The sequence below is a fragment of the Pyrus communis genome, chromosome 10, assembly GCF_963583255.1.
Source record: "Pyrus communis chromosome 10, drPyrComm1.1, whole genome shotgun sequence".
NCBI lineage: Eukaryota > Viridiplantae > Streptophyta > Magnoliopsida > Rosales > Rosaceae > Pyrus > Pyrus communis.
This window is the reverse complement of record NC_084812.1, coordinates 20,971,858-21,043,946: the sequence shown is the minus strand read 5'-3', so window position 1 is coordinate 21,043,946 and position 72,089 is coordinate 20,971,858. Positions and strand designations below refer to the sequence as shown.

Here is a 72,089-nt window from a genome sequence, read left to right as displayed (position 1 = left end):
TATCTTAACGGGTCGTGTCGTGTCACACCCGTTATCTTAACGGGTCCTTAACAGGTCGTGTCACTTTACCCAACGGGTAAAGTGACCCGACCCGTTATGACCCGTTAAGAAAAAAATATATTTTTTTACAATTTGCACATACCACACATTGCGACATAAATATTACTTGAAAACATTAAAACATTTCTCGTTCAAGTACTATATCTACACTCGAAAATGAAAGCCTAATAAAAAAAATAATACATACACTACTAATCTATTACAAATATTAAATGTATATAATTATTAATATTATAGTTGATTCATACTTTTATTAAGTATATAAATTCCACTAGTGTAAATATTTTAAATTGAAGATCAAATTCATTCTTTGTATTCATATAGGGTCAAGGAGTGTAGCTGTTAAAATTCATCAAAATCAGAGTTAAAATAACCGTTAAATCTTGATTTTTCGTTTATAACCGTCGAAAAGCTTTGTCCCGTTACTTGATCTCTGAATGTTTTTTTTTTGTGATTTTTTGCTGATGTGATCTCCAAGCATATACAAACAATTTTGACGGTTTGGATCGTTGAAATTAGTTTTGGAGAATTCGTAAAACGATAGATTGACTAACACTTAGAGTTTATTTATACTTTCATTAAGTATAACATAAGATTTTGTGGTATCCACTTGTGTAAATATTTTAAATTGAAGATCGAATTCATTCATTGTATTCATATAGGGTCAAGGAGTGTAGTTATAAAAAATCATCAAAATCGGAGTTAAAATAACCGTTAAATCGTGATTTTTCGTTTATAACCGTTGAAAAGCTTTGTCCCGTTACTTGATCTCTGAATGTTTTTTTTTTTGTGATTTTTTGCTGATGTGATCTCCAAGCATATACAAACAATTTTGACGGTTTGGATCGTTGAAATTAGTTTTGGAGAATTCGTAAAACGATAGATTGACTAACACTTAGAGTTTATTTATACTTTCATTAAGTATAACAAAAGATTTTGTGGTATCCACTTGTGTAAATATTTTAAATTGAAGATCGAATTCATTCATTGTATTCATATAGGGTCAAGGAGTGTAGTTATAAAAAATCATCAAAATCGGAGTTAAAATAACCGTTAAATCGTGATTTTTCGTTTATAACCGTTGAAAAGCTTTGTCCCGTTACTTGATCTCTGAATGTTTTTTTTTGTGATTTTTTGCTGATGTGATCTCCAAGCATATACAAACAATTTTGACGGTTTGGATCGTTGAAATTAGTTTTGGAGAATTCGTAAAACGATAGATTGACTAACACTTAGAGTTTATTTATACTTTCATTAAGTATAACATAAGATTTTGTGGTATCCACTTGTGTAAATATTTTAAATTGAAGATCGAATTCATTCATTGTATTCATATAGGGTCAAGGAATGTAGTTATAAAAAATCATCAAAATCGGAGTTAAAATAACCGTTAAATCGTGATTTTTCGTTTATAACCGTTGAAAAGCTTTGTCCCGTTACTTGATCTCTGAATGTTTTTTTTTTGTGATTTTTTGCTGATGTGATCTCCAAGCATATACAAACAATTTTGACGGTTTGGATCGTTGAAATTAGTTTTGGAGAATTCGTAAAACGATAGATTGACTAACACTTAGAGTTTATTTATACTTTTATTAAGTATAACATAAGATTTTGTGGTATCCACTTGAGTAAATATTTTAAATTGAAGATCGAATTCATTCATGATATTCATATAGGGTCAAGGAGTGTAGTTATAAAAAATCATCAAAATCGGAGTTAAAATAACCGTTAAATCGTGATTTTTCGTTTATAACCGTTGAAAAGCTTTGTCCCGTTACTTGATCTCTGAATGGTTTTTTTTTGTGATTTTTTGCTGATGTGATCTCCAAGCATATACAAACAATTTTGACGGTTTGGATCGTTGAAATTAGTTTTGGAGAATTCGTAAAACGATTGATTGACTAACACTTAGAGTTTATTTATACTTTCATTAAGTATAACAAAAGATTTTGTGGTATCTACTTGTGTAAATATTTTAAATTGAAGATCGAATTCATTCATTGTATTCATATAGGGTCAAGGAGTGTAGTTATAAAAAATCATCAAAATCAGAGTTAAAATAACCGTTAAATCGTGATTTTTCGTTTATAACCGTTGAAAAGCTTTGTCTCGTTACTTGATCTCTGAATGTTTATTTTTTATGATTTTTTGTTGATGTGATCTCAAAGCATATACAAACAAGTTTGACGGTTGGGATCGTTGAAATTAGTTTTGGAGAATTCGTATGCCATCAATCAAGTTCCGTGTGTGTGTGTATATATATATATATTTATTAAGTAGATTTAAATCCATTTATTTTGTACGTATAAATTATAATTGACTGGTACACAGAATAGTACATACATCACGTGTCACGTGTGTCATTATAAAAATAGTGAGATATGTCATGACAGTCATGTGTGTGATAAAAAGTTCATAACTTAAAAAAAAAAAAAATTTCTCACCACTTCTATTAATTTTCATTTTTCCCTCTTTTTTTTGTTTCATTTTCAACTTTTTCTTATCATTTTCACTTTTCCCTCCAACATCTTTTCCTAATTCCCTCACATTTTTGTTTTATTTTCAACTTTTCTTAACATTTTCATTTTCCCTCCATTTTTTTTTTCAAAAAGGGCGGCAAGTTGGCAAATGCATGATCATGATTCATGCATATTAAATTATTAATTAATATGCATTATAGTTTTTATAAAATTTAATATATATATATGTATATAATTAGTATAGATAGACTTAATATTTTGGGGGTATAATTATTATAGTATATATAATAATTATAATTATTATAAATTTTATAGTTAATTTAATATATATTTATATATATATATATTTATTATAATTTTTAGGGGTATAAAATTGTAAAATTAATGTATATAATTATTACAATATTTTTTTAGGGTTATAAAATTATAAAAATAATATTCTGCTTATCGTGTATCGTGTTTACCCACGTGTATACCCGACCCAACCCGTTATCTTAACAGGTGCTTATCGGGTTACCCGATAAGACCCGATTCGTTATTGTGTCGACCCAAACACCTGTTAATTTCGTGTCGTGTCGTGTCGGGTTATCGGGTTGTGTCAGAAATTGCCAGGCCTAGTGGGGGGGTCACACATGGTACTTCCTTAAATTGTAGGTGATTCACTGCTTTTTGATCTTTTTGTCATTTCATGGTGGCGAGGGTGTAATTACTCTTGCCACCTACTCTGCTGATCTTATATGAACCTTCCTAGATGGGATCCATCTTTTTGGAGCCTTCTCTGTGGGCAGTGATGAAGGCTTTTCTTAAGACTAGATCTTTGGGCTGGAATTGCCATATCTTGGCTCTTTTGTTATAGCTGGAGATGAGCTGCTGTTGGTAGGCTGCGATGCGGATGATGGTCTACTTATGCTTCTCCTCTGCCAGATCTTAGCTTCTGGCCATCTCCTTACTGTTCTGCTCAATGCTTGGTAGTAGAGCGATGATACTTGGCTTGGTGACATTGGGATGAATGATTTCTTCTGAGCTAAATGCCAAAGAGAAAACAGTTTCATCGGTTGCTCGTCTTTTAGTGGTGCGATATGCCCATAGACATCTGGGGAGTTTATCTGGCCATTTTCCCTTCTTGTTGGTGAGGGATTTCATGAGGCAGTTAAGGATCATCTTGTTGGATGCTTCGCCCCGCCTATTGCCTTGAGGATATCTCGACGTGGACATGTGCTGCTTGATGTCATACTTTTGGAAGAACTTCGCCACATGTTTGCCCACGAATTGTAGACCGTTGTCAGTGAAAATGGACTGAAGGATGCCAAATCGGCAAATGATGTTCCTCCATAGGAAGCGCTTTATGTCTGTCTGAGTCGTGGTGGTCATAGGCTCTGCTTCTACCCATTTGGTGAAGCGATTGCCACGATCATCATGCATCTGCCCCCAGTAGCAGGCGGCATAGGTCCCAAGATCATCATGCAAATTTCTTCCTCCTTGATGTTGGACAAAATTGCACCTACAAAACAATTAACACCTTTGGTCAAGGCCAAGAACCTCACGCGCCCATGATGAATTTTTTTTAGGGGGGGGGAGGCTTTGGCCAAAGAACCTCCGATGCCAAAGTTAGAATTTAGAGAGAAAGTGTGTTAGAATTTTAGATAATTTTAGCAAGAGAATTGGAAGTGAACTTTGAGGAAAAGAATGGGGTTTAAATAGGAATGGCCGGCCTCCTAGGGTGAGAGAGGACCGGCCACCTAGCTTGTTTGTGGGCTAGGTTCTTGATTTGTGTTAATTTGGAAGTTATGGAATAATTACCTAATCAATTAGCTAATTAATAGAATAATTGCTTAATTGATTAGCTTATCAATATAATAAAAATGGAAGATTTTGAGAGTTACCTTGTGGAGAATATTGGATGAGGATGGATGAAATAGATTTTGAATTGTTACCAATTTTGGGCACTTTTGACTTGGTTGAGGGATGATTGCCCGCTGCTTATGCGTAGGAATCCCGATATACCTCAATGATATTTTTGTCCTCTTATATTTAAAAATTCATGTGCCGTCTTGTGATTATTTTTTGCTCCACAATTATGTTGGAAGATAGTATTGCAGAGGTTTCAGGTTTGCAAAAAGGAAATTATCCTAATTTTTAATTGTCCATGAGATTGACAATATATATCTATGAGATTGGAGCCAGTGATCGGATATTAAAGTATATGCGGAAGCCTACAGATTTGGTTTAACTTGTACTTGAAGCATGTGAGGCATCTTTTTCCTCATTTGGAGTTTTCTTCCCCATGATTTTCTTCAAGAAGATATTTATTTAGGGTCACTTCATTAGTATCCACGTTCAGCATGCTGTCCTTTTTTTTTTTTTTTTTTTTTGAGAGATTTTGTATTTTGGTTAGAATTATTGCTAGTGCGTTTTTCTTGTCTTTTATACTCCATGAAAGTAATCAGCAGAGAATAGTTTTATGTCATCCAATATATTCCTATTAAAAGAAGAAACTAATAAAAAATTAGTAATATTAGATAAATTAAATTTTCAAATCAAATAATGTGCTACTAATAAGAAATAAACAAGTTAATTAATATTTAATTATTATTTTTTTATTTAATTTATAAAATTTAATCTGTAAATTTAGTCTCATTAACGTTACTAATAAAAAAATTATGTAGATGGGTCGGGCCATGCTAGAGTAGGTTATCGTTTAGGAGCAACATTCTTTTTATGTCTTTATTGATTTATTTTGGTGTATATAATATATCAACCTTTTGTTTAATTTATTTGGTAAGTTAGGTCTATCTCCTTATTTGCTCAAGGTGGAAGCATGCATGGGCGTTCACACATTGGAAGGAACGCAGTGTGTCGCCATGCAGAAGCAGATGCACGTGGGTTCCATTGTAACTTTCTTCCTCAACATCTGTACCTACGGAGCAGGTGAAGATAACGACAACAAGGGAATTCTTTTGTAATTTTAATTCTCCACCCCTCTTATTTTGATCAATTAGTTTTTTCTTGAGCAACAAAACAAAGACTGCCAAAATGATCCTTCAAATCTTAAAACGATACATATCTTATTCTAATTTAGGATGCACAATTGTATGAAGGTTACAAATTGAATACAAGTCAAAATTCTGATCATATTTTAGAGGACATAAATTTTTGTGTTCATTTGGAATACTTGTTCCCTGACTTACGATTTTACAAATCTTTATTGTCCGAATATCATAATCAGAATCGTCTTTTTTTCTTGTCATCTAAAGAGCATATCTATAAAAAAAAATCATTCGATTTGGAGATCGTTTAGTCATTTATACGTATTAAACCAATCAATAATTTTGGTAACAAGTAACATCCTCATGATGAATCATCTATTTGTTTTCATATGAACAGCTAAACGCCCTCCAAATTGAATATATATTTTTTCAGATATAATCTTTAGATGAGAATAAAGAGAATAAACAGTTCTAATTATGATAATTATATCTTATTGCTTAGACATACAATTAAACATATAAATACCCATTAAGCATAGAAGAATCATGTCAACCACATAGGATTGGCTTGATATTGGTCATCCTCATTAGTTTATCTACTCATCTTAATCTTAATTCTAATAAATCTAATTGATCTACATGCAAAATTCCTAAGGTGATCGATCATTAGAAATCCAAATCTAGAATAGAATACATGCAAAGATTAACAACATAACATGTAATGTAATCGAATAATGATAAACAAATTAATTAGTTCACAAATATTCATGTCATGGCTTCATATAAACTTTAGAAAATAACTTAGTTACACATACAAATAAAAATAAAAGAAAGAACCTAAGCTTCATGACGAAGCATGTCCCTAAACTCTTCTTCACGAATTGCGGTGTGTGGTAATGGTATAGTATTATGGTGGAAGGGAGAGAGAGCTTAGGAGGCCTTAATGTTGCTATAAAAACCTAAAAGGTCTGGTAGAACTCTCCAAAGCAAAACAAATTTCAAACCAATTAAGGACACAAATTAAGAAAGAATCCTTATTGGCTTGGGGAACACGTAATCCGTTTTTCACACCAATTTTGGTGTTACAAAATATTAGCCACATTTAAACTTGAGACATTTAGAGATCGATCAAAGAAATTGGGAACATAGTGTTTAAAAAAATTATTTCAGATCAAATTAATCTTTTACAATAGAAATATGATCTATGAATGAAGTTAAAAAATAAAAATAAAAAAAATAAAAAAACGTATGTGAGTCATGCGTCCGGTAAGTAGTCCCACGTTTTGTAAAAAAAAATGGCGAGGGAGTAGTAAGCAACCTACATACACAATGGAAACACAAAAGAGGAATTGTTTGGATTATTTTTGTCAATTATTGTACAAAGAAATATGCATTTCCAATAAAAGATTAGACTAGCAAGAACAAGAATTATATATAAGAGCACTTCGGAATGAGCGTTTAAGCTATATTTTGGTAAAGGATTTCCATACCCCACCTTGAGGTTAAGTTATTAAAAAATAGAGAGATCAAACTACGGTTTGGTCAACCGTAATGATAGAATTGTGAGATGCTAAATCGCTTTGAATATTCACACATTTGTCAGCAGCAAGTTCAAACCCTTCAATCAAAGGGTCCACAATAAGATAAATATGTTTCACTTCAATATCATTTAATTATAAGCATGCTAGAGAACTTAAGTACCCTCCAATATTGTTGACCAAAAAAAAAGGCACCCCCCTATATTATCACTATCACCATCAAGATAACCATATAATTAATATAGTTTAGTAATATTATACGAGTAATAGAAATTATATGACATTTTCTCTACTTTCTTGACTTTGAGATAAAGCTAGCTTAGGGAATCTTATTCTCCAATCATAAAAGGAGATAAGATAATATGTTTTATTTAACTTATGTTCGAACCTCGTTTCATGCTACATATATATTAGAAAGAAAAAAAAATACCAGGTGGATCCCTATGCATATAGTTGAAGGAGATTGTAGATATAATTATAGTGAAATTTCTCTCCTCTTTAATTATTTCTTTTGGTAGGAGTGCTAAATCCGCTTAAATCTCGTATTTGAACACCCTTGAATTTTATTTAAAATGTAAAACTACTACAAAGTACGTAAAAGTTTCTTAAAAGAAAAAAAAAGTTTCTTGCAAACCCATATATTGAACACACACTAGGTTTTGAAACAATAGAACGTGAGTTTGCATAAGATATACTTCAAGTAAGTTTTTACATAATCTTCTTCTGTTCGAAGAAATGATTCATCGAAATAATGAGTCACAATTTGTATCGACACATCTGAAATCGTCAAATGTTTAGGTGTTCCTCTATTCAATCGTTTTCCTTCTTCTTGTTGCTGGATATCTCATTCGTACACATTTTCTCTTTGTTTCTCAAGCCTATAGTGAGTTAGACAAAGAGAAAAAGTATAATCCGGAGGAGTTGAGTGATGGGAATAGTCAAAGTTCATTTCAGATACAGTACAAATAGAATATGATCCTCTTTCATTTCTTTCTATATTTATTGACAACCACTATAATCTTGATAACAAACAAGTAAGTCTTATGTGTACTTTTACAGTTTTTATTTGGATTTTATTTTCTGATCGTTGTGTTGCATACGATTGCAGATCATTGTGTTGGCACGTTTCAATTTTTATGTTGAATTTGCTTAGAAGTGACAAGTAGCCTGTAGTTTTTGTCAGTGATTATTCCACTGTTATTAAAACATTTTATTCACTTTTAATATAGTAGCTAGTCAAATATTATTATTGTTATTAGTTGTGAATAACTAAACAATATAAGCGTAAAAGAATGCTAATCACTATAATTCGGGTTTGCTATCTAATTTGTTTTGGTTGTTGAGACTGATCCCAATTAACCTATATGTTCTAAAATGTTCTCAGTCATAGGATTGTATGTTGACTATTCTCAACAACTGGTATTTATCGTGTTTATAATACTCGTTTCATGTCAACAAGAGTTTGATCGCTAAAATAATACAAATTAATCATTATCTTTTGCATATCATTGACTTTGAGATTCTACACCACAGGTTAAAGGTTTGTTCTGTGTATCATCTGGATTTTTATCCTATGTTTTACATAAACTTGAATGGATTCATAATACTAAATTCCTAATGCAAGTTGAACTAAAGCTGAAAATATCATGTACTTAGTAAAATAATTGTGGTTCCACCTTTGGATTTCCTTCCTTACATAGGTTTGATTTGGATATTTGGTGCATACTTCTTTCCTCCAGATAATACACTATATATAGAGAGGCTATGTATGGAGTAGCTATATGTCCTTAAATAATATCACGTTATTATCACGCCTATAGCCGGCTATAGGATGGTGTAAGTGATACCACCCAGCAAGATCTCGGTTTTATAGAACCCCAAATTTTGGTCTAATAGTTCTGTACAAGATGTCAGTTTTTTCTTAAAAAGTATACATACAGTAAGAATCTCTCACATCCTCATTTTCTTCAACTCTAATATTGTGTATTGACATGGTTAATTGTCTTTAGTATAGATCACCATATAGAAATTAGGATTTAGATCTTTAGTAGCATATTAGTGGATCGCTTTGATTTTTCTTTTATGATACCTAAAATCTAAAATCTAAGTTCTAAATTCATTATATACTCTATATTTTGAATAATCCACTTAGTAAGTAGATTTATAGTTGAACAAAAGTAAGCATGTTATGTTATATTTTCTTAATTTTTATTTTCAAAAATATAAAATGGAAAAGAGTTTCAAATCACAATTTTTTTCCCCTTTTGCATTTCTATAACTCTTTGGTTTCTTCTTTTATGAAAGTTTTAGTATATTGTTATCTTCTAGTGTTTTTTTTCTTCGGGTTCGTATGAATTTTCGACGCATATATTGAATATTCTTTAATTTTACTATTAGAACTCCTTTTGCTTTAATTATTGTTTACAATAATTTTCTTCCATGAACTTTATGTAGCCTCTAGAGCTTGGTATTTAACGATGTCTATAGCTAAGACGCCTCACTTTAGTTTTTTATTGAGTGCGAGGCCATAATTTTTTATGCCCATGACATGTGGTACTCACACTCAATGTGATTGGAATAACCATAAAGCCCTCATAGTGTGGTCAGAGCTATATACGTATTTCGGATTGGACTACCACATGTCATGGTAATCCAGCACGACTCCATTAGTTTTAAGCCTATTAAAGCATATTACTTGTTTTCTAAGTAAAGAAAACCTAATTCAAGTCAAGTTAGGATATCTTGGGGATTAGGCAATGTAATCATAATCTTAGGAGGATTAAATACCTTATCCTTGATTCCTTACTAGATAGTCTCCTAATTTAATAGGAATTACTCTCTCAAGATCTCTATAAATACCCTAGTCTAGGTATTTACTGGAGTGCTCTCTTTGACATCTCCAAGGATTCTCTGTGGATATCTCTACGATTCATATCCTATACATTACACATATTCTTTCATGCACGTCATTGTCTATGCGTAGACATAGAGACTCATCTCTGCTACGCGCCTAAGCCAAGGCACCTTCGTCAAGGATGTATTTCGATGTAGCACGTATCATACATACTCCTTTCTTAAAACTACACTCGTGATTTGATTCTCCTTCCCTGGAGATATGTAGGTAGTTCGATCATGGATTCATTCACACCCCAAGCAACCCCATTCTCTCATTGCTAGAGTTCATGAGCAATTCCAACTTAATTACGCCTCTATTTGTGGATGTGTGTGATTTTGGTTCCAACAATTGGTGCTTAGAAAAATCATATTTTTCAGCCAATGACCTTTGTTGGGAGAAATGACGAAAGATCTTGAAGACAAAGCTTTTGATTGATGCTCCAAAAGAACAAATCTCTTGTTGTTCATAATAACCACCAATTTCGGTGACTCACACGAAAAATACTTTCTGAATGAATATTGCTGTTGTCTATGATCAAGGCCTGGGTTTTCCAAGCAAACACAAAAAAAAAAGAATTTCTAATACCTTTACTTATTTTTTTCCAATATCCTATTGCTCTGAAAAGTATTATTCACTTAAGCATGAAACAACTAAGAACACAATTTGACTAGTTGTTGTTGTTTTAGAAGAGGGACATGTGTTGCTCGCACAACCCATTTATTTTGTGTTATTTGGCAGCAAAAACTCAGGCTCCTAAACCAACGGAGCTTCGAGAGGCAATCTGACAGACCAAGGTCCCCATGTCGAGAACTTTTTTGTTAGCCATTCTGCCAGAGCTATTAAATCCAACAACAACAAAGCCTTTTTGACAAGTATAACGAAGTCCCATCATGGGAAGAATTTCACTGGGAGCATGTCACCCCAAAGGAAGGCATAAGTTCAATTCTGCAACTCTGCTTACAACCCAAAACGTCATGCATTGCGGGCACCTCATTTGGAACGCATGACAACTATGCCTAGCAAAGGCTCGGAGCTTGTTCATGCAAAACGATCCTTGAGTTAGATAAAATATAAACAAGGTGCTACTTGACGATACAAACTCTGACTAAATGCTTAGTCTGGAATGACTTGTTGAGCATACAAAGACCTTGTCAGAAGTCTACAATCAAATTTTCATGCGAGTCAATATGAGTTCACACTAAATGGGGGCAATGTTCAAAAGCTCTAGGAGTAATGTAATTGCGTCTTAAACCAATTATGCGCACTTAAATGATTTATATCAGAAAAATGACTTTCCGGATGAATTTCATTACACAGCCAGCTGGGAACAAGAGCAAAGCTTGAAGATTGACGTGTCAAATTAATTTTTGACCTAATCAATCATTCCAAATCTTTAAGCAAAGATAGTCACATATGCATTCTCGTCAAAACTGCACATATGGCAGAATAAATCTTCTTGATTTTTCCATGTGATGTTCTTTATATCCTTGGAAAGATAAGAGACATAACTATAATGTTCCTATTTTACAAAAAAAATTAGAATGAAGAAAAGTCTCAGATCTGGCATCTAACACAGCTAAACAGAAAACCAGCACAACCAGAACATCACAGAAGCACTGTCAAATTAACATATTAAACTGTACTTGCTAAAAAAGAACTAGGCATTACTATATTAATTTGGTATTGAATTTGTTATCTACGAGATTCGAATCTAATACCTTTTACTTACAAATAGAGAAGAATACTACTAGACTATAATACAAATGGCTATACCATATCAACTTAAACTGCACAATATGGATGACTTGGTAAAACATTCACGCTCTCATTTTTTGGATTTATTTCCTTATATAGTTTGGTTTTGGATATTATTCTTCTTTTTCTTAACAGTTCTGGATATTATTTCACCTCTTTAAGGAAAAGTGAGACTCAATTATTAAAAAAAAAGAAAAGAAAAAAAGAAGTTATTTTGTAATTTCTTACATGATGTTGAAAATACCGCTAACCCACTGAAAAAAGAAAATCAGTATTTAAATGAAAAACAAAGAAGTATATGGCATCGCCTAATAGCTCGGCGCTCTTGTCTCTCCTTACCCTTTCGGATGTTCTCTCTCTCTTGTGTCTCCCTGAAATGTTAATATATGAAATTTTGAAATCATTCCCTTCTCTATACTTTCTCTCTCTTCTTTTTATTTTCTCTGCGTCTTCAACAATTCTCTCGTTCACTCACATTTGGCTAAAGCTTAGGGTTTCATTGAAGAAATCCTAAGCTTCCATTCAATTTAGCACGAAACAACTAAGAATACAATCTAACTACTTATTATTAGTTTACAATAGGGGCATGTGTTGATTACACAACCCCTTTATTTTGTATTATTCGGTAGCAAAAACTCAGGCTCCTAAACCGGCGGAGCTCTGAGAGACAATCTAACCAACTGAAGTCCACATATTAAGAACCTTTCTGTCAACCATTCTAGTGAAGGCAGTAACTCCGACAACAACAACGACAATGACAAAGCTATTCCACAAGTATTTAGAAGTGCCATCATGGGAAGAAATTCACTAAGGGCATGTCACCCTAAAAGAAAGCATAAGTTCAACTTCGCAACTCCACCTATAACCAAAACGCAATGCACTGGGGGCATCTCATTCAGAACGCATGACAACTCCACCTAGCAGAGGCTTAGAGTTAATTTGCTCATGCAAAGCGATCTTTGAGTTGGATCAAATATAAACAGGGTGCTATTTCATAACACAAGCTTCAACTAAATGCTTAGTCTGGAACGACTTGCTTAGCACACAAAGTACGAAAAAAGGAACTTGGCTTATTCCAAAAGAAGGTAGCAAAAATGGACTAGCACCTCATAACGAATCCAACTCGTAGACCTCTTGTCTAAAGTCTACAATCAACTTTTCATGCGACTCAATTTGAGTCCATCAACTCTCAAATTAGGGCAAGTGCTCAAAAGCAATGAGGGCCATGTATTCGTGCCTTAAACCCATTCTACACACTTAAATGATTTCTATCAGAAAATTGACTTCTTGAATGCATTTCAACCCACGACCAGCTGGAAACGAGAGCAGAGACTAAAGATTGACGTGTCAAAATTTCACAATTTTTACCCAATCCATCCTTCCAGATCTTCGAGCAAAGAACGTCACATCACATTTTCCATCAAAACTACACTTGGGAGAACGAATATTTCGAAGTCTTTCCGTTTTTTCCATGTGATGTTCCTTATACCTTTAGAAAGATAAGAGACATAACTACAATGTCTCTATGTTTTACCTAAATTTTTTTAGAAGGAAGAAAAGCCTCAAATCTGGCATGTAAAGAGAATAAACTAGCACAACCAGCACATCAAAGCAGCATTGTCAAATTGACAGATTAAACTGGACTTGCTAAAAAAGAAGTGGGGTTTGCTATATTAATTTGATATTGAATTTGTTAAATACGAAGTTTTAACTTAAAATGTTCTACTTACAAATAAAGAAGAATATTACTAAACTATAATATAAGTGGCCATGACATATCAACTTAAACTGCACAAATACGACTTACTTAATAAAATATTTATGCAGTTACAATCATGCTCTCTTTTTTGGATTTATTTTCTTATACAGCTTGGTCTTGGATAGTATCCTTCTTTTTCTTAACAGTTTTGGATATTATTTCACCTGTTTAAGAAAAATTGAGCCTCAATTATTGAAAAAAATAATAATAAGTTATTTTGTAATTTCTGACGTGACGTGGAAAATACTGCTGACCCACAGAAAAAGGAAAATCAGTATTTAAATGAAAAACAAAGAAGTACGTGGCATCACATAATATCTCCTCTCTCTCTCTCTCTCTCTCTCTCTCTCTGTCTCCTGTCTCCTGTCTCCTGAAATGTTAATTTATAAATTCTGAAATCATTCCCTTCTCTGATCTCTTTCTTCTTTTTTGCTCTGCGTCTTCAACGATTCTCTCGTTCACTCACATTTGGCTGAAGCTTAGGGTTTCGTTCCAGACGAAACTCTCTCTTTCTCTCTCCATCTCTCCCTATCTCTCTCTAACATACACCCAGTGAGGTTAGGAAACCAAAAGATTGAAGCTTCAGAGGTACGTCATCTTCTTCTTCGTCGAACCAATCATAATTCCGACATTTCCGCGAATGCTCACAGGCCGATCTATTTTGCCTCCAATTTTCGTGTTTTCATCTTCCTGGAATCATCCAATTCTCAATTGGGTATGTGCAATTTTGTTGTTAGGGGTGTGCGTTTGCGACCTATGAATGGATGAATTTCGATTTTGAATTAGGTTAGTGCTCACTGTTTCTTCGATTGCGTATTTTTTTTTATATTTTTGGAATCAATTTGGGGGATTGATTCTGGATTGCCGTAGATTATGAATGTTGGTTAAGCTGCAACTTTTGTTTTTTGATTAATTTAATATGTTAGTTTTGACTTTTGGGGCTGGAAATGGAGTGTTAATGTTTAGGGGAGTGGCGGGAATTGAACAGAGCGGGTAAAGGTTGGTGCTTGGATGCCCTAGTGTGGGATTTGATAGGTTAGTGATGATGGATTTTGAGCCGTTACAACAGAAACCAGAATCCGCTGATGCCTGTGCCGATTTTGAGCGTGGATTTGAGGAATTCATGCGTGGGCACTTGGATGAATGTATGTCATTTGCATCATGTAGTTCTCCTCGTAATCCTGATGATGAAGATGACGAGGGTGAGCAGCTTGTGCGGAGGAGACGCAGGTTGGATTTGGAGGGTGATGATTTAGCAGAGTCATCTGCTGCGCGGTGCCACCACTCGCGGATTTTGAGCCGTTGGGCTGCGCGGCAGGCGCAGGAGATGATAACAACGATTGAGAGGAGGAATCGTGAATCAGAGTTGATGGCACTTGCAGGGCTGCACACGGTTTCAATGCTTGACTCCTCATTCTTGAGGGAGTCGCAGTCTCCTACCTCAAGGCGGCAGGGGGCTGTGGAGAGGCCAAGCACTCAGGCATCTGCAATATTGCAAATGTGGAGGGAGTTAGAGGATGAGCATGTGTTGGATAGAGCGCGTGAAAGAGTGAGGGAAAGGTTGAGGCATAGGAGGAGTGTTGAGGCTAATACTAATGAGTCAACCACAAATATGTCTGAAAGTCGGGGGACTGAGAATCAGGGTAGTTTGGCGGATGCAAGTGAGAGTGAGAATGAGTTTGGAACTTGGTCACATGATCAAATAGGTTCACAACGTGAACATGGTGCTAACGACGATTCTAGTAGAGAGCAATCTCCTGATCTTGGCGAAGTCGAGAGGGAGAGAGTGAGACAGATTGTACGGGGATGGATGGAAACTGGGATTAGTGATCATTCGTCCAATGTTGCTCAGAGAAACACTAGTCCCAGATCAGAGTGGCTTGGTGAGACAGAGCGTGAAAGGGTGAGAATTGTTCGTGAGTGGGTACAAATGGCAAGTCAGCAAAGAGGAGCTCGTGGGGGCCAGAGGGATGAGCAAGTCACCAGTGGCGGTGCTCAAGTTGATCGAGCACGTGATGGGACGGTTACTGACCATGAAGAAGGCCAAGCAGACCACATTCGCAGGGACATGCGGAGATTGCGTGGAAGACAAGCTCTAATTGATTTGCTTGTAAGGATTGAGAGGGAACGACAAAGGGAGCTCGAGTGTTTGGTGGAGCATCGGGCAGTCTCTGATTTTGCTCATCGTAACCGCATTCAGGTCAGTTCTCTCATGAAGATTGTTTATTCATGCCTTCTATTTTTTTAACATAAATCAATTTTCTCCAGTGGTGTGGTTGATATTTAAAAATTGGCTTTATCAATGAATGTGATTTCTATGTTCTAGTTTTACCGGATTTTGTAGAATACTTAAAGTTTGTGCTCATTAATTGTCTGGATTATTTAGAAGATCAAATAGCTGGGTACAATTGTTGTCATATGAGTAGCAGAGATGTCCGCATTTTGTGTTTATGATCCCATTTTCTATTATGAATGAATTTTTCTGGTCCTATTTGTATCTCCTTGTATCAGTGGATAAGGATGAGCTAGAGGCACAGAACTGATGGTTCAGTATGGAAGGCGTTTTCTTATTTCTCTGATATATCTTGCTTCTGTCTCAGTGGGAGATATGGGCTTATTCGTAAGTGTATCGTTTTGGGTTGCTAGATCAGGCTGCAGAGATACCATTGTATTCACTTAGCTTGCTCCCAAATTAGAATCTACACCCTGCAGAATACATTTTAACACAAACGTTTATCAATAATTATATTGCTACAAGGTGCATGATGATGTATTGTTAATTTAGGAAGAATAGCTATCAGTCATCCCCTATCTTTTCCCCCTTTTATTCATGCATTTTTAAAGGCATTTCCTATTTATGCCTGGTCTCATTGCCATTGCCTATAACATAGACGTGCTACAAGTTGCATTGATGGTATCCCAACATAATGGAATTGCGTATTTCTTTCCGGCACAGCTACCCAAAATTTTCTGTTTTATGACACAGTAGAGATTAAGTTTCCTGCAAATGTGGGCATGATTTGGCTACTAATACAATTAAACATTTTCAGTCATTACTCAGAGGGAGATTCCTGCGAAATGAAAGACCTGTTGAAGAAGAAAGACCGCCTTCCATGGCTGCTGGTGAATTAGTTCAGTTGAGACAGAGACACACAGTTTCTGGTTTAAGGTATGTGATGTTTTTAGTCATGCCATGTCTTACGATGCCTAAATTTTTTCATCACTTCCTTATTTGTTAACATTGGTATTTTTTTCGTTTATTCTTTTGTTCAGACTTTTAGTAGTTCTCTGATTTTTTAAAAGCTATCTATTTAATGAGAAAAATCTAAGGGAACATAGCATACTTTATGTTGTCTTGAAGGAACACATTTATCATCTCTGTCATTTCTCTCTAGTTTTGTTGTTGAGTCAGTTTACATCATTATATGAATAATTGGTTGAGGTTAGAGAATTCTTTTGTGAGGCCCTCCACAGTAGGCCGGAGAAAGTGAACATGATACCAATATATTGAACTCATATAGGAATCACACTTCTATAGTGGGCCGAAAAATTTGTGTGTGATACCAATATATTGAACTCGTGAGTGTGATGCTTATAAACTAATTCTGGAAGTATTGACTCTGACAGTTATTGGTGGGCTTGTGGGAGATTTTCTTTTTAAATCTACTATGCTGTGAAGAAACATAACTAATGATGGGCTTGTGGGGGTGGGGGAGAAACATAAAATTTCTAGATGGCATTGCCAGATCAACCATTACTTTAAGCATGCGTTTTTCTCCTGTTTTCAAATAGAGTAGATAAAGTCTTATAGCTGAATAAATGTGCATCAGTATTACATATTAATACTAGTGGCTATGCTCTAATACTTGGGATTGCTTTACAATATTTCTTCCTGGATAATAATAAAAATACAGAAAAAATACGAGATACTCTTTGGTTTGCGTTTTCTTATTCTTGGTTTTACTTTGGTTTACTTTATTGTTTGGGTTTTAATGCTCCAATTATATCTTTTGATTATTGTTGGATTCCATTAAATGAATGATAATTCTGTGTTGAAGGACGAACAAGAGTTGTGAATGTCAGTTGTTAGCATAATGACAAGTTTGTTTCCTTGTTAGGGAAGGGTTCCGCTCCAGATTAGAAAATATTGTTCGTGGTCAAGTTGGCAGCCAAACTGATTCTACAACTAATGGTAATATTAATGATTTTAGAAGCGAGTATACTCAAACAAGTGCTTCACAGGATGTCCAACAGGAAAATAATGATCAATTGCAGCCTGGCAGTCAGGCAACTGACATCAATCAGTTGCCAGATCAAACGGTTAGCTTGGAGATTAACACTACTGATGACCTTCTAGATTGGCAAGAAACTACTAATCAAGGAGGGAATTGGCAGGAACCAGTGGCTGAAAATGACACACAAAACTGGCAGCAGCCAACCTTTGGTCAATTGAATGAATGGAGAGATGGTAATTCCGAAGATACGGCTGAAAATTGGCAAGGAAATTCAGTCGATAATTGGCCTGAGGAAACAACCAGAAACGTTGATGGAGAAGCAGATCATCGACAAGAAGCCCAGGGAATTTGGCATGAGAATGGTACTCAGGAGGCTGTTGGAAATTGGGCCGAAGGGCCTTCTGGTCCAGTGAGAAATCGCCGCTCCGTTCCAATTAGAAGATTCAATAGATTTCATCCGCCAGATGATGATAACGTGTACAGCATGGAACTCAGGGAACTTCTGAGCAGGTATTTGATCACTTGTAGATTGATTACATGTACAACATAGACTTATTATTTGGTTCTTTTTATAATGGTTATGATTTCTATGTTGTAGGAGAAGTGTCTCTAATCTTCTTCGCAGTGGGTTCCGTGAAAGTCTGGACCAACTGATTCAGTCATATGTTGAAAGGCGAAGTCATGCTCCCATTGATTGGGAATTGCATAGAAACTTGCCAACACCAACTCCAGCTTCACCAGAGCATGATCAGGAGCAACAGCGGGATGAGCAGAATGAAGATCAACGTGATGCCATCAACAGACCTTCACTTGTTCTACCATCTCCACCAGTGCCCCCACCACAGCCATTATGGCATCAGGACTTACATCACACAGGCTGGTCTCGTCATAGCATGCATCGTTCAGAAATTGTGAGCCATCTTTTCTTTCTCTTAATGCACAGCTTGTTCAGGCTTTCTGATCATTTTTTTCTCAAAATTTTAGGTGTGGCTTACCAAGACCATGCATAATAGCCAGCTCTATATTCTGTGTCACTGGCTTTTAAAGTTTTATACCAGGTTAATTAATATAATATATTATTTATAAAGATATAAAAGATATAATATATTATTTATAAAGGAGTAATGCTAGGGAGACCACATATTTGTACCACGTTGATGTACCATCTCATGTGGCAAGTGATGCGTACAATCAACATCCAATTAGATAAATCCATTAATTGACTTGCCACAATAGATGGTACACAAACGTGGTATAAATATGTGGCCTCCCTAGCATTTTCCATTATAGTATATACAATAAACAATAACATTTACTATTTAATATATATTTTTATTTGTATTGAATTTTATTGTCAATTAATATATTAGTATCCAATATCTATTATACTGATACTATTATTATATGTATAATATACAATTTTAAACTCGCTAGATTTTTATTTATATTTAAATGTCTAGAATTCATAGTATGTAGAATAAGACTATATTTAATTTGAAATAGAATCCCTATTTCTTTTTGTCATTCATTTTGTTGGTCATTGAGTAATTGGGACCTTAGTAAGATATCACCTCTAGGATTAAGGGCTGGTTTGGTATTGCTGTGTTTTGAAAAAAAAATTGTTTCTAATGTGCTGTGAGAATAAGCAGCTGTGAAATAAAGCAGCAGAGTGTTTGGTAAACTTCTTTGTAATAGTGCTTTTGAAAAAAAAAAAAAAAACAGTATTATAGTGTTTGGTAGACTTTTATGTAAAACAGAAGTGAAAAAAAATCGATTTTTCAAAGTTGGGTTTTACAGCTTCTTGTTTTTGGCTTTTTTTCATCCAAAACTATGAAAAAAAGCTGAAGCTGAATGTTTACCAAACACAAAAACAGCTCCCAGCTTTTTTTTATTCCAGCTTTTTTCAGAATCACCTCAATACCAAACCAGGCCTAAATGACATGATTTTTTTTTTTTTTCACTTTTATATTTTATTCCATTTATAATTCTGTTTGTAATTTATTTTATTCCATTACTTTTTCTCGTAACACCATGTGTTGTAGTGATTGCCATGTTTAGAATTTATAATATTTTACTTAATATTTGGAAATTGTTGTAAATTTTACAAATTTTTAAGGGAGTCTTTCATTCCTAAGACATCATACCATAACAAAACTACTTGTGATGTATTGCGCCTGTTTAGTTGATGATTGATGCGAAATGGAGTTGGACTGGATTTTCTTTCCTGTGTCTAGTTTGTTTCCTTTCTCTCTTCTGCTTTCTCTGAACGTGGATCCTGACATGGAGCAGGAATGGGAGATGATTAATGATCTCAGAGCAGACATGGCAAGACTACAGCAAGGCATGAGTCACATGCAGAGGATGTTGGAGGCCTGCATGGATATGCAATTGGAGTTGCAGCGATCTGTCAGACAGGAAGTCTCTGCAGCTTTGAATCGTTCATCTAGTGAAAAAGGTTGGTTTCAGTTTCAATATTTTAAATGACAAGGAAACAAGTTTCTTCCGAGAATCTGTATGAATGTGGCATCTGCTTTCATTGAAGCTACATTTTAATCTCCGGGTTATTCATATGAAAGATGCTATTGCTTTGCAGGTTTGGGCGCTGAGACATCAGAGGATGGGTCCAAATGGGGTCATGTGAGAAAAGGGACCTGTTGTGTGTGTTGTGATAGTCAAATCGATTCTCTCTTGTACAGGTATATTGCTTATAACCATGATACATTTGTTTTGGCGGTTGTCGATGACTATCACTTTGTAATAAACTGTTCTTTGTATCCCTTTTCCCCCCCTTTTCTTTCGTTTGGGTGCAGATGCGGGCACATGTGCACTTGTTCAAAATGTGCGAACGAGTTGATTCGTGGCGGAGGGAAGTGCCCACTTTGTCGAGCACCGATTGTTGAGGTGATTCGAGCATACTCCATACTGTAAATTTAACTATTTAATAGGAAAGAAAAGAAAAATAAATAAATAAAAACTGAATAGAATGACCGGAATGGTGGAAAGAGGGGGGAGATGGTGGTTGTTCCATAGGATGAAGATGAATGGGAAGCTTCTGTGGTCCTTTTTTCTGTGGAGTGTTTTAGTAGTTGCCGATGTTTTTCTGATTATATATGGAAATTCGAATGCATTGTATAATTAGAATAACAGACGGCACTCTTGATTCATCATTCTTACGTAAATAAAATCTTCGCTGAATTTTTTTCTTTTCGTTTTGTTTCCCCGTTGGTTCTCAGCTCTAGCTATCATAGGCAAGCATAACTGTGATTAGTAAATTGGTACAAATTTTTACAGTATAGTAGGGCGGAGAAAGTAGGGCTGGTGAGAGAACAAAACGGAGTAGGTAAACGTAAGATTATGTGTAATTAGTGCATTTAGTGTAGTTTTTAACAGAATTGCTTGTAAATTACTTGCTGTGATGGGAACATAAATAACATTTGCTTGTGTCACGATGGACAGATTTATTTCTTAACAATAGTATAAAAAAAAAAGGAGCAGAATGACATCTTGTTGTCTTTGTACCGAAGCTTTGGGTTTGATGATATTCGTGGAAGTATTATTTCTCCCTTGTGCAATTCTAAAAATCTGCTTCTGGAAATGTGTCCTTGACATTTTTCTATGAAAAATGAAAGAGCTCGTGAATCTAGCATAAATCATTTTTGTTATTTCCCTTCTCTTTCGATGTTTCTTTGGATTATATTATATAACATGAGTATTTATAGAATATTTGTAATGATATTGATGCCAAAACCAAAATATTTGTCATGTTGTGCAGATGAGAAGATGTAAGTTTGGGATTAAAATTAGAAAACTTTAACGAAAAACTTCCAGTACTATTTATTTTAACGAAAAAGCACATTTTTACACTAAAAAATCAATCATGATACTATTTATTTTACTCTTTATTTTGTTATTATCGTTAAAACTAAGTTTTAAAGCTTTTTTTTGTTAGTTTTTCTTTAAAATTAATATTGGTGGAATTAATAAAGAGGTGTGTTACTTACATGCCTTTTTTATCTCCCACATTTCCTTCTTAATTTCTAACCGTTCGATGGAATGAATTGAAGAAAGTTATATGACGGAAATTAATATAGATGTGTAGGAAACAAATATGGGTGTGTGGAGACTGGAGAGCACCACTATTAATAAAAGATCGTTGGCTTGTCATTTTGAATCTTGATCCTGCACGCATAAATTGTAATAAAGTTTAAGAACTTGAAAGTTCAAATGCTAAGGAGATTATCTTAAAAGTTGGACTCTTCATGCATTATCTGCTATCTTATATTTTTGGCACAATTTTCATGTTAATCATAAAACATTATGTAAAAAACATAAGATGATGGAGAGTTCACGAAGAGTTTTACTTTAAGAAAACCTTCTTAATATTTCTCACTCGAGGTTTATTTTATCTTCTAGTTAATTTGCAGAGAAATCGAGATAATTAAGGAACCCAACTGTTCAGAGTTTGTAGGCTTGGAGCTAACTTGTTTTTGCTTTGAGGCTTCCTCATTATCCAAACACATTGATACTGTTCACCCAACAACAACTCCACTGCACATGTCCTGGGTTTCTGTTACATAAACTCGCTTGGCCAGTTTTAGCCTTCTTAAAGACAAGTTGCTCTAGTCATATATAAAGAGTTAAAGACAAATGTCAACACACTCAATATTTGTTTTTTAATATTTTCTAAACACTAAATAAAATTTCGGAATAATATTACTTTAAGCTTCTATGACTAATTACCCTTTTTTTTTGCTATACCATTTCACCGATGATTTCATCAAAATATTTTTATTATAAAAGGTAAATACCACAATTAATAAAAACCTCTTAGAGTGTGTCAAGGATATGGACCTGTTTTGAAAGTGCATTTCAAAAAACTAAAAGCGCTTTCAAATTATGTGTGATAGAAAAAGTTAGAAGTGCTTATGAATCCAAAAATAAAACTTTAAATGCTTTCTAAAAGAGTCACTTATTGGTGACGTGAAAAATCAGAGGTTCACATTTTTGCTAATGTGGATGTCAACTTTGCATCATGTAAATAAAAATAAGAGAATAAAATTAAAAACAAAATAGTAATGAACTTAAATAATATAATTTCATAATCAAATGATAGCTCTTTTAAATTACTTAAGAAATATTGACAACCTCCAAACTTAAAAAGTATAAATCTTGGGAAGGAGTTGCACTTGCATGATAGCATGGGTTCGAATTCTGTCAGTAGCAAATCTTACATTTAATCTAACAAAATTTATCGTTTGACCCAAAAAAAAAAAAAAAAAAAAAAAAAAAAAACTTAAAAATATAAACTTGGGAAGTTGATTGAAGTGAGACATTGAACCGTAATATATAGTTTTATGCAACTTTCTAGGTAGATAATTCCAAATCCTAGGAAATTCTTTTTCCTATGTTTGGATGAAGAAATTTAAGATTATTAAGGAATTTTAAAATAACGGCAATTGAAATAATATGATTTTATTTTCTATAATTTGTGAATTTTCTTGTTTGATTAACCTTAAAGAACAATAGAATTGAATACATAATTTGTTATTTTTTAAACTCTCAATCATATAAATTGGAAAATGACATCTATTTATATGAAATTTAAACTTGGGAATTAGAGGTCCCAGATTCCAAATTTTTTTTCTATACCGAAATTCTAAATTTCTATGTTTATGAATCCAAACAAGGAAATTGGTACATGTCAGTTTATAAATTCTGACTTTTATCTAAATTTTAAGTTTATTTCGTTCATCTAAACATAGTATAATTTTCCATCCATGAAATAACATGATGAAGTATAAAATCTACCTCAATTCCCAAGAAGCAAGATTCCTTCTAACCTTTCATTATAAAAAACACCTGTCTTACCTACTTACCGTAAGAATATTAAAAAAGAACAAACACTTGAAGCACAAAATGGTTGGTCTTATGAGGAGCCCTTTTCTTTCACTTTTCCACGAGTCTCTTTTCCAACTTGTCATTTCTGTTTGATTTTCTTTTCCTTTAGTCTACCTTTTTCCTGAGATTTTGATTCCTTCGGCATAAAGAAAGCAATATGTAATGCAAACGATTAATCATTAATGTATGGATACTCTCTGTCTGGGGAAACAGAAACTAACTAAAGCAATGTTCTTAGTGATGGCTTTAACAACACGATCTTTGGAAGGCAGATTCGTCTATTCAAATTTTTGCATTTTAATAAAAAAAAAATCATCTACTAACTTTATTTAATGATAAGGACAAAAAAGTAAAAAAATAAAAAATAAAAAATAAACATAAAAAACATAATTTGCGTTGGGCGCACGTTGAATATAATTGAAAATAGTATTTTAAATATAATTACTGAGAACATAATCTTCTCAAGTTTTGATCTAAAGGTTCATTTCTGAATTCATCGTTTTCGATGCAATGGATACTTTTACAGAATAAAAAATTGTCTAAGTTTCAAACCTTATGAAACTGAACCAAGAATTAGACACTATTTATAAAACTTGACCAATAAGTAGATACTTTTTATTAAATTGGACTAATAAGTATATAATATTTATGAAACTAAAGCAGTAAGTAGGCACTATTTATGAAACGAAACCAAGAATTAGGCACCATTTCTAAAACTAAACCAATAGGTGGAAAGTATTTATGAAATTGGACTATACACTATTTATGAAACTGGACCAAGAATTAGACACTATTTATGAAACATAACCGAGAACTAGGCACTAGTTATGAAAGTTGACCAATAATTAGGCACTATTTATGAAACTGGAACAAGAAAAAGACACTATTTATGAAACTGTAGCAATTACCATACATTATTTATGAAACTGGACTTAATAACTAGGCACTATTTATGAAACATGACCAAGAATTAGGCACTATTTATGAAACTAGACCAATAAATAGTGTAGTACCATTCAACATCATAGACAGTGTTCAATTTCATAAATAGTGTTCAGTTTTATAAACAGTGTTTGTGATGTACGCATGAGTCCCACGTGTCAAATTTTTTTTTTTAATTTTTTTTATATTAAAATTATATCATTTTCATTAAAATTTAAGTTCTTTTGCCCTTTCTATTAAAACTTAAGAGTTTTTCATTAATATTTAATTATTTTTCATTAAACAAAGTTATAGCATGATTTTTTGTTAAAATAAACTTAGCTCAAACCCTTTTCATGAAAGCTCCCCTTATAAAACTCTACTTATAAAACTCTACAACTCATCCCTAATTTTTTTATATTTTATTTTCCGAAGTTGTGAAATTATGAAAATACCTCATACGGGCTAAGTGAAAATCCTACGTGGACATCTGAGCTCATTTCATATTTTGTCTCTTTTCTTGTGATTTTTTTAACAGTGCTCATTGATATGAACGCGTGAGCGCAAATAGAACGTAGGTCGAACGTATAACGAACAAGTTAGACCATCTCCAAATAATATGTCAAATCCTAAGTGGGATGACACGCAATCAAATTTAAAAGTAGAAAGAAACTCCAACCGATATGTCAATCCTACATGCATTGACATATGCGTTTTTTACAGTCAAATTTGATATATGAAAAAGGTGTTGTCAAGTAATTATTTAATTATTTTATTGTGTGAGTTCCATTACTGCACTGATTATATCTTGAAAATTTATTTTAATAAAAAAAACATATGGGTTGGAGGAAGAGAAAATCTAACATTACCACATCAACAATCAAATTAACATTTGACGTTTATTTTTTTACTTATTCATTGGAAATGCTCTTAAGCACCTTTCAAGATGAATGGCATTTTGGTAATTTGGTACCAACGTGCAATGGCTTGTTAGAATCTGCCAGCCTTACAAGTGGGCATTAGTTTAATGTTTTTTGATATTTAGGGTTAGTGGCTATCTAACACACTGTTCCCTAAGGGAAAGATTTTTCATTGTGATCGTCACACGAGGTGGTACACCACGTGTTACTATACAAAATGTGGAATATATGTGTTAAAAAGTTAATAACTTAAAAAGTAAAAATTTTCATCACTTACATAAAAACACGTGATGTACCATCCGTATTCTTGTCACAATAAAAAATTTATCCTTGAAGGGAACTTACCTAGACTAGTATCCTAGTAGCCAACCTTTTTTTTTCTTCTCTCTTTTCTATCTCCCCAAATCTTTTTTCTTTCCTGTCTATGCGCAGACACGTAACGGTAACATATCGGCATCTTCGACGAGCCAAGCCGCCACACCACCACCATTTTCATTGTTACCCCACACCCAACACAAAGATAACATTCATTTCCTCAAATTCAAACTCAAAACGTCGAATCAAAAAGCTCTAAAGCAAGTTCGTCCTTACCAGCGTACTTCCCCAACGATTCGAACAACATGCTGTAAGAATATATAGAATGGTTAGGATTGAGACACTTGTCATAAGGATGTATGTCTTAGTTAGTTAGTTAGTTAGAGATCTTATTCTCTATATATACCTCAATGTAATAGCTTAGTAAGTAAGAAAACATAATATACAACAGATTTCATTCTCGCTCTACAAACTTCTCTTCTTCGATCTCTCTCTCACTCTCTTAATACTTGAAACCCTAGCTTCTTCTCTCTACGTTAACATGGTATCAAGAGCCATTAATGCTCACGCTGCTTCTTTCGATCTTCTGGCTGTTTCCGCTCATCTTCTTCGTCTTTGACACTGTCTGCTTCTCGACGGATTATGGTATTTTTTCTCGTTGTCTGTGATTTCTAGGGTTTCTGTAAATCTTGATTTTTGATCCAGATTGTGTACACGCAAGGTGTTTGTCAGTTGGTTTTTAGCATCTGCAACTATGGTGACTACATTGCAACTGCAGATTTTACAATCTCCGTTCACTAGTCTTATTTCTACTATTTCACATCTGTGAATGTTAAACTTGATGATTCTAATTACTTGAATTGGCAATTTCAAATGCAATTGTTGCTTGAGGGACACGATATCATGCGGTTTGTTGATGAATCGCATGTTTATCAACCTCGATGTGTCATTTGTTCTGATAATTCTACTGCTTTTAGTCTTGATGCTGCAAATTCTTCGACTCGATCAGAGACCGAAGATTATATAGTTTGGAAGATGCATGATCGTGCCTTAATGCAGCTGATCACTGCTACTTTATCACCAGTTACGATTTCGTGTGCGATTGGTAGCACCAGTGCTTGTGATTTGTGGAATCGATTGAAAGAACAATTTTCGGCTGTGTCTCGGACAAGTATTTTTCAGCTTAAATCTAATCTTCAGACTATTTGAAAGGGTTATGACTTGGTGTCTCAATATCTACAGCGTATCAAAGAAGCTAGAGACTATTTGTCTAGTGCTGGGGTTACATTTGCTAATGAAGATATTGTTATCCTTGCCCTTAATGGTCTTCCTTCTGAGTATAATACTTTTCGCAGTGTGATACAGGGTCGTGAGAATGTTATTTCTCTCAAGGAATTTCGGGTGCAATTGCTTGTTGAAGAACTGATTGTTGATAGCACAGTGTCCTCTTGGTTCATGACTGTCATAATTGCTAATAATTCTAGCCCCAATCCTCTACTGGTCAATCTCAATCTGGAAATTTCACAACTCATCCGTTTGCTCATAATAATGGTTATTCTGGAACTTCTGGTGGTTTTCGATCTTTTAATAACAACAGGAAGGGCAAAGGGAAGTTTAATCAAGGATATAGGTATTCTAATCCTAATCCTAAACCGTAGTTCTCCAATCAGTTTTCTAATCCGAACCCTGGTTTTTCTGGAGTTCTTGGTCTTTGGTCAGAATACACATCCACAGGTTCCTTGTCAGTTGTGCAACACATTTGGTCATACTACTCAATTTTGTAACGTAAAACCAATGGACAAACAGGGCTAACACATCTGTGGTAAAGCAAATCATACTACCTGGTATTGTTTCTTCAATGATAAAGGTCCAAATTTTGGTGGTCCTCACCATTCTCAATCGACTACCAATGCATATGCTCCTTCTGCACTAGTATGTCCTCCTCAATCTCATATGCAAGCAATGCATACAGTTACTTCTCAATCTTTTTCAGGCTCTACTTCTCATCAACAACCTCAACTCTGGATCACTGACTCGGGAGCTACAAATCATATGACTGCCAATCTCAGCAGTCTGTCTTTGGCTTCCCCTTATCCTACCTATAAGACTGTGCAAACTGCGAATGGTGAAGGTCTGCACATATCTCATATTGGTAGTTCCATTATTCGCATACCTTTGCATTCTATTAAACTCAATTCAGTTCTCTATATACCTCGACTTTCCAACAACTTGTTGTCTGTACACTGGATTTTCCTCAATAACAATTATTAGTTAATAATTGATGCTTATTGTTTCTGGATTCAGGACAAATCCACAGGGAGGATATTATACAAAGGGCAGTGCAGTAATGGACTCTATTATATACCTTCAGTTGTCAGTCATCCCTCTCTTCCCACTCGCAGCTCTTCTCACACTACTGCCTTTCTTGGTCAGCGTGTTAGCTCTAATCTTTGGTGTAGTAGGTTAGGGCACCCTTCTAATACCATTGCCAAAATAATGTTGCATAAGTCTTACATTGCTTGTACACAAGATGTTATTCCTTTGTTGTGTCATGGCTGTTTAGCAGGCAAATTCACTAAGCTACATTTTCAGTCTAGTGCTCATAAGTTTGATGTTCCTTTTGAAATTGTACATAGTAACCTTTGGGGTCCTTTTCCATGTACCTCCATTAATGGATATCGATACTATGTGACCCTTATTGATGAGTGCACTCGATATTGTTGGTTGTTTCCTCTTGTGAATAAATCCGACTTCTTTGACACTTTTGTTACTTTTCATTCATTTGTGCAAACTCAGTTTTCTGTGTGTATTAAAACTTTACAAACTGAAGGTGATGGAGAGTATATCAGTGCTAAGCTTCAAAATTTCCTTCACAGCAAAGGTATTTCACATCATAAATCTTGCCCACATACCCCAGAACAAAATGGACTGGCTGAGCATAAACATCACCACATTATTGAAACAACTATCACTTTATTGCAATCTACACAGTTGCCTTCTCAGTTCTGGTCTTTTGCTTGTCAAGCAGCTGTGCACCTTATCAACCGTATGCCTACTCCAACTTTGCATAACTGTTCACCATTTGAACGTCTATTTGGAGTCCCTCCTTTTTTAAGTCATCTTCAAGTGTTTGGTTGCTCTTGTTTTCCATTGTTGCGACCCGACAACAACACTAAGTTACAACCTAAAACCACTGAATGTATCTTTCTTGGATATGCCTCGAAGTACAAAGGTTTTATCTATTTTGATGTCTTAAAGGGTAGAACTTATATATCCAGACATGTTGTTTTTGATGAGTTTCGATTTCCCTATACTCATTTAACTCAGGTACTTCAGCCTAAGTCTGCTCAGTTGCCTATTTCTCAGCCCTCCATTCCATTCCCTGTCCCTATTATGGATAACATGCTTGTTTAACCGCTTTCATCATCTCACTCACAGTCCCAATCACAATCACAGTTTCCCATATCTAGTGTTCCCACCTCAGTTTCATCATTACTTTCACCAGCAGTTTCATCATCAGTTCCCTTGTCTCCTGGAACATCACCTGCTTCTGTTTCATCTCAGTCCAATACTGTACCTGCTAGCTCTTCACCTTCACTCCATGTGGATCCTGATTTTAGTCCTGGTATACTTCAAGTGGTCCTGCCTATCACTCCACTTAATCTGCATCCCATGCAAACTAGAAGTAAAGATGGTATAATCAAGAAGAAAGTGTTTTTCAGCAAGGTACATGATTCTAGTGGTGTTGATCTCACTCAAGTGGAACCTGCCACTTACAAGTTTGCATTAAAAGTTCTTGTTTGGCTGAATGCTATGAAAGAAGAGCTTGGTATGTTGCATCATCAACAAACTTGGAGTTTAGTTCCTTTACCATCCCATAAGAATTTGGTTGGTTGCAAATGGGTGTTTAAACTCAAGAAGAATTCAAATGGCTATATTGCTCGCCATAAGGCTTGCCTGGTTGCAAAGGGGTTTAATCAAGAACTTGGTTTGGATTATGGGGAGACATTTAGTCCAGTGGTTAAGCCAACTACTGTGCGCTTAGTTCTAGCTTTGGCAGCTCATTTTCATTGGCCTCTTCGACAGTTGGACGTTAAGAATGCCCTTCTGCATGGAATGCTAAATGAAGAGGTTTATATGGCTCAACCACCTGGGTTTGAAGATGCTTCTAGTCCTGACTTTGTTTGTAAGTTGCATAAGTCTTTATACGGTTTGAAACAGGCTCCCCGAGCTTAGAATGAAAGATTCACCAGCTTTCTTTCTTCCCTTGGATTCCAGTCTACTTATTTAGACTCTTCTTTATTTGTTAAGACTGTTGGGAGTGATATTGTCATCCTTTTATTATATGTGGATGATATTATTATCTCTAGTAATTCTTCTATCGTCATTCAGCAGGTCATTCACTCTCTTACTACTAAGTTTGACATCAAGGACTTGGGTGAGCTTCATTACTCTCTGGGGATTCAAATCACTAAGACTGCTCAAGGTTTATTTTTGTCACAAACAAAATATATACAAGACCTATTGGCGAAAGTTGAGATGGTAGAGTGTAAAACTTGTGACACACCATGTCTTCCCTACAACCGACTACTTAAGGATTATGGTACTCCTTATAACAATCCAACTACATACAGGAGCATAGTTGGTGCGTTGCAATATCTTACATTTACTCATCCCGATATTGCATTCTCACTTCATCAAGTATGTTAATTTATGCAATCTCTTATGGTGTCTCATTTCACTGTTGTTAAGCATATCTTGCGCTATCTCAAGGGTACATTATCAGTTGGCATTTCGCATACTAAGGGTGACTTATCATTAAAGGCTTTTAGTGACGCAGACTGGGCTGGTGACCCTAATGATCGCCATTCAACAACTGGCATGATGGTGTTTTTAGGCAACAATCCTATATCGTGGTCCTCTAAGAAACAACACACAGTCTCTCGTTCTTCCACATAAGCTGAGTATCGAGCTATGTTGTCCACTGTTGCTGAGCTTGATTGGATCCAACAATTACTACAGTTCATGCATGTTATACCTGCTCATGCTCCTGTGCTTTTCTGTGATAACCTTTCTGCTATTGCTTTGTCTTTCAATCCTGTCTAGCATCAACGGACGAAGCATATTGAGATTGACGTTCACTTTGTGAGAGAACGGGTTGCTAGGAAGACACTGCATGTTCAGTTTGTTTCCTCCCGAGAACAATTTGCCAATATACTGACAAAAGGTCTCAGTGCTCTTCTATTTCAATCTCATTGCTTCAACCTCATGCTTGGTGTTCCTTCCCATGAGTTTGCAAGGGGAAGTAAGAATATAGAGAATGGTTATGATTGAGACACTTGTCATAAGGATGTATGTCTTAGTTGGTTAGTTAGAGATCTTATTCTCTATATATTCCTCAATGTAATAGCTTAGTAAGTAAGAAAACATAATATACAACAGATTTCATTCTCTCTCTACAAACTTCTCTTCTTTGATCTCTCTCTCTCTCTCTCTCTTAATACTTGAAACCCTAGCTTATTCTCTCTACGTTAACACATGCAACCTCGAGATGGTCATCAATCAACTTCTCATCATCTCATGTACATCCTAGACCTTTTGCATGTGAAGATTGTCTTCATATTCGTGAGATTCGAACAGAACTTCCATGCTCGAATCTCCCTTGGAATCGAAGAAACCAAAAACTTCCATTCTGGGCCCAGAGTTTTAGCCACTTTCAAGTCATCTCCGGCTATCTTTTGAGCTTCTAACGGTAAAGTTAAACTCCTCCCTTTTTTTTTTTTTCTTTTTTTTTTTTTTTTTGTGAGAAACCTCGATAGTACGAGGGAAATTTTATTGATAACGAAAAAATAAGTTACATCTAGTCAGGAGGGACATAAACCTTACCCCTAAAAAAACAGAGACAATAAAAAGGAAGACACGAAAAAGAAGAGGGGACATAAACCTTACCATTCTAGAAACAAAAAACGAGAATGAAATAAAGAAAAAGGGGGAGGGGGACATGAAACCTAACCCTCTAAAACCAAACCTAAAGGTCTAAACCTGCAACACAAGTCAAACAACCCCATAAAGTTAGGAGAAAAAAAAAAGAAAGTGAGACAAACCTAGATGCCGACATGCACATTAATTTGAGAAGCGGTAACCAGGCAGCCAACATAGTCTGAAAATAGAGCAGCCTGAACCGCCATCGGAGGAGAATCATGCCAAGTTAAAGATGGAAAAGACAATCTCATGTTAGCAAAATTGTCTGCAACAAGATTTCCTTCGCGATATATGTGAGATGAGTAGAAAGTCATTTTCCAAATGCGATCCAAACAAATAGACCATTGTGTATGAAAAGGCCAAGGAGGATCAAAATCAGACGATTGAAGAGCAGAAATAACATTAGAACTATCACTTTCCAACCAAAGACTATGCCAAAAGTTGAACTCCTCGTTGTCCAAGCTTCATTTTGACATATTGTACATGAAAGATGGTTGGATTTTGAGCTTGGTTTGACTCTTTGAAATTTCTCGGCCAAAAAATCCAGATTATGGCTAAATTTCGGCTAACGGACTGCAGCGCACAGGAGCTTTGGCGACCAGCGCGAGGAAGAAGCAAATGAAATATTCGGTCAACGTGACAAAATATTCGTACCCGCGTTAGCATATTCGTTACTGATGGTATATTCTTCTTCCTGGATATTCCTTGATACGGACGAAATGTTCCGTTTAGTGACAGAAATCTGGAAGATTCTAGCCATCGTCAACGGAATATTCCACCTCAGGCACGTGTCAACACATGGGCACGTAAGGCTCTTTTCAGAACTTTTTACTCCCGAATTGAGCAAACAAAGGGAATGGAGAGACTCATCACGAGGATTTTAAAGTGCAAACATGACAAGGCAGCTACGACCCAATGACGTATTAGTGATTGGGCTTTTATTTTCAACTACATTATTGTATATACTATATAGTTTCCATAATTGTTTTTATGATTACTCATATACCATACCATGACTTTTACTTAGTAAATACAAATGTTTTATATATTATTATTATTATTATTATTATTATTGCAATTTATGAGTTCTATGAATCCAACTATGGCATGATCACACATACACTCTACCTGCTCATCATGTATGTTTGCACGATGTATTTAGTATTGTCCTGGTCCAGGGCCAGCTTCACATGTATGTTCACGTGCACTGTTACATTTACATTGAATCCATTGTAGGTGCCAGCCTATATACTAGTTTTGCATTAGGCAACTAGGACTTGTATGTGATGCGCTTAGCTCCAACTTCACATGTATATAGTACTATAACGCAAATTTATACATACAGCCTATTCATGTAGCTAATTTTTGCATGGACTCGTGTGCCAGCATGTTTTGGTGAGCGTAGTATATCTCATTATATTATACTGTTAAGATATTTATGATTCTCCGTATCCTTGACATTAATGTTGTTTTATTTTAGGTCCCTTGTTCATACTATGTATAGTATGATTTTGGAAACTCTACGTGATTTTACAGCGAGAGGTTACTATGTTTCAAAAAAAAAAAAAGTTTTAGAAAATTTTTATTTTTGCCCTCTTACGTTTCTGTTTTGCGCCCCTCCATAATGTAGTGGTTGTACTCTAGTGGAGATGAGGATTTCAGGCACTTGCTAACATTCACTTCCGATGAAGTGGGAAATTATTTCCATTGTTTGTAGAAATATCGATCTATCTAATGATGGGAATATTCTTTAAATCTAGTGCACTTTTATTAATGCTCTTACACATCCTGCATTATAATAAGAGCTCGACCACACACTCTTAGTTTAATTTAATTTTAGACTTTAATTTTAATTTATTCGTACTTTTTACATATTACTTTCACATTATAGTTTCATCCACCTTCAAATGTAGGCCGACAAGCGTCAATTTTGAGGTCCTCATAAATATCTAAGTTGGGGAGTGTCCTATGAATTATGGCCCCTCTGCAAATGACATTCCCTACTCATGAATTACGGATATTGGATGCTCTCTTATGCTTTCTATGCTACATCTGTCTTGATTGTGATCACTCCAATGCTCATTTGTACAAACAATGGACAATACTTTAATAGACAAAATAAAAAGGAGAAATATTACATTTTAGAGTCATCATTTATCTTCTGTTTTATTTTTTTGTCAATTATCCTTAATAACTCTTTTATATATCTTGCAAAATAAAATATCGGTTAAGTACAAATAACTACCAAATTTTTAGAGATAATTCCAAATTGATTCCAACTTTTTAAAACATTCCAATTAATAACTTAACAATTTAAGAAATGGAAATTTGCTAGGTCAAGTGTGTTAATTTTCGAAGTCGCCATTTAAATTATGTAGTATTATTTGATGAACTATTTAATTTTTAGGTCACCCTTTAAATTCAATGACACAAAAAATAACAAAATAAAAAAATTCATTTAACCATGTAATTATCGTTTCATAATTTCAGTAATTAAGTGAAAATATGGTCTGCCTATTTATCGGATGACAGTTTGATTACTAAATAATTTCATATTTGGTTGATTTTGGTTGAGATTATCTTTTAATAGGGACCTAGAAATTAGACGGTTTAGATCATCATGCAAGATTGTTGTTGCAATCTTAGTCTTGTTCGATACAAAGTTTGATGTCAGCAACTCTTATTAATAGGACGAGAGTGACGAAAGAACTTTTCACCATTGAAAATTGATGTGTATACCGGGATGAGAAGGATAAATGAGAAGTTAGAACTTACGTACTAGTGATTGGACAGTCGTAGCTTTTATAAACAGTTTGAAGAACAAGCTAGCTAGACATCTTCCAGACCAGGAAAAAAAAATGAACTAGACACCGTAAAGTTTATGCTCATCTGTCTAATTAACCACAACCGTTTTTACCGTCGTTAAAGTAGGATTATGCCTTTAATTTATTCTGCCAAAATTAAGAGACTGCGAAAGCAAGAGTAGCTTATGATCTAAGCTTGCTCTCTCTTGTTGTGATTATATGATTCCTTCCTTGATCAATTAGTATGCATGACTAATTTTATAATATGGTATACGTACCCTACCTTTTATGACAACTTTAGAACACGTAAAACTCAAGCCAGCCTCTAATTTTTCGATTAAAATAACAGGGATAAGATCGATCTAGATGTTGTCCATATGGCCGTTTGTTGTCAACATTTGCAGAGACTGATGTGGCCCGTCCGGGACCGGAGACCTTTTTGCATGTTATTGCATGCATTACTTTAGGTAATTAACTGGTTCCCCAGATCTTATTGGCACATGGGGTATCTTTCTTAATCGATAATCCATGGCTGACAAGTCATATTAAGCAGTAATTAATCTTCATTATCTAATAAAGCCCAATACCTCTTAATTAATGATCTCTAGCCGCCAGCAGCCATTAAAGAGAGAGAAATTAATATTCTCAAGAGAAATATAGATTCAAATTTTGTATGGGAAAGAAAAAGAATTTATTGGATTCCAGTTTCTTTACATTCATATAATGTAGTAAAATTCGAATGGTGAATAATGAAAGAAAAATGAATTTGGAATTCAGGATCCGACAAATAATTGAATATCAGAGTATGCAACAAACAAAAGACCTACTGAATATAAAATTTTATTAAATGAACCGAAGAGACTACATTTTGACTGACTTATTATCTCTGAATAACAAAGTTCTCTATTTATAATAAACTAACCCTAGCCCCTAATAAACAGACACGACAAGGCAAGCGATCAATCAAGTGAGCAAACGAACAATCCAAACAAACAAGCAAGCAAGCAGATTCTGGTTGAAGATCCAATTAATAACCAAGTACACAACACCACTCGAATGATCATCAGTCCAAGCACTCAAGTAATCGGGTGGTGGGCAACCAGGAGATTTCCAAGCTCGGTAATAACCATTCTTACATCAACCGTGTGAGCCCCAAACAAACCAGGCTAACATAGCTTCAATCAACAAGGGCCAACTAAAGGCCTTCAAACAAATCATAACAGGATCGTGGGCTCCATACCCTTTTTTTGTCCCTCTCTTCTTTTGTTTTTTGTTTTTTGTTTTTTTTTTCTTTTTCTTCCTTTTTTCTGGCCTTCGTATTAACACAATGATCAAGAACAGTGACAAATTATGGCGCAATCTCGTTTCGGTCAGACAACAAGTAGCAAGCATGGTGGGTTTATCAGGTTCGATCAGCGCTGCCCACAAGCAGGCGAGCAACGTGGGTTTACAGCAGGTGGTGGTGAGACGGCGGGGTTGCAGGCGGGTCTTGGTGGCATGGCGACGATGCAACGGGTGCGACGACGGATTTCTGGGTTTAAGTAGCGAAGCAATCAGATGGTGGTGCAAGTTCGGGTACGAGTAGATGAGTCTGGCGACGGGTTTTGGCTTGCGGGGCTGCGAGGGGTGCGATGTCATCGGGATCTGATCGAGACAGCAGACTTGGTGTCCTAGTGCAGCGGCGGCAGGGGATGCAGGTACGGCAAGGGAAGCAGCGGATTCAACGGGTGGTGGTGCGGACAACGAGTTCAATGGATAGCCGCAGAATCGATTCAAGCAGCGGAGTGGCGAGGCACAACAAAGCTTCAGCAATTTTTCTTTTTTTAATCTCTACTAATTAATAAAACACTCATTGTCAACCAGAATCCTATAAATTATCAGTTTAACCATCTAATTAAAACAAAACATGAATAAAAAATATGGGGTAAAAATGTAATTTCACACAATCAAATTTTGCTGTTTTATTTTTCAAAACCTTACCTACCTGTAATCCTAACATATCTCTAATTAAAAAAATAAAATAAAATAAAACTTCTCACTCCCACATTCTCTATCACTCTCTTCCTCTCTCCTATTTCAAAAACAAAAATAAAAAAAAATTCTCACACACTTTGTGTGTGCCCATATGCTAGTATCAAACGAAACGAACATACGAAACCGATAACAATAAAGACAGATGCTCTGATACCAAGTTAATATCAGAGTACGCAACAAACAAACAAACAAACTGAATATAAAACTTTATTAAATGGAATTGCCAAGAAGACTACATGAACCGAAAAGACTATTTCTTGACTGACTTATTATCTTTGAATAACAAAGTTCTTTATTTATAATAAACTAACCCTAATAAGCAAGGAAACGAAAATCTAATTCTAATGGGCTAAGCCCAAATCTAAATACTAAATAAATAACTATTTTCTAACACAAATAAATGAAATTTGAGTGCACTCAGAATGATTATGGGAGAAGGTTTTTGTCACATCCCGGCCCGGGGCGGATCACTTCCCGGGCCCGCTCCACCACCGTAGCACGATATTGTCCGCTTTGGGCTTACCATTCCCTCACGGTTTTGTTTTTGGGAACTCACGAGCAACTTCCCAGTGGGTCACCCATCATGGGATTGCTCTAGCCCCCTTCTCGCTTAACTTCGGAGTTCCTACGGAACCCGAAGCCAGTGAGCTCCCAAAAGGCCTCGTGCTAGGTAGAAATGGGAATATACATTTAAGGATCACTCCCCTGGGCGATGTGGGATGTCACATTTTTGTTTTTTTGTTATAATGTTTTAATAATACAAGTAATATTAGAGGAGAGGGATTGATGATAGAACTTGGATTAGTGGTAGCTATGATAAATGAAATGTTGATGCATATTAAACAACGTAGGCTACGATAAGTAGATATGACACAATGGAAAATTTTACGTCTTTCTCTGGACAAATTTGTGTACTGTTTTTCACAAGAAAGGATAGCGGTATTTCATTGATCATCATAAATAAATATAACGGTGCCAATTAGGTATATTGTTCCAATTACCCATACATTGATCTGAAATGAATTTACAAAAACAAGCAATTAATTAAAACTCTTATACAGCTACCATAAGGACATGTGCACCAATACAGATTTGTCACAAGAACGATAGACACAACAAACTTATACTAGTGCACAATGATCTTCGCTGATGAATGAGACCACATAAAATTATTGCTGTAAAGCGTTCAAGACTAGATAAAATCACTGTTGAATGACGGGACCATATAAAATCATTGCTAGAAGGCAAAACCACATCAAGTTCTCACTAAAAGGCAACACTACATCTCCGGCTAATGCGACACAAACAATTTGCATACTGCTCACAACGATAGGACAATTAATACTGGCCTGTTTGAAGACGGAAGGGTTTTCATTTTTTATTATATATATTGTTAGGGTACATGATGAGATACAATCTTAGGTTTGAGGGTTTCTCAAGATAGAATCCAATGAACAAAGTATTAACATTAATCAGTCCACGAAAAACAAAAACTACTTAAACCCAATTCTTGGAGAAATTAAAATTGATATTAAATAAATTCATAAATCATAACCGTTGAGTTGACAAGATACAATTATCACTGTGTGTTATTAATTTAATAAAAATAAATTAATTTAGTGAAACCAAAGTAAAAAAAAAAAAAATTTATGATGCTTCATGGTATGAAATATTCTAATTTTTTTAACCGTTAAAATAAAAAATCAAAATATCATATACTCCATAAAGCTACTTAACCAAACTACTCATAAAGTAAAAAAGATCTTATCATGTGTGCCGTTATTATCTTGTCGAGAAAAAGTTGTATATTATATGTATATTTCTAGAGTCGTCAAAACAGACAAGACACAAACACATTGAATTCTAGTATTGTATATGACATCCCATATTATGCATAATTCTTAGGATTGTTAAGTGTACAAATCTCTCTCTCTCTCTCTCTCTCTCCCCCCCCTCTTTCTCTCTGGTTTCACACACACACACAGAGTCGTCTCACAGAAACACCTAAATCTAATTAATCAGAGTTTATGGATCCCAAAGCCGTGTCAATCACTCAACTTAAATTGTCAAACACTGGACATATCAACCATCTTAATCAACACCCTTTAAATTATTCCAGAAATAAACCCACCAAAAGCTACCTTAATCTTAACTTAATTATCCTCTTCCTTCCAAACCACATGAACAAGCAATATTCACACCAAACCCTCATCCACCATCTCTCTCTCTCTCTCTCTCTCTCCCTCCCTCCTCATTCCTCGTTGATCATGCTTCTCACACATGTTGAATATTCAATCTAATTCAGAAATAAACAGCGATGCGCAAGGAAAAAAAAGAGTGCAAACATCACAGCTGTGTATCAACCACTATTTTCATTACACACATACGGAGAAGAAAATCAACCCAAATGAATAAGCAAAGTCAAATTACCAATGAAAGAATCTAAATTATAAGAATTCAAAGAATACCAATTAGCTAGTTGTTGAGGAACAGTAATTCATATGATTGATTGAACATAATTAAACAAAATATGCACATCCAAAATTTACCGATTGATTAGTTGTGAAGGAATTGAAGTACGTTACTCACACTCACAGATGATGAAGGAATACAAATATAAATTCAGATCCAACTGTGAAAAACTCATCCAAGTACCACTAGCACCCCGCGCCCCCCCCCCCCCCCCCCCCAAAAACAAACACATATATAACCTGGATATTCAATCTTGCCCCAGCACGCTTGAATCTATCCATGACCGTGTAATACAAATTATATGGACGTGATTGCCACGTTTTGGACCGTACAAATTCCATATATATAACCCAGAAACCAAAAATCATCAAAAAAATAAGACAAAAGAAGAACCGTGTAATAACTGTGGACCGTTGAATTGAATTGGCACTGATCCATGAAGCAGTTTTGATTTATGTACATGGGCAGCTCCTTTTGGCTTGTGAGTTGATCAAAAAGCTTGATCTGAACATATCTTCGACCTCTTCACGGTTTGTGATCTCGAAGAACTGGAGTTTCCTCTTGCATGAGGAAACCACCCTTGTGGCAGGCTTTCTCGGCGCAGGCGGACATGTAAGAATCGCGGGAACGTGTAAGAATCGTGGGGACTTTGTCTCGGCGCACTCGGAGACAACGTCACCGTCGCTATGGGATGCCGGTGATTGCGGTCGTGGATGTGGGGCTGAGATTTTGATGGTGGGGAGTCTTGGATTCGGGAGGTCTTGGCAGAAGTCCAGACCAGTGGCCATCGTGGTTTTTGTGGTGGAGAAACGGAGTTGGGAGGTTGGGAGCGAAATGTGTGTTTTGTGGGGATATTATGAGTATATTTATGGCTTGAGGGAGATGGGAGGAGGGAGGGAGGAAGGGTTAAAGATGGCTCATCACAACGTGTTAAAGAGTGGGAAGGCGTGCGTTAGAAGGTAATACAGCCGAGAGAGACGAAGAAAGAAGGGTCATTGATGCTTCTTTATTCTATCTTTTAGCTATAAGCCTTCTCTTTGGAAAATGACCCTCCCTCTTATTTCCTCCGTCAAATCTACCCTCACTTTTAACCCCCACCAATATTTATTTACCACACACACACACTCTCTCTCTCTCTCTCTCTCTCTCTCTCTCTCTCAAGTAATTAAATTTACACGTAAATTTTAATTTTAAAGATATCCCCTTTTAGTGTCGATGAAAATTTGTCGCAGCAAAACAAGAATTCATAATAATTGTTCAGTTTGAGACCTTGAAAGAGTGGGAAAAAGTACTGGTTTTAGTGTTGTTTGATATTGTGAAACATTTCATGAAATTATATTAGGAAGTAAAATAGTCATATGAATTATTGAATAAGTTATTACCAAATTCATCTCTCTTCTCTCTCTCTCTCTCTCTCTCTCTCTCTCTCTCTCTCTAACTTTGGGAAGGATTTCCAACCACTTTTTTTTTTCCATGCATTCTTCTTTATTTATGGTATATGAATTGAATAAATCAAAGAAAAATGAAGAGACAAGAATAAACAGTAGTATGTACAGCGAGGACAGCTATTGCAAGCATAATTTCCTTATTACACTTTGTAAAATTATAGAATCTTAACTTAAAAAACATAATGACCCCTTGAGTGTTGAGGAAAAATGTGTCTCAATACAACAAAGATTTCATAAAGTTTTTTGAATATGTGACCTTGTGTGAGCGGGAAAAGATATTGGTTTTATTGTTGTGTGGTATTGTAAAATATTTCATGAAACTTTCTTAGGAAATAAAATTAGTTATATATGTATATCATCAAAAGAAAATAACTGTGAACGTTCCATAACATTTTTGTTATATTCATTTACTTTGGGGCCTAATTTCTATTTTGACTGGTTGAGCTGTGAGGATGATTATGGAACGTCCATTTAGGTCATAAAAATGAATGAATAGCCAACAACTAGGTAGCTTAGGGATTTAGTTTATCAGCATTTGTTGTCATGTCAATATCGATCCTTAATTTCCTTTTGCAGGTAGATATTTGACATTGAAGTTACATTTATTATCGTTTTCTATCTATAAATTATGAAATTTATGGCAATGTGTTAATATCGTAATAAGTATCATAAGTTACATACATCAGCCAGTTATGTTATTAATTAATTTTGCTTCTTAAACGATAATGGCCAATCAGATATATTTACTAAAAATTAGTTTTTGATGTAAATATTAATTCAAAAGGAATCGAAGGAACTCCAAATATTCTTTTAGAATATTATGCTATTCAAGTATGAATAAAATGCTACTGTTTTGATTCAGAAAGAAAGAAAGAAAATAAAAAGTAACTGAGATAAAATATTTTGAACAAGTGCAGAATGCCGTGTCGCTTGAAGGCTATTCCTCGAACAATCTTTTTGTTCTATAACTTGGGCTAAGGTCTTTCGGAAGATAAATTTTCTTGTTGATATCTTTACTAACATTGGCAACTCCATTTAGGATACTTTTATTTGGAATAGGTGTTTACCCACTAATGCTAGAAACACCTATATCTTTAATTGTGCTGGTAATAGTTATACTCGTGGTTTCTCTCTTTGAATAAAAAAAATTTCAATAAAAAAAAAAATAATTGCTACCGAAGAAATATCAAATATAGAAATTTTACTAATATATAGAAAGCATTGTATTTCAGGAGCCAAAGCCCTAGCATGGTTGCATGAACGATGAATCAGATCTTATTCTTCTTGCTTCTTTTTTCCTTTTGTGTTTCTTTTTTTGATTTATTTTCATGCTTTTGTTTTGGATCGACATGTTTAACGTAAGTTCTATGTTCGGAGAAATTTTTTAATGTAACTAGAACACGAGGTGGTACTATAAAATTGCTGGAATATGTGTATTAAAGAGTTAATAACTTAAAAAATAAAATTTCTTATCACTTTCATAAAAACAAGCGAAGTACCTCCGTGTTTCCGTCACAATGAAAAGTTTTTCCTACTTAGAGGCAAAAGGTCGTGAGCAAAAGCTTTAGGTTCTAACCGACGCGCCCTGGAGTAGGGTGTATCGCACACTCTACCACAGCTGGGCCTTTGACATGATATTCACGTTTCTTTTTCTTTTTGGCACCGGGACGATATTCATGTTCCATGCAGAACGTTCAACGGTATTTAGACATTTAGACATAACCAATGAGGACAATATTGTCACCCTAGTATTCCGTGTTGATAATATAAATGTGTGCACGTTTTTCTTCCCACGACTTTGTATCTTTGGTATGCTACACTACCGTGGTGATATAATATGCTATATGTGTAAATTAATATCCTAGCCTATAGCTAAACCAACTTGGTCCAACTTTTTTTACCGTATATAATTTTAGGGTTTTGACATTTTAGAAGTATACATTTCAGATTTTTTTACATTTTAGACCATTCGGAATATTTCTCTAGTTCATTTTATGCTAATTTCATAGTTCGAGTCTTTCAATTTAGGATTTTTTTTGGTGTTATATTTTATAGGGTTAAAAAATTGTTTTCTAATTATGTTTTGGCAATTTACATAAGGTCTTTCTAGTTAAACATCTTCTATATATGTGTTTTATCAAGCATCACATAAATTTTTAAATATAGTTCGACATGCTATATAGTGAAAGCACTTCTACAAAAAATGTCTATGAGCAGAAGTTTTTAGAAGCAATTTCAAATGAGTCGTCAATGTAGATATTTAAGTAGTGCCTTAGGTTTTTTTTTTTTTTTTTTTTGGTTGTTAACAAAATATTAGCTGACCACGTATATAATTTCTGGTTCCACCCCTATGTTTAGAACCTAAAATTTGTAGAACCCATATAAAAATTACACTCTACTTTGTATACTATAATTTTTTTTACAGTAAATATCCAAATGCTATGGTAATAATATCCATGTAAACTTTGGAAGTGCATTTCAAGTTTATAAAAGAATAATACTTGTGTTCCTCCTATGGGAAACTACAAAGAAATACATACAATGGCTAGGTTGATTGCCTAGGAAATTACGAACAATAAATATTATTTAACATCAATCCCGCTTGCACAAATTGGACGACTTTGGTTGGACAAGTTTAGAGCATAAAAGAGCATGTCGTGATTTGTGAAGCGCTTTGGAGAGCAAATCAGCTGTTTGATCAGCAGAAGGAACAAAGCATATTATGTGACTGCCAAGGGCAACCTTCTCTTACGAGCATGAAAAACCGGGTGGATTTGGATCCTCTCCTGAGCTAATGGAGAGGATCCTCATGACCAATCATCGTGGGCCGTTGGATTTTTATCCAATGGCTACAAACAGAGAGGTTCCTTTAAAGTTATAATGATTGTAGCCGTTGGATAAAAATCTAACGGCCCATGATGATTGGTCAGGAGGATCCTCTCCATTAGCTCAGGAGAGGATCCAAATCCTAAGCAACCATGTAAGTGGCGCTTAGGTTGTCACAATAAAGAAGGACCGGAAAACGAAGACGAACATCGAGTTCAGCGCGAAGAGAGCATAACCATGTAGTTTCGGCACATGCATGAGAGAGCGACCGGTATTTGAATTCGGCATTGGAACGAGACATGGTAAGTTGCTCTTGGAGCACCAGAAGATGAGGTTAGATCCCAAAAACCTTAAATATCCACTGGTAGACTGGCGGGTATCTAGACATCCAGCCCAGCAGGCATCAGAGTGTGCATAAAGAGTAGCAGCATAAGTCTGAAGACGAAGCACTAGTCCAAAATTCAAGGTGCTTTTAATATAGCGAAACAGACGTTTGGAAACCACCATGTGAGTGATGCGAGGGGCACTAAGGTACTGCGCTAAAGTGTTAACTGCAAAGCAGATATCGTTAACCAATTAGTTCCCGGTAGGAAATTGGAGATGCAAGTAGGGCACCGTCAGCGACATTTAGTACTTTGGCTGCAAGAGGTGTAGAGCTGACTTACAATGGACCAGATTATGTTTCTGAAGCAGGTCATAGGCATACTTGAGCTGATTAATGTGGAGGCATCCATGATCATGGTGACCTGAAGACCTAAAAAACAATTGAGCGATCTCAAGTCCTTAATGTCAAAGTAGCGGCCAAGAGTATCAATGAAGCGGGTGAGATCACAGTGTCACTGCCTGTAATCACAATATCATCAGCATAGAGTAATAGAAATATAGTTTGTGTGCCATGGCGAAATATGAAAAGGGATGAGTCAGCATGACTCTTTCTTAAGCCAATTGAAAATAGAAAAGAATTGATGGTGGAACCAAGCACGATGAGCCTGCTTTAGACCATAGAGTTATTTATGGAGGTGACATACATGGTTGCGTTGATCAACAAATCCAGGGGGCTGTAACATATGAACTTCTTTTTGACGAAAGTCATGAAGAAATGCATTATTTACATCAAGCTGATGAAATGGCCACCCTCTGGAAACAGCAAGACGAAGAACGGTGTGGATAGTGGTCGGTTTGACCACAAGAGTGAATGTATCAACATAATCAATACCAAGGCGCTGATGAAAATCCTTGGGAACCATATGGGCTTTGTAGCGCTCAACCGAACTCAAGCTGCGTTTGATAAGAAAACCCATTTATAACCAACTGGAACATGACGTGCAGATGGCGGGACAAGAGACCATTTCTTGTTTTTCAAAAGTGCCTTAATCGTGTCAGACATCACAACACGCCACTCAGGATGTTTGGAGGCTTAGGAGAAACAAGTGGGTTCAATGAAATCAATACTAGTAAGTAACGAATGTAGAAGAAGGTATCACACGTTTGGAGCTGCCATCGTGAAGTCGAGTCACCGTAGGATGTGTGGGGTGGGACGGGATGATGTGGCAGGAAGTGGATCTGCTGGGGCGGCTACTGGCTGCAAAGACTAAATGGAAGGCGTTGAGGGTGCCTCCGGACGGTCTAGGCAACAATACCTTTTGTGCTCGGTAAATAACCATGTAGGTAAAGAGTACAATATATAGATGTACAATGTCTCTTCGTATGAATAGAAATTCATTGCAACTACAAAGGACTACATACAATGGCTAGGGAAAGAATACATAAGGTGGCTAGGTTCAATGGCTAGAACAATAAATATTATTTAATAATTGTCACCTAACGATCAATCTGCAAAAGATCATTCAATTTGGAGATCTTTTAATCATTATTATACATAAAAAAAATCATGAGAATGTTGTTTGTTACCAAATTGGTTGATTAGTTTGACACACAGGTATGGGTTAATAATCCCTAAATTGAATGATTTTTAGCAGGTGTGCTATTTAATTAATGATGATAAAAAGAATGAAGATTGATAGGAATTTTTACCACCTGCAAAATTAGGGATAAAAAAACTTTAAAATACTTGCAAGAGAACAAGGTTATCGTAGTATAGCAGCTCAAGCAAGGTCGTTTTCCGCAGGGATTAAATGAATAATTTGTATTTAAACTAATTCTTAATTAACTATTTGGAAACAAAGTTTAGAACAGGTTGATTTAATGACCTAAAATATTAAAAACGAATTTAATTAAAAACAATTACATAAATTGACAAAGTAAGGAAAACAAAAGTAAATAGTTTTGAAAACCAAATTGTAAAAACCTAGGGTTCCGCTGTCCCCTTAACAATCCTATGTAGATTTAGCAATTACTTATGAATTACACATGCAACTTTGAATGTTAGGTTTCCTAATGCATATTCTACTCGTGGTATTCAAGCTAGAACGTATATCAAACATGCAATCCGTCTGTGGTATTCAAATCAAATATAAACATGCATGACTCATTACACTTTGTGAAAGCCCCTTGAAGAACCATGCAACCCCTAAGACATGGTATTCATCCTAGGTGAAATTACAACTATTAATCACAAGAAGCAATACTCAATTCCCCGATGGTATTCTGACCGAATTGCATCCGATTACTTATCTAAACATCATAATGGTAGCTAAGCATTAAGATATAGAGATAGTTTAAAGCACAGTGATTAATAATTCAAAGCATGCATGCATAATATCATAAACAATTAAATAAAAACTACATATTCATGCTAAGGCTCAAGGCATCGCCCTAGCAAACGTAAAGTTACGAACAACCATAAAACAAAAGGAATTTATTTAAATAGAAAAAGGATAGAAAACACCTTGAAAAAAAAACTTGAATTGTCAAAAGCAATTCCCCAACTGGTGCGTGCGTTCTCCTCCTCTCAACCTAATGGCTAAAAAGCCTTATTTATTCTACTACAAAATAAAACCCTAAAAGGCCTTAGAATAAACTAGGAAACATAATAAAATAATAAAACAGAAAATAAAAGGTTTCCTATTTGAACTAAAATTCGGACTTCTCAGAAAATCACATTTTTGACACCATATCAACTCCGATTTGGTCCCAAGAGGTCTCTTTTTAAATCTGAAGATGTCCCTACAAATCCTCAGATGAAATCTTCCTCAAAATATACCATCTTGACCTTCAAAATACCCAGAACGTCCAGAAACTTCAATATGGGAAAGCTGCGCACTGGGCCTTAATTTCATCGCCACGGTCAAACGGCTTCGTAGAAAAATCTGGAATTTTGGTACAATCATCTTGAAATACTCACGAACATCTTCCAATTGGAATCATTCCAAAATTCATCCGTTTGATCACTTTTTGCTCCAGAGGAAGTCGAATGTCCTACATTGGAAATATATAACAAAGTTTCAAAATTCTACCAAAATAACCAATAAATTAATACTAAAATTCGGGTAAAATATATGGTATAATATGGACTCATCAAAGACTCCCGTTTATGATGTTTGTATCTCGAAGATAAGTTATCATAGTCAGTTTTCAATTTAGTGTACAAACAACCATAGCATTTTCACCCACCAACTGGTCTGCTCTTGGGGATTGATATAAATAACCTTGTTTTCCATAATTGCAAGGCTTAACCTGCTAGGGTCCATATACTTGATGCTATAGTTGGTAGAGAGTATTATCATGCTAATAAAACTTATATCAGTTCATACTCATAATTGTATCATCTCAAACTATCAAGTGGAGATCACCTCATGTTCCTAAACTCAAAATTAATTTTGATGGCTCTGTGGTGGACTTTCAGACTGCTGTTGAATTATATATGAGATTCGAATGGTTCACCTATTGTGGTTGGGACCCACAATCCTAGAGAATGTGCAATTTATGTTGCTAAAGCTCTTGCTATTCGTGATGTTTTGAGATTTGCAAAGGTCGAGAGTTTTAAGAAGGTGTGTGTTGAAGGAGATTCCAAGCTTATCATTAATTCCATTTTCAAACAAGTGTAGAACACCCTGGCGATTGAGGACAATCGTTGATGACATCGGATCTTTGAGCAATACCTTTTCTTTTATTTCTTGGTCTAATGCCTTTCATTAGGCGAATTTTCTTGCCAATGTCATTACTAATGTCAGTCACTCGATCCAAGACACTTATACTTTGGGATAGGTCCTTACCAACTATTGCTAGAAGTGTTTTCTTGTTTAATTGTACTAGAAAATTGTGGTACTAGAGATTTCTCTCTTTAATCAAAGTTATTTTTTCATAAAAAGATAAAATAAAATAAAAAATCCTGGTCTACTCTCGGTATCTTTTACCCTTTACGGTAGATGATAGCCAATGTGAGCAGCCTAGCATATATTTAACGGATATATCTTTTCTTTTGGATCTAATAATTGATTGAAATGTGTTTAGAATAATGTTTTGGCCTCATCGATTGTGTTCAGTCCCACCAAGTGCGCGTAGAGATGTATATATTAGCTAAGCCTAATAAAACAGAGAAATTCCTATAAGCCGATCAAAACGACGCGTACAGCACAGAAGCAGCAGCTTAGGATTCCATGCAAAGAGCCTTGAATACGCATCTACCAGCTACCAGAGACTCAGAGATACATTCTCTCTCTCTCTCTCTCTCTCTCTCTCTCTCTCTCATACTATATAAAATTTAAAAACATATATATAAAATATAAAGTGCATGTGGATTAGGAGGTTACCAAATACCAATCCGTTGTGGTTGTGATGTTGAATATTTGCACGTGAAGTGTCCCCTTCCAACTTCCAACCTTGCTTGGTTTTCACCGTCAATCATTAGCTTGGCTTATATACGAAAGTAAGTGATTAATTTAATATGATAAACACATTAACATGCAAATAATCTTTGCACGTGTAGAGCTACCTTCCAAATAATAATATATTAATGAGATTGTATGTCTACAGTTATTTAGTTTAACGAGTTTCAGTCTTTAGATTTAGAATATTTCAAGCTCAGATCTCATGAACCATGGTTTTAGACAAAATAACAACAATAACCATAATGAGATTGTATGTATGCATTTAAGTCTGGTGTAGTGTATTGTTCTCAAGGAAAAAGTTATATGGTTCTATTGAAGTTCAGCTCAAAGTATGAGTCTGGCTTCAATATTGCTATGTAGCATTTAGTGCTACAAGTGGTTTAAGCATTATATTTGGTTTCCACAACTGTTAGATCTTTTATTTCAATCTTGGTCTTTCATTTTCTGGATCACTTTACTATGTATTATTGAAGAAATTTTTAAAAATACGTGTAATGTCTACAACTAGTGTAGAGACTCCGAGACCTAGGTAAGAGACTTAATCATGATTTTATCGTATGCAAAGTTTTAACAAGACGTAATTAAACTACACAATAACATTCCGAATCTTACCTCGTTAACCACCACTTTATTCCTGATGTCAAGAATAATATATATATATATATATATATATATATATATATATATATATATATATAATTTATTATTATTATAAAGAAAATAAAAAGTTCAAAACTAATACAATAATTTAGGAGATAAGAGAATTTCAAATGCCAGACATATGGGTAGAAACCAAATACCATATTCAACCACTTGCATCTTCATTATAAGAAGAAAGCTCTATAGAAAGGTTCTATAGCTCTAAAGCATTCTATAGCAAGGTTCTTTCTTCTATCTAATTCTTTTTAGTTTTTTTAATTATGGGTTCGAGGCTTCAAGTTGGTGAGTCTGCTTGATTGTGGTCAAGGGGAGGCTGTAATGCTTCTATGAGTCTTCCCGACCTCCGAAATAGGTGGATAACCGTAACTTGCCACCAGTTGTCCCCCTTTTGAAAAAAAATAAAAAAAATAAAATTAATCAACTTTGTTAAGGAAAACTAAGTCAATCACCAAAGGGCAGGGGGAGTATGGCTCGTTTGGATGTGCTTTTAAAATGACTGAAAGCAATTTTAAAGAAAATGTGTTTTAGTTCCAAAAGCACTTAAAATGCTTTCTGCAAGAAGCACCAATTATGTGCTTCTTCCATGAAGCACTTTATGTGCTTTTCTAGAATTTACTTGCATTTTTACTAATGATTGGTTCCAAAAACATTTTTACCAAACATGCTTTCAGTCATTTTGAAAACATATTCAAACGAGCTCTGTTTAAAAACATCACCAAAAATCGTAAGTTAATTAAAACTGTAGGTGATATGTATATATGCATGCATGAGTGACGTATCCATGCGCTAATTGCTTGCTTGTTCAATGGAGTTGTTATTTTGTAACATAAAAAGGGGAGCTGTTATTTTGTTCACTACGATTAAGTCAAAACCGCCGAACCAGAAAATCGAGGTAAAAAATTAAAAATTAAAAAAAAAAATTGTAAAAACCACGTTGACCAAAAAAGTCAAAACTGAGACAAAAACCGAACCAGACCGTCTCAAACAATTCCGGTTCCGATTTGAAAATACCAAGAACCAGAGGAACCGGAATTGGTTCAGTCAAAGCATTGATTTGCAAGCCAAAGGATTCCTCTTTGGTTTGGAGCTATAAGCTGCCCTCACAGTCTAGTGGTAACCCGAGAGGTCACTCAAGTCAGGAAATACAGCCCGGTCAAGTGAGGCCAGAAAAACAAGCGAAAGAACGAGTAGGACTAGGAGAGGAATGCCTCCACTTAGGCCTTTAGGTTAGCGCTTGGGGCTCTATCCTCTAGACAGAGAGTAGACGGTTACCTAGAAAATTCATGAGCTAATATTCTATGTTCATTCACATGTTCATTGTATGTAAATTCCCGCTTGTTGACATGGTTCTAGTCTTGGTAAGGGTGCTTTCGGTGTTGATATTGAGAGCTAGTTCGGAGTTGGTCACTCTTGTGAAAGGTTTGATGACAATCAACGTTCTTTGCTTTCTATTGTTTCAACGCTCGAGGCTCTGTCTAAAGAAAACCAACGGTTTTGTTGATCCACTTCACCCACACAATTGAAAAGGAGTTTGTTTGGGTTTTGAAAGCCAGTACCATTTCGCGGCCGTACTTGTAGTTGATTTGGGAAACAGTCACCACTCTAAGTGATGTCGAAAGGGCCATAAATTTCGTCGTTAAAATGAAATGTAGCCAGCTGTAAATTCGCCAAAAATGGTACTTAGAATCGGATCACAAGTATTTACAAGAGAATGTGAATCCCTCAAATGTCACAATAATAACTCATAACTATTACTAGAGTGCAAATGTGCGAAAGACCATCCCGCTATTTCACGACGACAACGATATCTTTGAAAATAACAAGTCATTTTCCAATCATTTGTCAAACAAGGCACCAACTCTGAAAGTGACCTGAACTACCTTTATATTGACGTCTACGAGCAATGATCGCACAACCCATCTTAATCAGCAATGTCACTCTAAAACATGGATGCCACAGAAAAGTTTGAAAATTTCGCAAACAGTAAAGGTGATGAGTAATGTACTAGAGATGATAACCAAGAAATCTAGATCGTCGATGAAAAGATGAAGCAACGTATGAGCCATGTTAAGTATGGGCCAAGAGAAAGGGATAATCTAGTGAAAGACCACACAATTAAATAAGGATCACCCAAGTGAAATCACAAATGACTCTGACAGGGTACAGGGTACAGGTACAGAACTCTGCTCACTCAGCAATTGCAAGGTTTGAGACTATACTCTTAAGTTCATTCAGTCCAGAATTTCACAAAGGCATCCAAAAACGCTTTAAATACATCCCAAAGTGGGTTACCTTCTGGTCTGGTCTTTTTGGATTCACCTTCCCATGATTCACTGCCCAAAGAAACAATTGACGAGAAAAATTAATGATCCTGAAATGTCAATACTGCCATGTATTTGCATTTTCACAAGTAAAAAAGAAAACACTGAACTGTTACAACATATCCTTACAGATTAATTCTGTCCAAAGTTGGTTTGCTTCCTTTCTTCAAGCTACCGCTGGTCTGGACATCAACTTCATCTTCAATCACAACCACCTCTTTGGTTTTCGACTGCTCGCTACTACCACTGGTACTGTTGGAAATCTTTGTATGTAAGCTATCTGGAGCTTTGTCAGCCTGTAAATATGTACCAACAGTTGAAGTTTATAAGTCAATAAATCTGAAATTTCCACTCTGACATGTTTTGAACAATAATAGGTATAGCTATCTTCCCAACATTGTTAAGAAAAAAAAAGCATTTTCACTCAATGGTATGGGTAATCAAATCTTTACTATCACTATCAATCTACGAGACAATGTTAAAGCATTTCCAACCAACAATAATAACATCCATACTTGAAGAAGATAATATCACAATATGAAAACTGAGCACACATTTTAATCATGAATTGTGAAAATGCAAATACATGGCAATATTGACACTTCAGTTTTAAAGTATGATGGGTAATTAGGAGAAAATGGAGAAAAATCTACACACAACATTCCAATTTGGTACTACCTTAGTTCCTGCGGTTAGCTGGTTTTGGTCGGAGATCTCAGAGGTTGGAACATCTTTATGAGGTGATTTGACATTAAGGTCTGTGCTTCCTGTTTCATGCACAATACCTTCATTAAAGGTTGAGTAATTTGAGCTTTCAACTGATGGATCTATGGCATTTCCTAGTGCTTCATCCACTGGGCTGGATTTGTTTTCAACCAATGGACTTGAAAGATTCATCGCTACATTGTCATCCATGCTCTTCATGGAATATAATCCATCCACTTGCGAACTATCAACACCAGCTAACTCCAACCCTCTACTTCCCTTGTCCTCAGAAGACTTAGTCAAATCCGTTACTTCTTGTAACCTTCCATCCAAGCCCGGTGTCGCATTTACCGGCTTCAATGGGAATGTCTCCACTATCACATCTGCTGTTAAAGGATTCACATTAGACTTGGATGTTGCCCGAACATCTTCAGCATTCTTCTCTGCTTCCAAAGGTTCAACTGTCTGTGGTTCTGTACATGTTCGTTCCTCCCTTTCTTTATCTTTCCTATCCATCTGGCTACCATTGATTAGTCCATTGCCAAAACTCTGATATTCAGGCCCAATACAATGCCCATTCGAATCTATAGATTCAACAGCAACATGCTTCTCTATTTCCACAGGTCCATTTGCTTGTAACTCTGTACTTTTGGGTTCATTAAATTCTTTGTCATTCACTTCTATTTGAGTACTATTGATGATTCGTCCATTCTCAAACATCTGATGTTCAGGTGCAACTAAATGCCCATCGGAAGCGAAAACAAGTTGTTCAATTGCACCCTGATTTTGATTGGCGACGAACAGCAATTCATTTGATGATATTGACAAAGAATTTTGTGGTTCTGCAGCAATGGTACCCAATGGATTGTGTTCCCAGAACTGATCAATGGTCTGCTGCTCCTCTACAGTAAACTTAGCAGGACCAAGCACTCTATTTTCCTGAATTATATCTCGAACAATTTCTCGTACAGTGTAGAAAGACCCACCAACTTCTTTGTGGGTCAGATTAAGTGAAGGAAAACTCCCATTGTTTATTTTCTGATACCTGTAAGCAAGATTATTAAAAAGGCTGAACTTGCATGCTTTTAAGAATTTCACAAATGGAAACTAGAAATTCAGTAAAGTAAGACGGATGTGGAAGTCAATTGCAAGAAAACACACAATATCACTACCATATCCAAATGCTCCCATCAACTTCTAACAGGAAAGAATACTCCTGCATATGCCTATCAAAAGTTGGTCCAACTAAACATTATCACAAGTTCAACACAAGTATATGTTTTATTCTTACAAAACAGGAAGATCCTTTACTATAAGTTTCTCCATTTAAGTGAACTAAACATATAGAAAATAAAAGTAAAATGTTCGTAAAAGAGTGCTTCCACAGAATAAATTTTCTAGTATTCTCGGGTGAGTGAAAAAAAAACTCAGAATCATATGTCAATCAATTTGGCTGGCAACGAATCCAAGAATGCATTAATCTTCAAATTTAGTCAAAATCTATAAGTGGATATAAACGGTTATATATATTTTGTATATCCGTTTATGTACTCACAATAGTTACATGATTCTTGATCAATGTATAAATAACTACAATCATAGCTTAATTAAGATTTTGACAAAGCTTATCCAGAAGATAGAAACAGGGAACTAAAAATCGGCCCACACCTTAATAGTATACAGATGTACAAAGTATCCTATATTTATATTCAAGTACCCTGAGTAAAGAGTAAGGAGAAGATTAGTGCCCGTAATCCTAGTAGATTTCATCAGAACTACATTGTTTAGAAGATTAGTGATTTCTCTTTTCTTCTTCTCATAAGTTACAATAGTAGAAAATATAAACAATGAAACAATGATGTTATTACTTTTTTATAAAGGATTCAACCATTGCCTTCCTCTCTTCCTTTGAACGCCGAATTCTGGACCTCCTTCCTTCAGATTCATTATTTTTAGCTAGGGCGAATGTCTGCCCAACCCAACCACCCTTTATAGAATGCATTACACTCAAAGCTCAACACCTTCTGAAATTCAAGCCTGCACATACGTAATATTTATGAGATATAGAAAAGGTACTTATATAAAATCCTAATAAACAGATACTAAGAACTGAAACAAAAGAATTTTTGAAAAGAAAAGAAACAATGTGATATAAAACAGATCAAATAGTAAGGAAAGGCCAGTGAAGCCAATCCTGAACTTTAACGGAGAACCAAAATGAAGACATATATAAGCATCCGTAACCGTCATGAGTCATGAGTCTTACTTTCCACTTGGAAAAAAAAATGATCCTGACTGTACTATTATTATCAAAATCCACAAGCTTATCAGTCAAGAATGGAAGCTTAATTAAGTCATGAGAAAAAAAGGAAAAAATATGTAAAAATTTATACCACCTTTATCGTATTCAATACAGCTTACAGGGAGAAGAAGTGAAAAATTGATGGCGAAATTTCTTTTGTACATGAACAACAAAAACCAAGCACAACGACACCAAAAGCTGACCCAACACTTCTGGGAATCATGATTTCTTTGCAATTTGGTATCAAAATATCGGTATTCAAAACAAGATCATAAAGAAATTTCAATACAAGTGTAAGTTTCTCTTTTCAAATTTCAAATCCAAATTTCTTTCATTTCATCTGAAGTTCAGAAGAATAGACAGCCAGCAGAGGTAAAATGGGGAAATCAAAAAGAAGCCCAAGAAATCTTTTCTTCGATCAACCGGCCGCTGCGAGTAAATACGGTGAGCTTTGAGTAACTAAGTGAAGAAATTGAGTGTGAAAAGCATACACTAGAAGTGTGTTGTGTGTATCTGTATATATGCGTACAAAAGACAAGAATCAAAAATCAAGAGACAGCGACAGAAACAAAATCCAAGAACAACCCACATGGGAAAACATCTATATCAACAAAACCCAACAATCAAAACATGAATTTTACACAACTCAACAACTTACAGCTGCCATGCACTTCATTATGCCTAAATTCCAACAATTAAATTTAAAAAAAAAAATCTGGAAATGACAGTCAGAATAAAGCATAAATAATGGGGAGAGAGAAGAGCAGAAAGAGAGAAAGAGAGAGAGAGAGAGAGAGAGAGAGAGAGAATCACCTGAAGAGATGGGGACGATTACGTTTTGGGGTTTTTCCAAAACCCTACTACTACACTACTTACAGAGTGAGAGATGACAGAGATAAAAGCAGCAGCCAAAAGTCAAAACATATAAAAGGCAAGACAATGCCACTGTTGTTGAGTGGCAACATTGTAAATTGGCGAGGGTGTTTTTTATTTCTTTTTTTCTTTCTTTTTTTCTTTTTTTTATGCAATTGGCGAGGGTGTGTAAGGGGGCGGGAGATGTGTAAAACATTAGGTTTGGATAAAGAAATTTAAGATTATTAAGGAATTTTAAAATGACGAAAATTGAAATGACAGAATTTTATTTTTTAAAATTTATGAATTATCTTGTTTGGTTAACCTAAAAAAAAATGAAATTGAATATGAAATTTTTTTATTTTTAAACTTCAATCATAGCATTTAGAAAATGACATATATTTAACTAGAATTTAAACTTGGGAATTGGAGGTTCCAAAGTCCAAGTTTTTTTTTTTTTTACGCTAAAATTCTAAATTTCTATTGACACACCCCGACCCAGAAAGTCCACTTGGACCCTGAATCGAGCTGTGCTGGCCAACACCTGGAAGGTGACGAAGCCATAAAATGTGATAGTGTATAAAAAGTGAATAAATTTGAATCTAAAAGTGTCTAAGTACCAGAGTGCGCTACGAGGCCTTTTGGGAGCTCACTGGCTTCGGGTTCTGTAGGAACTTCGAAGTTAAGCGAGAAAGGGGCTAGAGCAATCCCATGATGGGTGACCCACTGGGAAGTTGCTCGTGAGTTCCCAAAAACAAAAACCGTGAGGGAATGGTAAGCCCAAAGCGAACAATACCCACAGGTCCCAGGATCGAAACCTGGCTCTGATACCAAATTATTCACATCCCTACCTAGCACGAGGCCTTTTGGGAGCTCACTGGCTTTGGGTTCCGTAGGAACTCCGAAGTTAAGCGAGTAGCGCGCGAGAGCATTCCCAGGATGGGTGACCCATCGGGAAGTTCTCGTGTGAGTTCCCAAAAACAAAACCGTGAGGGCGTGGTCGGGACCCAAAGCGGACAATATCGTGCTACGGTGGTGGAGCGGGCCCGGGAAGTGGTCCCCCTCGGGTCGGGATGTGACATCTATGCTTATGAATCTAAACAAGGAAATTAGTATATATCGATTTATAAATCCTTATTTTTATCTAAATTTTAAGTTTATTTTTTTTATCCAAATATAGTGTAAGTTAGAAGGGTGGTAATTGGCAAAATCATAAATACTCAATTCGGGTCGTTCTACAAACGTCCATGAGTGCAAATTTGGGTTAGACTTTGGTAGGGTAGAGGAAGAGAATAACCTTGTCAATTACTTTTGTATCCCTTTGTCTAATGACCAATAAGCCCTTACCAAATAAATGAAATTTATATTTAAAGTATTTTTTTTTAGTCACAATTGTCCATGAGATTGTCATAAGGAAAATTTTATTTAAACCTATGTAACATATTTCTACACTCAACTTAAATGTCAGATGTTAATTGTCTTTTTTACCCTAGTGCATAATTATCATCAAGTACCAAATGAATTAATAATAATATATCGATAAACTCACCCATTATAATTAAACGTTACCATGACTCCTTGTTTATCATACGTTCATTCTAACTGAAACCCTAATAACTTTTATAGAGAAAAACAAGTTTTTTTTTTTATAGTTGGATACTAATTTTGAACTTTTGAATCCTCTAACAAAAGTGTGAATCGATTTATGGAAATTTTTTGTTCATTTGATTTCGATTTTTTTTTTAAATTTTAGAATATGAGTATTTGGGTTTCAATTTTTTTTCGTCAATCCCGGTGTAGTTTGAACTTTCTACAACAGTCGTAAGCAAAAAAATTACGACTTTGTTGTTGTTTGTGGGATTTTCTAAAGCACATCTCTATGAATGTCGTGTTTGTTTCAATATTGAGTGTAACTATTGGTGTGTTTGTTTCAAGTACAGAATTATCTCTACTAAATAATAAAACACTCATTGTTAACCAAAATCCTATGAAGTTACCAGTTTAACCCTCTAATTAAGAAATGTGGAGCAGAAATGTAATTTCACACAACCAAAATTTGCTTTTTTTTTTGGGAGTTTTAACAAAAAAACTCGCTATACTGTTCACTTTAACGAAAAACCACATTTTTACACTAAAAAGTCAAATCTGGTTGGTACTATTCACTTTACCCTTTATTTTTCTTAGCGTTAAAACTCAAAGTTTTCAAGCCCTTTTCATTAGTTTTTTTTTTTTTTTCCAAAGCCTCACCTACATGTAATCCTAACATATCTCTATTAAAAAAAAAATTCTCACTCCCACATTCTCTATCACTGTCTTCCTCTCTCCTTCTATTTCAAAAAAAAAAATAAAAAAAAAAAAATTCACACACTTTATGTGTGCCCATATGCTAGTTAGTGATTAATTCCAAGAGTTCGGACCAACTGTGTCCATTTAGTTATTAGCTCTAAACAGTCACAATCTTGAGTCTTTGAGAAGATATAATAGTTTGTAACTGCTTATTCAACAACCACTTATGTAATGAAATCAAATACTGACCAAAACTAATTAAGATGAAAATTGGTTGGGGCAATTAGAATGCAGAAGGTAGATTACCTCATTAGAATTACATAAATTTGCAGAGAAAAAAGCTGGTCTGTGTAGAGAAGGTGATGCGTTATTATTGTGCTGGTGTTGATAGCAACCCAAGTAAATGGTTTGGTTGAGAGAGCATGAATTTTGGTTTGGTAGAGAGAGAAAGAAAATGGTATAAAGATAACTTTAAATTTTGTTTTGGGCAACAAAAAAAAAATTAAAATTTTAAATTACGTTTTGTTTTTTTTTTTTTTTTGGTAAACTGGAAATATTATTCTAGTGCAAAGGCTAAGTAAAGTTACACAGAGATCCAAACACAACTTAAGTACATAACAAAAAATTGGGCCTCAAAAGCACACAAAAAAGAGCCCAAAACAAGAAAACCCTAGCACCTTGCAGTCCCCAACAACAAAAAGGAGACCAGATTCTGAAATTAAACTCGCACAAATGGTAGAAGAACTCTCAAAGAGAGAGAAGTTTTCTCACCAAAACGGGAGAGAAGAAGTTATCCATTAGGCTATTTTGCCTAGGCAATTTTAAATTAGGTTTGGAATGGTAGTTTAATAAATTTTGGTTTAAAGAGGTATTAATTCTTTAATTAAAAAATAATAATATGGGCGTAAAGAGTAAGTTAAGTGTAGAAAGAGGTTATATGGGTTCAAATAAAATTTCTCTTGTCATAACTCCTCATTTTGGTCCATCAGACTGTCCACCATCAATCATTTGGTCATTCTATGAAAAATATCTCTTAAATTGAAGAAACCTTTTGCTCAAGTGAAGGAATTGATTTGATAAAAATACCCTCAAATTAATGGAGTTTTTCACAAAATGACCAAAATTATTGGCGTGGATAATCTTATGGACTACTTATATCGATTTTAAATCTCAGAGACTAAAGTGAGGAGTTATATCAATCTTAAAGAACATTTTTATTAAAAAGTGTTTAAAATATAGAACAGTTCAAATTGCAAACAATTTCAAGACCCATTGATTGAATAGTCCCAGCCACCATAAAGTCGTAGGCCTCCTTTAGTGGCTCGAGTATGGGTTAGAGCATCTCCAAATGAGACGTCAAATTCAAAACATCAAATTTCAATCTAATGGCTGACTTGATAATTTGACATATTGTCAATATTTTCCTTCCAACTGATAGGCCAAAATTTATTGCTTTATTTAAAAATAATAATAATAATAATAAAAGTTGGGTTGTTTTTTGTTTAAAAATAGTTAAATAATACTTAAATATACTAGCATTTAAGGTAAGGCAAGTGGAATGCCTGTGGAAATAGCAAAAACCATATTTGAAGGCAGCTTCAAATTTGACATCTCTTTGTCCATGTCAGCTTAGCCTTCTTTTCCATGTTAGCTTTAACATCTCGATTAGAGTAAACGATACGTCATTTGTTATTGTTATATGTCTATGTGGCATTTTTGACATCTCGTTTGGAGATGATCTTAATGAGAGCTCTTAGCTAAAATTTGTGGAGGATTTAAAAAATAATAATCAACTCCAATCATGCTCCCACTTGTAAGTGAAAAGTCTTAGATTAGATTTTCTCAAAAAGACAAATTTGAACTAAATTATTATAACTATTGTGAGGTTAGCTTACTCCCTACACCCGTAAGTACAGATAATGTCATATGTATTCCAATCATTATCCCTATTTACCTCCTAAGACGGTGAAAAAGAAAGAAAGGTCTAGCCGAAAGATTTATCAGTGTACCTTTGAACATAAGACGGTACATAAGGATGGCAACGATTCAGTTTGGAGACGGAAATGTTATATCCATCCCCATAACCATGAAAATTAATCATATTCATAACCACAAATTAATCATCGGGGATTATCCATAACCATACTCACTTGGTAATGCATATCCCATCGGTTAACGGTTATATCCATCTTCGTCAAAAACAAAAATTTATTTTGATCCAATTGACGCACAATAATTTAGTAGATATTAATTTCGTCATTAAATAGCCATGTAACATCCCACATCGCCCAAGGGAGTGGATCATGTAAGCCTTATATGTATATTCTCATATCTACCTAGTACGAGGTCTTTTGGAAGCTTACTGGCTTCGGGTTCCATAGGAACTCCGAAGTTAAGTGAATTCGGGCGAAAGCATTCCCAGGATGGGTAACCCATTGGGAAGTTCTTATGTGAGTTCCCAGAAACAAAACCGTGAGAGTGTAATAGGGGCCCAAAGCGGACAATATCGTGCTACAATAGAGTTGAGTCCGGGATGTGGTAGGGGTCCAAGCCGAGATGTGACAATTTGGTATCAGAGCCAATCCCTGGCTGAATGTGTGCTGACGAGGACGTCAGGGCCCTAAGGGGGGTGGATTGTAACATCCCACATCGCCCAGGGGAGTGGATCTGGTAAGCCTTATATGTATATTCTCATCTTTACCTAGCACGAGGCCTTTTGGGAGCTCACTGGCTTCGGGTTCTGTAGGAACTCCGAAGTTAAACGAGTTTGGGCGAGAGCATTCCCAGGATGGGTGACCCATTAGGAAGTTCTCGTGTGAGTTTCCAAAAACAAAACCGTGAGGGTGTGGTAGGGGCCCAAAGCGGACAATATCGTGCAGAGATGGAGTCGAGCTCGGAATGTGGTGGGGGTCTGGGCCGGGATGTGACAAGCCACGTCCAATAATAAAAAACATAACAATGATTGAATTTTGGCAAGTATAAAAATAGGAGTATTGAATAAAATAGTGTTAATGTTGGTTGTTGATATCTCCCATAAGCATGATATTTGGTGCATAATGAACATAGTATAGGGTTCAGCGAATACTATTATATTATATACTAAATATTTATGCGGTGATTAATGAATATGGTAATAGTAGTATAGGTTCACTCAAATATAAATATAATATTTATATATATATTATGGAAATTGTTATTAGCACTCCAAAAATCTCATTTGGCATTCCAAACTTTCTATAATTAGAAAGAAAAATGCATTTATGAGAGTGCAGAATGAGATTTTTGAAATGCTAATAACAGTTCCCTATTCTACTATATATTATATATATTATTCGGTTCAGATTCGGATTCAGGGATGGATATGAAGTGCTAATAACAGTTCCCTAAACCCCTGGTTGAAGTAAATTTTCTTAAAGAGCTTCCAAAAAACCATTTTTGATATATATATATATATATATATATATATATATATATATATATATATATATATATATTGTCAAAAGTAATTTTTATTACTAAGAGAGTATAAGTACATACAAGGGGGCCCAAATACACTTTAAACACAAAACAAAAAGTGAACGCCCAACACTAAACGAAAACCCAACCCGAGGGAAGAGCCCAAAACAGAAAACACAAAAGCAAAAAATCCCTAAAAGACTAGCTTCCTTCGCCGCCGTCAAAGTACCTGCCGTCGACCACAAGCCAGCATTCCATGCCCTAGAACGCACCAAACACAGCCCCATAATCAGAAAAGATGAAGGCTCCATCTTCCTCCACCAAGCACCACACAAATCAAAACTGCAGCCACCAAAGGAAGAAGCTAGTGGGAAAGAACTTTCCCCCAACAACAAAGCCGAAAACGACATACAACTGGAAGGTGGTGGTGCGTACACCCAAGCTGAAGCTCAACACACCTTCCGAGAAAGCTGCGAAATGCGGGCGAAAGATATGGTTGTAGAATCGGACATGTGTGAGAACGATGGAGGACAGAAGCAAATAGAAAAGTCAGAAGATGGCTGGATTAGAGTCATGGAGGTGGAAATACTTGAGGGAGAAGAAGAAAAAGAAGATTCGAAGTGGGACTTTCTAATTGAGGCCGATGCAAGGTAAGATCGGAGGCCATAAGGGGTGGATTACCAAGAAAAACGGGTCGAAATACATGGAGAAAGCCAGTCGCACAGATAAGGGAAGAGAGACAAAAGAAGAAGAAAAAGGGATGCCACCTACCCTGGTCACTACTAGGGCCGGCGACTGAGCGGGTTGACGGAATTAGGAGCACTCACACACCGGTGAGAAAGTCCTAAACACATCTATAAAACACAAAGAATGATTGAGATGCTCTTACCCTATAACATTTCTGCAGTTTTCCATTCATTCCATCGCTATGTACAACACAATGTGTAATAGGGATGGGACCAACATAGTCGGTTGGGCCAACACAAGTAGTTAATCTTGTCGAATCTTTCCCAACACGAACAATAAAATCGCTGGTCGATTCAGTGTGACAAAAATCAAAACAAGAAACTGCCAACAACTGCTTTTTATTTTAATCAAAATTTCCTATCAGCACTGCCAAAAGAATACATGATGCTGTCAATTTGTGAAAAAGAATTTCAACGAATGTTGTGTGTACTGCTCAAAAACCTGACATCTCTCTGCCACTTCAAATGCGACGGTAAATGCCCCACATGCTAAGTGAGCTGCCATCGCTGGAAAAGCTACCGTCTTCCATCCACTTTTAATATCTATATCCTGTCGGAGAAAAATACCTACAAAATCCGTCTTTCCAGACCATGCTGTCGCTGTTAGAAAGAATAAATCTTATCCTCAATCGTCGAGAGTCCTTTTCGCACTCCACAGTTGAGAAATAGCGTGTTCAGTAGATGTATCACAATTCGAGTGTGACGGAAACTAGACCATTTCAACTACAAGTATAACCTTTCTATCCTCCAAGTGACTTCTGTCTGTATCCATGCCTCATTCTTTCAAATAACTTTTCTTTTGTTTTCCTTTTCTTGTCCATCTTTAGTCTATATCTCTCTTCCCTCTCCCTCTCATAAATTCCTTGCCAATGCACTTCCCCGGTGAGTGGCCACAACCACATCTCCCTTGGATGATCACCGTCATCTGCAGCTTCTGCTAAATCTTCATCCATACTCTTTAGCAATGTACTATCAAAATACTTAGCCCACATAAATCCTTTCCGTAGCTCAACTGGGTGCTGCTCTTCCAGTGCACCAGAAATTGGATCTATAAAAACCATCTTTCGTCCACTATGATAAGCCCAGACATTCACAAGGACTTCTAATACCCGACAGTAACAATGCTTTTTCTGTTGATATTTAAAAAATGTAAGTAACGAATGTTAAACTCCATGTGAGACCAGAAAACGTGATCTAAATAACATACCTCAAGTTCTGAAGAACCCAACAAACAAATACTTCTATTGCCAGAATTGGCGTGTAAGGCATCCAGAGAATCAACAAACATCCTGTAGTTTAAATACAAAATTTCAGTTATATTAATCATCCGCAAGTTCCTTTGTCTCAGGAGCTGTAACAGAAAAGCAGAAAATGTTGTGATTAAATTACCGAGAAAACATGACAAACTCAACGAAGGAACGAGTTGGCATCACCCAACTATGCAAGGCAGACCAGTGACCACCATCTTCTGGCATGGGAGGGAGAGCTTCTGTATTTGAGGGCAAGTTATACATCCAACGAAATGCATCTTCAAAAACGTTTCTGCATTCATTTCAAGTAAAAAAAAAAAAAAAAAAAAAAATCATACTCTATCTTGATGAATTAATGAACTCATTGGCATTTGCTTTATGGATATAAGAAACCTAAATGCCTCATAAATCTGTGTGAATATCTATATGAATTAACGTTTTCCACATGCAGCCATGCACACATTTTGAGATTGACAATGCCCCCATCATTTGGGTTCATGAAAAACAAAATCTCTACACCTTCGTATTTCTATTTTTGTGCTTGACAATATTAGAGAGTAGTTGGCACATCAAGAAAATTAACTTTTGTAATCCATGATTCCTGTCAGCTTTGTTCACACAGCTTCCAAACTGAGGTCCACCGCCGAACCTGACAATTTCTAAGGGCAGGACACACTAGCAATTGCTAGATTGGTATCTTGGGGTTTTAGAGCTTAAGACCACACGGGAGAAACCAATGTGCCTCAGCCAGACCCACTGAGCTAACATCAAAGGTAAGTTGTGGTTGGGTTTAGTGTACTGTATACCCAAAATTTACTGTATAGAGTAACACAACTGGACTCATTATTCCATGGATTTTGGCTCTAAGTGTACCATTGGCATTGGATGACAATAGGGAACCTCACTCTCATAATACCAACATCCATTGTTTAAAAGGAAAACTAATGAAAAAGGCTTGAAAACTTTGAGTTTTAATGATAAGAACAAATTTTTGTACCGGACAGCCCTATGCGGCCACTGTCCCACCCACTGTGAGAGAGTGGTTGCATACAGCTGCCTCACCAAAGAATTCCTCATTCAAGGAGGTATCTCTGTGGAGCATGGCATCACTTATTAGATTCCCAAACCCTTGATAACAATCACAGTTATATCTCTCATTCACCAAATTTTCAACTAATATTCCATACAAGTACCTGCAGCGTCCCTCATTTAAGATGTCGCATGCAGACCAAAACGTGAGTGCATCTTTACTTCCTGTCACTCCACCATTCATGTTCAAGCGTCCCCAAAAGTATATCACATCACCTTTTGTGTTGTCTTGTATTGCTTCTTCCAAAACCCTTTCAGCTTTCTTGGACAAAGCAACCTGCTTTGAAAAACAATGATGAATATGATGGCAAACTAAAGAACAATGCATGCCTACATGCACTTATGAGGTGTTTGATTGACTGGACTAGGACTGATATGGGTTATTCAACACCAATATCAGCTTGGACCAGACATGGGGTTAATAAACAACTGATAAGCTGGGACCCTTATGCAGGCTTATTTTGTACCATTTAAAATGAGGGGCGTAAATAGAACCAACCCAACCCAAACAAATCCCATGTATCAAAACGTGCCCTAAAGAACAATATTATATGTATACAGAGTATAGATTATACACACACACCCCTACATAAATTCATACGTCAATCATTATGTACAAGTTTCAATACTTGTACCATATATGTGTCCTTGTAACTATACTTCTGTTCAATTTATCTGTCACCAAAACCATTCAAAGGAATCTAGAGTTTTGTGTGTCTATATAGGAATGTATGTTTGTAGGCAAACATGAGTCATCCATGCAAAATATGTCATAAAATGTTATATAGCTATTTATGATCCCGATTATTCTATATTTATTCAGAATCTTGTGTTCATCTATTTGCTTGGACGACAAGGATGGCAATTACATGACTATACTTTGTTTATTTATTTTTTTTTATTTTTTTGCAGCGACAATAATTAAACAGAAACCGATTAAATATACAGTTTGGACCACTGGACAAGATTGATTGTGGAACTTAAATGAGATTAGACAAATGCTTCTGAATAAAATTACCAAAAATAAGAAATACCTTACTACCAGCAGCACGCCAAGATTGAAACCCAATCCAAGGTCGCTTATGAACGCTATCCACCTTGTTTGCAATAGCAAACATTCCACCAATCTCACAGAGAATATTGCGATAGTAAGTTTCATTCAATACGGGAAGCCGGTCAACAGCATCCACATCATCTGATGTTGACCTCTGTGTTCTTTTTGACTACCACATACATTGTAGGATAATTTAAAAAACATTAGGCAACTGTTCAGATGTAAGCATTATTTTGAAACTTCAAAAAGAACTGGAGCTTTTGGATTAAAACAAAGTTTCTAGCTGTTAATTAAATGAAAGCATACAGTAAACGCAAGTTTAAAGCTTTCATCGTTGTCCTTACAAGAAATGCATCTTAATACAGCATAGGATATTAGAAAAGATGATAAGTTTAACCACGAGAATAGTGAAAATAATGAATCTTGAAGGTATTAAAAAACATACAGCATTTAAAAAAATAAAAAAAATAAAAAAAATAAAAAAAATAAAAAAAATAAAAAAAAAAGCAGAAAGAATAAAAAAGGAACTCACAAGGCTTAATCCACGGTACAGAGAGCCATGGTGCAAGAACGGCCAGGTCCCAGACCCACTGTATATCTCATAAATGCATACTGTCTGGCCTGTCCTCTCAAGTTCACCCTCATCCCTCTCATTTGCTTCAAATCTAAGCTTTTCAGCTTTTCGGGCATTACGATATATGTCATCCCATAAACCAGGATCTTTCTCCATTCTTTCTGATAGCTACAAGAAAGAATGTCCTGTTTCAGATGTCTTTCGAGAATGACTATATTAACATAAAATGGGAGGGAAAAGAAGAGTCGAAATTGACCTAGAGACACACAAGTTCTGTAGTTTCAGGAAATGACATACCTCCTCCATTTCTAATGTCTCATATTCTTCAGAGCTTACAATTTCCTTGAAGAGATCCCAATCCAATTGAGTTGGAATATCTAATGCCGAATCCCAAGTTACATTTTCAGAGATGTTTGGTGAGTAACCAAAACCCAACAAGTCTTCTTCTAGGGCATTAACAACACTAGTGTTTTTCCAGGATGACTGTTCATCAATGTTCATAACATTTCCTGTTCTGTAATCTATTTCATTCCCTAACAAATTCCACTCCCATGTACCCTGTTGAAGCTGAGAGATTGGCCCTGGCAGCAGAGCATCTGATGGAAAATTTAGCACATTCTCCAAAAGCCTTGCATAACCGGTTATGCATTCTGATGCCAGCAAGTTCGTAGCAAGCAGCCTTCCCGAAGAGGCAACCGTTCGAGCAAATTTAGAAAGTTTCCCATTTGAAATCATAAGTGAGAAAGCACTCATTAGAGCATCAGGATTATGTTTTGGGAAAAATATCATGTGAACTCCATCAACCACCTGTAATATCACAAATGTAAAAGACAATAAAACAGACACCTTCACTTGTATAAGAAAATTACTGTCAGGACAAAAAGAATTTGAATGAACTCACATATTTCTTCAAGACAAGAAAATCAGGTGCAATAACTGGGATCCCAAAGGTCATGGCACGGATAAGTAATGGCGGAAAACCCTGCAGATCTTGTGAAGAACCGTAGAGAACAATGTCAGCCATTAATAACACACTGTTCACATCACCATTCAAGCCATAATGCCGTACAGATCCATGAAGAAGTCCCAGATGTGAAGTAACTTCCTACACGAGAGATCAATGGATCAAAATGACTGAATAAATGCCAGTGCAAGAGTAAAACACGCCAGAAGATTAACCAGATATCACAATGAAATATACAAAGGACATCATTTTCAGTCACCGTTGTCATTCTGTCAGCAACCAGATTCATATCGCAATTTTTTTTTTTCAGTTGCCATTAGCCAGAAAAATCATTTGTTGGGAAAATAGAGGCGCTTGAATACATTAGATAAGATGCAAGAAGCTCAAATTGTTATGCGTACTGGGGCAACAGCATAATCCAGAGGCATCGATTAAGGCTAATTACCTGGAAAGCATCATCAGAGGCATTACCACATAAGAAAACAAATTTAAACGGCTCTCCTGCATCATCCCTCCTAGCATATTTTATTAGCAGTGGCCCTATAGAATGCATTGCCACAGCATAGTCCCATGAAAGCTCATCGTAGAAAAAAGAACTTCCAACAACTACAACCAGCGTATCATCTTCACTAAATCCATTTATCTTCCTCAACTGATTCTTGGAGTGGGTTTTTCTGTACCTTTCTGCAGCCCAAACATCTACTGGTGATCCCGGAATGACAAAGAAGTTTCCAGTGTCCAGAACACTATATAACATCTGACACAGGATGGAAGGAAAAAATAAGAAACTTTAAGAAACCACAGAACAATCATTTTGCAAAAATAATTAGGAATACAGTGCAACAAAATATTTTTAAAACAAAAGAAGGCAATATCTACCGGCAGAGTGAAATCTGGAAACACGACAATATTAGCTCTGCTAAAAGCACTTTTCCAATGAGAAATAAGATTCTTCAAGCCCATTTCTTCATATACGGGAAGCCGATTTGCAAGCGTATCTTCTTGAATTATCCATATCAGTGGTACTGAACAAAAAGGCTCCTGCATAAGGCTGCATGAATCTAAATCTCACTAATCATAGCAAGTTCAACTGAAGCAACTTTATGCATGCATTTCATTATGTGAAAGTACTAGCTTGGGTATGCTTTTACTTTTGGTATACTTAACTATGGTATGCTGCGGTTATAAAAGAAAAAAGAATGAGAAAAGAGAAGGTAGAAAATTCTTTATGAGAACATTTATATTGTTTCTGAAAGAATTAAAGAAAGACAAGAAATTTAAAATAGTAAAATGGAGCAGACCATGGGTTAAATTTATAAATAAATAAATAAAACCACGGCTGATTTAAGTTTACTGCCTCTCATGCCTCATCTTAAATACCTGCAGTAACCACGTCTTACCCTCAAAATCAAAAAATAAAAATAACAAAGGAATATATCATAAGTTTGTGGACTTAACAATTAGCTTTAATAATATATACTGCCTCTTGCCTTGACTCCAACTTCCCAAAAAGTTTTGTATCCAATCTATTGTTTATATTATTTTACCAAACCTCTCTCTCTTCCCCTCCCTCCTTCCTTGAAATATACCTTTTATTTATTGGTGTCTATCCCTAAAGGAAAGGATTTGAAAAGTTGCTACTACCAATGCTGCAGTTAGTCATAGTTACTCAGTCCTGATCAGGCGATATTGCTTCAAAACACAGGCGTGCTAATACCAAATATTTGTTGGCTACCCAAAAAACATAACTTATTATGGTACAAACTTTTTATATGCTCTGTAAATCTATAACAACTTCTAACATCTATTCCGAACTCCACGTGGTAATACAAAACATATATTAGACACATTCTTAGCAACTTCCATGTTTTGTATTTTCTCCCAAGTTGGGTTGCCATAAAATGAATAACAAATCAGTCTATACATATGATCAACCAAACAGTGAAAATACTATGGGTTTATGAGATGGGATATGAATGGATCCATGGTCATGTAGGTAGTGCATGCAAAAGAAATCCTCTTAAAGTTAATTACAGGACCATAGAAGGACTGTCATACAAACCCACCTTGAAATGGATTCTTTTGCTTCCAGTGAGTCAGCAATGACACCTCCAAAACTGTAGAAAGTAACAGGTGTCAATATCTTGCCAAGTAAACCAACCAAGGGTAAGGGTAAATTTTGAAGTTACTTCAGTATCAACAAATTTTGAAGACTTTCAGTCCAATTAAAAATAAAAAAACAAAAATTAGGGTAAAAAACCCCAAATGCAAAATAAGAGGCGAACGTACATTGACCAATCAATAAGCCCATAACTCTCCGGAGCTAAAATGGAAATCTGGCCATTAAATTGCTCCCACATTTTATGTGCTTTACCATTCGCTACAGAAAAAATCTGTTACATAGGCATTGCAAGAGCGCATAAGTAGCAGTTGAGTACATAGGTACTTATTTCTATGAATGACTTGATTTAGTAACACAATTAATTTGCACTTCTACTTCCTTTTCCCATACAAATGAGCAGCATATGCTACTAAGATAACAGGATCCACTTTATCCCCCTTGTAATCTTTAAGAACCCTCGCATCTTGTTCTATCCACACCACCCAAATACAACCATCACACACTGCAATTCCGTAAAAATTTTGCGTTCTCCCAATCCATTAGCAAAATGTCCTCAATTACCAAAGAAATACATGAAAATTTATTTTCTTTGGGGCATTGTTGTGGGCATCATTTTCCTGTGAAATTCCAAAATCAGCCTTTCTTCTTTATTCATGGGGATTGGAAGGCAGCTGTATCTTAATCCTACAATATTGTTTAGTTTAGCCATTTTGCAATTATAATTTGATAAACTGAAGGAAGTTATACGCATGGTTCTAGCACAGGGATTAAAGAGGTTGTTTATTTATCATCAGAAAACAGCTTGTTCCCAAAGTTTGGACCTCTCTGTTCTGCATTCACATTTAACTTACTAACGCTATCGCTCGAATAAAAAAAATAAAAATATTTTGTTTCTCATCAGATGGAAAAACAAAATTACGAGCACATTTGCACTAAGAACTGACCTTAAGTTCATAACCCAGTTTCTTGATATTCTTCATCACGGTAATCAACATCAAAGATTGTGGATCTTTCTTCATGTTTCCCAAGATCTGACAAGTATCAAAAGTAGGCACAACCAAAAGTGAAAATCAACTCGGTGCATAAAACTTGTTGAATTAAATAAGATTGCCTATTATGGTGAGTATGGTAGCCAATGATATTGAGGTACACATCTCCATATTCTAATTATTATATGAAAATAAAGATTTAAACAAGACAGGCAGCTTCAAGATACTTCTAACCATATATTTACATTCACAAGAAAATTGCATATACAATAAACATAGAAAGAGAGGACCAGATGTCTTAAACAAAGAAGAATGGCATACGAGATGAACACAAAGATCAAGCTTGCACATAACCATTAGCCACTCTATGCTTTAATACGAGGCAGCATTGTGACATACAGAAATCAAACGGAATGTTTTCCAATAAAATATACTGGTCCTGTGAGTTAGTAGAAGAGAATTACTAGTTATTAGAAGAAAATACTGAAAGCCCCTTACACTACCATAAACCGGCTAGCTAAGCTTCAAGCAGCCAAATTATTGAGACCAAAAGATTTAGCCTATTTATCAAAACAGGGTTTACCATAAACATACAGTCCAATATGTCATCCTGCCCAAAAAAAAAAGGTCTGAGGAGTTGGACTACTTCGTGCAATGAAAATTAGTTCTTCATTGTAAGATCTGCCTATTCTTGGTGGGCATCTGCTGCTTCAGAGTTTAAAGAGTTGGCATTTTCTGCTATCCACACCTCATAAATTTGTAATTAAATACGTCCCCGAAAACTGTCCTTCCACACGACACAATAAAACCAAACTAGTATGCCAGGACATGTTGCACCCCCTCCTTCATAGGCTTTTTTAAAGATTCAAGTGATACGGGTGGCATTCAAATATCTCTCCAAAATGAAAACATTACTACCCAAACACCTCATTTACCACTCTCATAAAGTACATTCTGATAGCATCAGCCTCTGCTGATAGCTCCAATTAATCTCCACCCCATTCCAACAAAATTGTTTTCTCCGTCGTAACCTATCCAAACCCAACGAAATAATCCCTCCTATTTCATTAGAGAAAACTGTACATCGGAACCATAAAATACATATTTTAATGCTAGGGAGATTAAAATTCTACTTTCCTTATTGGCCAGAATCAAAAATCTAGTTTACCAGCCCCTGATATGCTCCTATTGTCCAAAAGTGCTCAATTAAAAGACCTCAAGCACACTTTGATAAACACGATTACTACAAAATGTAATTTCAAATTTCAAATTCATAACAAACAATCCAGATTCAGGCAAATGCAGCAAGAAAATAACACTCACAAGAGCAAGCCTCGGCGGTCGAACACCAATCCTCGCCTCATTTCGAGCCCGATCAAGCCCATCACCCTCCACGACCCTCTTCGAAACCCTCCCAGGCATAAACCTCAAGGTGCTCCCAAACTTCAAGCCTTCCCTGAGCAAGCGCCCTCTCTCACTCCCTTGCCTGAAGACCAAGGTCATGGAGCTCTGCAACAGCATCGTGGCCACGGCGAACACAAAGAGCGCGAAGATGAGGACCGCGTAGAACGCCGACTTTCCTTTGAAGGGAAAAAGGCAGAGCAAGCCCTTGCGATAGAAGCGGTGGTGCGATCTCGGCGGGGGGCGAGGGAAAGGTTGTCGATCCGTGAAGAGCCCCCTGGGTCGGTCTCTCTGGTGGATAGGGTTAGGGTTCCGCTTGAAAGGAAAGCGATCGCGAATCGAGTGGAAGCCGAGATCGGTACCGCCATTGTCGTCGAGGATAGCTGGAGGAGACGATGAGTTCCGGCCCATTGCAAGGAGTTAATATTGTTCTTTTATCCTCGTAGGCTATTTTCCCGGCAAAGTGACGAGAAGCAGCCTCCGAGAGAGAGAGAAAGTAAAGGAGGTGATGGTGGGGTGCTGGTGCGATGTGGCATGGACATGGAGAGAAAGAGAGAGATAGCGAGATATATATACATGTGTGTGTGTGTGTATATATATATTTATATATGGAGAGAGAAAGAGAGAGAGAGAGATTCTACCTTCGAAGAGTTGAGGGACGGCCTCACCGGTGTTAATAGTGGGCCCTTTTGTTGCTTAGTTGCAAGTTAAATCATTTAACTTGTTGGACTTGATGGATCCAGTCCCATTGATGCTAACTTCATGTGACGGCTACGAAAGCCCAATAATAAGTTAAGGTTGAATTCAAAACTTATTCGTTTAACTTTTAATTAATTTTAGTCATAAACAATCAAATTATTTAGGATCCTTATCACAAACAGTTTTTGAAATTGACCCACATTATCAAGATAATTCCTGGCATTGAAAATCGATTAATGTAGTCCCTACAAAAATATCGCAAATCAATTTGGTATTTCCGTTTCAATTATGTCAAATATTATGTTATATGCTAATGTGGCATATAAATGGGTCCCACAAGATTTACGGGTTTTTATTGGTACCTGAAATTGATCCACACCATCAAAATGGTCCATAGAATTGAAAATCGATCAATGTAGTTCTTGAAAAGAGGTGTTATAAATCAATATAGTCATTCCGCCACATTTTTTTCAAAAATTTTGTTATGTGTTTATGTGAG

At 35.7% G+C, this 72,089-nt stretch overlaps 4 protein-coding genes across 7 annotated transcripts; 1 reads left to right on the top strand and 3 right to left on the bottom strand.

Moving 5' to 3' along the window:
- Positions 1-3,467: 3,467 nt before the first annotated feature.
- On the bottom strand, positions 3,468-3,962 carry LOC137747979 (uncharacterized). The gene has a single exon (XM_068488099.1). It carries the CDS (start codon positions 3,960-3,962, stop codon positions 3,468-3,470), a length of 495 nt encoding a protein of 164 aa, XP_068344200.1.
- Positions 3,963-13,843: 9,881 nt separating this feature from the next.
- On the top strand, positions 13,844-20,917 carry LOC137748380 (uncharacterized). Its single transcript, XM_068488527.1, has 7 exons — positions 13,844-15,675; positions 16,526-16,644; positions 17,594-18,220; positions 18,309-18,621; positions 20,000-20,165; positions 20,304-20,406; positions 20,521-20,917. The coding sequence occupies exons 1-7, from the start codon at positions 14,518-14,520 to the stop codon at positions 20,636-20,638; spliced, it is 2,604 nt and encodes an 867-aa protein (XP_068344628.1). The 5' UTR covers positions 13,844-14,517; the 3' UTR covers positions 20,639-20,917.
- Positions 20,918-50,618: 29,701 nt separating this feature from the next.
- On the bottom strand, positions 50,619-54,995 carry LOC137748643 (uncharacterized). Of its 2 annotated transcripts, none has more exons than XM_068488810.1 (5): positions 54,922-54,995; positions 53,695-53,843; positions 51,780-52,851; positions 51,231-51,397; positions 50,619-51,113 (listed from the first exon to the last, which is right to left on the bottom strand). In XM_068488810.1, the coding sequence occupies exons 2-5, from the start codon at positions 53,751-53,753 to the stop codon at positions 51,008-51,010; spliced, it is 1,404 nt and encodes a 467-aa protein (XP_068344911.1). In that variant the 5' UTR covers positions 53,754-53,843; positions 54,922-54,995; the 3' UTR covers positions 50,619-51,007. The 2 variants fall into 2 exon arrangements, with proteins under 2 accessions (XP_068344911.1, XP_068344910.1); XM_068488809.1 differs by having other exon boundaries at positions 50,621-51,113; positions 53,675-53,843.
- A 6,772-nt stretch (positions 54,996-61,767) lies between these two features.
- LOC137748473 (uncharacterized) lies at positions 61,768-71,439 on the bottom strand. Of its 3 annotated transcripts, XM_068488628.1 has the most exons (14): positions 70,814-71,439; positions 69,446-69,532; positions 68,669-68,772; positions 68,446-68,496; positions 67,259-67,430; positions 66,825-67,136; positions 66,317-66,520; positions 65,713-66,222; positions 65,374-65,583; positions 64,822-65,010; positions 63,892-64,064; positions 62,838-62,990; positions 62,656-62,737; positions 61,768-62,578 (listed from the first exon to the last, which is right to left on the bottom strand). In XM_068488628.1, the coding sequence occupies exons 1-14, from the start codon at positions 71,300-71,302 to the stop codon at positions 62,189-62,191; spliced, it is 3,126 nt and encodes a 1,041-aa protein (XP_068344729.1). In that variant the 5' UTR covers positions 71,303-71,439; the 3' UTR covers positions 61,768-62,188. The 3 variants fall into 3 exon arrangements, with proteins under 3 accessions (XP_068344729.1, XP_068344730.1, XP_068344731.1); XM_068488629.1 differs by lacking the exon at positions 64,822-65,010; XM_068488630.1 differs by lacking the exon at positions 68,669-68,772 and having other exon boundaries at positions 70,814-70,871.
- Positions 71,440-72,089: the final 650 nt, after the last annotated feature.

Bases quoted from the DNA above. Each gene is read 5' to 3' on its own strand.
- LOC137747979 (XM_068488099.1), bottom strand. From the start codon at position 3,962: ATGCATGATGATCGTGGCAATCGCTTCACCAAATGGGTAGAAGCAGAG.
- LOC137748380 (XM_068488527.1), top strand. From the start codon at position 14,518: ATGATGGATTTTGAGCCGTTACAACAGAAACCAGAATCCGCTGATGCC. The intron at 18,221-18,308 runs GTATTTGATCAC...TCTATGTTGTAG, and splicing joins CTCAGGGAACTTCTGAGCAG to GAGAAGTGTCTCTAATCTTC. The intron at 20,407-20,520 runs GTATATTGCTTA...GTTTGGGTGCAG, and splicing joins ATCGATTCTCTCTTGTACAG to ATGCGGGCACATGTGCACTT.
- LOC137748643 (XM_068488809.1), bottom strand. From the start codon at position 53,808: ATGCATTCTATAAAGGGTGGTTGGGTTGGGCAGACATTCGCCCTAGCT. The intron at 51,398-51,779 runs GTAGTACCAAAT...ACATATTTACAG, and splicing joins AGCTAACCGCAGGAACTAAG to GCTGACAAAGCTCCAGATAG. The intron at 51,114-51,230 runs GTAAGGATATGT...TTCTTTGGGCAG, and splicing joins ACTTTGGACAGAATTAATCT to TGAATCATGGGAAGGTGAAT.
- LOC137748473 (XM_068488628.1), bottom strand. From the start codon at position 71,302: ATGGGCCGGAACTCATCGTCTCCTCCAGCTATCCTCGACGACAATGGC. The intron at 68,773-69,445 runs GTCAGTTCTTAG...CCTATGTAACAG, and splicing joins AACTGGGTTATGAACTTAAG to ATTTTTTCTGTAGCGAATGG. The intron at 66,521-66,824 runs GTAATTAGCCTT...TCTCTCGTGTAG, and splicing joins CCTCTGATGATGCTTTCCAG to GAAGTTACTTCACATCTGGG.